The sequence below is a fragment of the Engystomops pustulosus genome, unplaced genomic scaffold (genome assembly GCF_040894005.1).
Source record: "Engystomops pustulosus unplaced genomic scaffold, aEngPut4.maternal MAT_SCAFFOLD_130, whole genome shotgun sequence".
In the NCBI taxonomy this organism is placed as follows: domain Eukaryota; kingdom Metazoa; phylum Chordata; class Amphibia; order Anura; family Leptodactylidae; genus Engystomops; species Engystomops pustulosus.
In genome coordinates, this window is record NW_027285011.1 from 256,256 (window position 1) to 324,841 (window position 68,586).

Consider the following 68,586-nt stretch of genomic DNA (forward strand, 5'->3'; position numbering starts at 1 on the left):
GACCTGTGTATATCCCGCCTGTATCTGGACCAGACCTGTGTATATCCCGCCTGTGCCTGTATCTGGACCTGACCTGTGTATATCCCGCCTGTGCCTGTATCTGGACCTGACCTGTGTATATCCCGCCTGTACCTGTATCTGACCTGTGTATATCCCGCCTGTACCTGTATCTGGACCTGACCTGTGTATACCCCGCCTGTGCCTGTATCTGGACCTGACCTGTGTATACCCCGCCTGTGCCTGTATCTGGACCTGACCTGTGTATACCCCGCCTGCACCTGTATCTGGACCTGACCTGTGTATATCCCGCCTGCACCTGTATCTGGACCTGACCTGTGTATATCCCGCCTGCACCTGTATCTGGACCTGACCTGTGTATATACCGCCTGCACCTGTATCTGGACCTGACCTGTGTATATCCCGCCTGCACCTGTATCTGGACCTGACCTGTGTATATCCCGCCTGTACCTGTATCTGACCTGTGTATATCCCGCCTGCACCTGTATCTGGACCTGACCTGTGTATATCCCGCCTGCACCTGTATCTGGACCTGACCTGTGTATATACCGCCTGCACCTGTATCTGGACCTGACCTGTGTATATCCCGCCTGCACCTGTATCTGGACCTGACCTGTGTATATCCCGCCTGTACCTGTATCTGACCTGTGTATATCCCGCCTGTAGCTGTATCTGGACCTGACCTGTGTACATCCCGCCTGTACCTGTATCTGGACCTGACCTGTGTACATCCCGCCTGTACCTGTATCTGGACCTGACCTGTGTAGATCCCGCCTGTACCTGTATCGGGACCTGACCTGTGTAGATCCCGCCTGTACCTGTATCGGGACCTGACCTGTGTATATCGCGCCTGTATCTGACCTGTGTATATCCCGCCTGTACCTGTATCTGGACCTGACCTGTGTAGATCCCGCCTGTACCTGTATCTGGACCTGACCTGTGTATATCCCGCCTGTGCCTGTATCTGGACCTGACCTGTGCATATCCCGCCTGTACCTGTATCTGACCTGTGTATATCCCGCCTGTACCTGTATCTGGACCTGACCTGTGTATATCCCGCCTGTACCTGTATCTGGACCTGACCTGTGTATATCCCGCCTGTACCTGTATCTGACCTGTGTATATCCCGTCTGTACCTGTATCTGGACCTGACCTGCCTATATGTGTTGTTTTGTCCCCGTCTCAGTCCTGTGTTGGTTTCTGTTACCAGTGTGATCACTGGTCTATTCCAGTATTCCGGTTACCCATCCGCTCCACCATCCAGCAGATGCCAGACGCAGTAAGTTTCCCCTGTCGTGTTGTAGGGTCGCTCAGGGTCCGTCAGTTAGGTTCCTGATAGTGGGTTCGCCCTTATCTGCTGTAGGCAGGGCCTTAACCTGCAGGGATGTCGCAGAGTGAGTTCGCCATCACGTACCCAGCCTGACAGCTGCACCAAACCTGGTTGTGGTTGCGTGGTTTGCTGGACAGGTGCTGACAATTGCATTGTGTGATATCTTCAGCAGAGGTGACCGGGTAAGGGGAACTCTACGAGGGAAATCAGATGATATAACACAGCACAGACCCAAAATATGTGGAGGAGAAGATCAAATTCTTAATGGAGGATCTACCGGTCCTTGAGAGATTCTCCAGTCAATGACTTCTACTCCAGGTATCAAGAGTGACTCCTCCTAGAATCCCCACGTCCGTGTCCTGGTTAAATACATGTTACCAGGTTGGTTCTTCACTCTATATAATCTAGTTATGGAGTAAAGGAGAACTGGTGGCAGCTTATTGGGCTGATAAGGTTGTGTTTCACTGAAGCTAGTGGAAGGGGTCTTATAGCCATTCAGGGCTGTGATTTATTATTGTGCCATATCTGGAGGTTGTGCGGACAACACTAAATCACTTCCTGCGCCTCCCAGAAGCCAAACATTCTGAGTGTCTAAAAAAAAGTATAATTAATTGACCTTGCATACCCCCCGGGGGTCTGAGATTCCATCACACCTCCCCAAGTATCATTACCTCCTCTGACCATCATTGTTAGCAATCAATGAAAAGCTTCTCTCCCAATTTATAGCTTCCTTATCATCATTAAGAGGTTCCTCAGCCAATGAAAACTTGTACAATCATCAGGATATTTCAGCTATTTATGGATTTTCAGGAAACTTCAGGTAATAATAGCTTTTTGAGGTATCACTAGTTTATATCTTCTCCAGCCATCGAGCACGTTCCGGCCTACTCGGGGCCTCTCCAGCCATCGAGCACGTTCCGGCCTACTCGGGGCCTCTCCAGCCATCGAGCACGTTCCGGCCTACTCGGGGCCTCTCCAGCCATCGAGCACGTTCCGGCCTACTCGGGGCCTCTCCAGCCATCGAGCACGTTCCGGCCTACTCGGGGCCTCTCCAGCCATCGAGCACGTTCCGGCCTACTCGGGGCCTCTCCAGCCATCGAGCACGTTCCGGCCTACTCGGGGCCTCTCCAGCCATCGAGCACGTTCCGGCCTACTCGGGGCCTCTCCAGCCATCAATTACTTTTCTGTCTATCAGGGGCTTCTGCAGCCCCTATCAGGACTGGAAGAAAGCAGAGAATCCAGTGTCCAGAGCGGTTGAGGTGGTCAGAAGAGGACAGAAATACATCCAGCTGGGGGGTAATACCTGCCGGGAGGAGTCGGGTACAATCAGATGGACGCACGGGGGTCCTGCAGGCCGCCATTATGCACGGGGGTCCTGCAGGCCGCCATTATGCACGGGGGTCCTGCAGGCCGCCATTATGCACGGGGGTCCTGCAGGCCGCCATTATGCACGGGGGTCCTGCAGGCCGCTATTGTACAGCTGGGAAATCCCCAAATCCATGCGCTCTCACCCAGTAATGTCAGACCGCAGATACGGGGGCACCAGGTTGATTTTGTTCAATAAAAACAGCAAAAATGGGTCCCAATATTTTTTATAAGCAGAAAGATAAAACAAAATGAAGCAGCTGAAGGGAAGGTTCAGGAATAAACGTGGATTATAACCCTAAAGTTACCAGGATGGAGCAGAGGCCACAGCAGCCCCGATGACAGGACCACGAGACCTTCATGTAGAGAAGGTTTGTCCATCAGTAAGTGACACATCATCATCCTGCAGGGGTAAGGGAGGATGGTGGTCCTGGATGAAGGGGGCAGACACCGGGGTCACAGAACATGGATGAATTTATGGGGGGAGGGGGTGTAGGTTCTCCTCTTCCTCACAGTTGGCTCCGCTCCTCTGCCATCAGGTTGGCAGGCGATCTCCTCGGGAAATGGCCACATCATTAGAAAGGAATTTGCCACCTCCCCGAGGGGTGGAGGGGGGGGTCCGCGGAAGGAAACAAGAGATTATGAGGCTCGGATCTGGTGGTAAAGCACCTGTAAGCTGCAGGCATGACCGGGAAGCTGGCACCTATGACCGAGCCACAGAGGCGCTGGCACCCAGCACCCGCAGCCCGGCCAACTTCCCACTTAGCACATTTTATAAGGCTGAATTATGGGTTCATTAAGTGAGGGAGGAGACCAGGAGTAAAGCAAGTCCTGGGACACGAGAAGGGATGAGACCACGATGAAGGCAAGTGAGGATCCCGAGCAGCACCACGCAGGTCACACTACACATGGTGGGGGCAGATGTGGTAGATCTGAGACCCTATGGCTTATGGAGAACCATATCATTCTGAGGGCATCTGCTCTACACCACCCAAGCCTCGTAGGTTAGGTAGATACAGGACACAATAGACCCATACTGCATCAGCCGGACGCGTGGGCTTCAGCATAGCATGACAGCAACCCCTTAGCAACCACAGCCTTGCCCATACTGAACAAGGCCGGGACTGAGCGGGTGCGACATGGAGCACCAGTACAGCCAGGAGAGCTAGGGGCAGGCTCGTTATCAAGATAGGGTCAATCAGACTTCGTAAACAAAAACTATTGCCCAATTAAGGGCAGAAAGAATCGGGAAAGAAGGCTACTACACTGAGGGACACCTAGGTAGAAATCCGTAATAATTGCCCTTTGTAGGGCACTACAAAGGCTGCACCAGACCAGCCTATGAATAGCAGTCTTACTACTGTTACCATCACATTGTACTATCCTACCCTCCCAGCCTCAGTACTAGTTACACGTATATCAGCATACAGTACTACGTTACAGAACCAGCCTCAGTACTAGTTACACGTATAACAGCATACAGTACTACGTCACAGAACCAGCCCCAGTACTAGTTACACGTATATCAGCATACAGTACTACGTTACAGAACCAGCCCCGGTACTAGTTACACCTATATCAGCATACAGTACTACGTTACAGAACCAGCCTCGGTACTAGTTACACGTATATCAGCATACAGTACTACGTTACAGAACCAGCCTCGGTACTAGTTACACGTATATCAGCACACAGTACTAGTTACACGTATATCAGCATACAGTACTACGTTACAGAACCAGCCTCAGTACTAGTTACACGTATATCAGCACACAGTACTAGTTACACGTATATCAGCATACAGTACTAGTCTGGGATAGGCAGCCCCTCAACATTAAGCAGGAAGCCGAATGATGTGGGATGAAAGTCAAACCAATCTATTCCAGAAAGAAGACCCCCAGCTGCAGACAGCGCTGTATAATGTTCCGGCACGGTTGCGTCGCTCCACTACAATGGAGGGAACAGGTTTGGCTGAGTGAGAGGCTGGAATTGATCTACTGGTTTAGCTTTAATCCGAAATGTCACTAGGCTTCCTGAGAGTCATGCTTGATGGTAAGAGGCTGCCTTTCAAGGTGGCAAAAAGAGGCAAACATTGCTTGTCCCATCCAGAAAAACTATTTGCATCTATAGCATCTTACAGTACTACGGCGGCAGTCACAGTACCAATTCCATTAATACCCCCACACATGGTGCCGCATTGTACTGATAATATCTGCATCTGTTACGCCCTCACGTCTCAAGTGCAGAGAGAAAACCTACAGGGGCTTTATAATGTGGAAAGCAAAAACCAAGGGACAGAGACGTCATTTATACTGATAGAAGGTGTACATATACATCAGTACAGAGAAAACTGGCGCAGATAGTATATAGAACTATATACAGCTCCCCCAGCAATCACTATATACAGCTCACAGAATCATGGGATATACACTGCCCAAACTGAGGAGAAAGAAGCGAGGCAATGCAGCAAGATTAACAATGTATACAACAGACAGGACAGGGCAGGGCAGGGCGGTAGAGGTGTAGACGACAGGACAGGGCAGGGCAGGGCGGTAGAGGTGTAGACGACAGGACAGGGCAGGGCAGGGCGGTAGAGGTGTAGACGACAGGACAGGACAGGGCAGGGCGGTAGAGGTGTAGACGACAGGACAGGACAGGGCAGGGCGGTAGAGGTGTAGACGACAGGACAGGACAGGGCAGGGCGGTAGAGGTGTAGACGACAGGACAGGACAGGGCAGGGCGGTAGAGGTGTAGACGACAGGACAGGACAGGGCAGGGCGGTAGAGGTGTAGACGACAGGACAGGACAGGGCAGGGCGGTAGAGGTGTAGACGACAGGACAGGACAGGGCAGGGCGGTAGAGGTGTAGACGACAGGACAGGACAGGGCAGGGCGGTAGAGGTGTAGACGACAGGACAGGACAGGGCAGGGCGGTAGAGGTGTAGACGACAGGACAGGACAGGGCAGGGCGGTAGAGGTGTAGACGACAGGACAGGACAGGGCAGGGCGGTAGAGGTGTAGACGACAGGACAGGACAGGGCAGGGCGGTAGAGGTGTAGACGACAGGACAGGACAGGGCAGGGCGGTAGAGGTGTAGACGACAGGACAGGACAGGGCAGGGCGGTAGAGGTGTAGACGACAGGACAGGACAGGGCAGGGCGGTAGAGGTGTAGACGACAGGACAGGACAGGGCAGGGCGGTAGAGGTGTAGACGACAGGACAGGACAGGACAGGGCAGGGCGGTAGAGGTGTAGACGACAGGACAGGACAGGGCAGGGCGGTAGAGGTGTAGACGACAGGGCAGGGCGGTAGAGGTGTAGACGACAGGACAGGACAGGGCAGGGCGGTAGAGGTGTAGACGACAGGGCAGGGCGGTAGAGGTGTAGACGACAGGGCAGGGCGGTAGAGGTGTAGACGACAGGACAGGACAGGGCAGGGCGGTAGAGGTGTAGACGACAGGACAGGACAGGGCAGGGCGGTAGAGGTGTAGACGACAGGACAGGACAGGGCAGGGCGGTAGAGGTGTAGACGACAGGACAGGACAGGGCAGGGCGGTAGAGGTGTAGACGACAGGACAGGACAGGGCAGGGCGGTAGAGGTGTAGACGACAGGACAGGACAGGGCAGGGCGGTAGAGGTGTAGACGACAGGACAGGACAGGGCAGGGCGGTAGAGGTGTAGACGACAGGACAGGACAGGGCAGGGCGGTAGAGGTGTAGACGACAGGACAGGACAGGGCAGGGCGGTAGAGGTGTAGACGGCAGACAGGACATGGCAGGGCGGTAGAGGTGTAGACGGCAGACAGGACATGGCAGGGCGGTAGAGGTGTAGACGGCAGACAGGACATGGCAGGGCGGTAGAGGTGTAGACGGCAGACAGGACATGGCAGGGCGGTAGAGGTGTAGACGGCAGACAGGACATGGCAGGGCGGTAGAGGTGTAGACGGCAGACAGGACATGGCAGGGCGGTAGAGGTGTAGACGGCAGACAGGACATGGCAGGGCGGTAGAGGTGTAGACGGCAGACAGGACATGGCAGGGCGGTAGAGGTGTAGACGGCAGACAGGACATGGCAGGGCGGTAGAGGTGTAGACGGCAGACAGGACATGGCAGGGCGGTAGAGGTGTAGACGGCAGACAGGACATGGCAGGGCGGTAGAGGTGTAGACGGCAGACAGGACATGGCAGGGCGGTAGAGGTGTAGACGGCAGACAGGACATGACAGGGCGGTAGAGGTGTAGACGGCAGACAGGACATGACAGGGCGGTAGAGGTGTAGACGGCAGACAGGACATGACAGGGCGGTAGAGGTGTAGACGGCAGACAGGACATGACAGGGCGGTAGAGGTGTATACGGCAGACAGGACATGACAGGGCGGTAGAGGTGTATACGGCAGACAGGACATGACAGGGCGGTAGAGGTGTATACGGCAGACAGGACATGACAGGGCGGTAGAGGTGTAGACGGCAGACAGGACATGACAGGGCGGTAGAGGTGTAGACGGCAGACAGGACATGGCAGGGCGGTAGAGGTGTAGACGGCAGACAGGACATGGCAGGGCGGTAGAGGTGTAGACGGCAGACAGGACATGGCAGGGCGGTAGAGGTGTATACGGCAGACAGGACATGGCAGGGCAGTAGAGGTGTATACGGCAGACAGGACAGAAGAGGTGTAGACGGCAGACAGGACAGTAGAGGTGTAGACGGCAGACAGGACAGTAGAGGTGTATACGGCAGACAGGACATGACAGGACAGAAGAGGTGTATACGGCAGACAGGACATGACAGGGCAGTAGAGGTGTAGACGGCAGACAGGACATGACAGGGCGGTAGAGGTGTATACAGACACCATTTAATATGAGGAAGGACTGGAATAAGGGAGCGCAGTAATAATAATGTATATACACAGAAGAAGCTCATGACTGCCGACCCCACGCGCATTTCGGCTCGTACTGAGCCCTCGTCTGGGGGTATGGAGAAAATGGCTGTGACAGGTATATCACACGTGATCGGATAGTGGTGCAGCCGCTTCCATGTGACAGAAATTGGGGGCTGTGCAGGGGGACGATCCGACTGATTCGGACTGAGGGCGGGATTTAACATTCAAATTGTATCGCAAGATCAAGCACTTACATGCACCAGGAAGAAGAAGGTGAACTCCTGGGACCTGAGCGGGGGAGCGACACATGCAGGATATCGGGGGCAGGACTTAGTGACTCCCCGCACAGCGCATTATACACAGACAATGCACTTACATGCACCAGGAAGAAGAAGGTGAACTCCAGGGACCTGAGCGGGGAAGTGACACATGCAGGATATCGGGTGCAGGATCTTAGTGACTCCCTGCACAGCGCATTATACACGGACAATGCACTTACATGCACCAGGAAGAAGAAGGTGAACTCCTGGGACCTGAGCGGGGGAGCGACACATGCAGGATATTGGGCGCAGGGTCTTAGTGACTCCCCGCACAGCGCATTATACACGGACAATGCACTTACATGCACCAGGAAGAAGAAGGTGAACTCCAGGGACCTGAGCGGGGAAGCGACACATGCAGGATATCGGGTGCAGGATCTTAGTGACTCCCCGCACAGCGCATTATACACGGATAATGCACTTACATGCACCAGGAAGAAGAAGGTGAACTCTGGGGACCTGAGCGGGGAAGCGACACATGCAGGATATCGGGTGCAGGATCTTAGTGACTCCCCACACAGCGCATTATACACGGACAATGCACTTACATGCACCAGGAAGAAGAAGGTGAACTCCAGGGACCTGTGCGGGGAAGCGACACATGCAGGATATCGGGTGCAGGATCTTATTGACTCCCCGCACAGCGCATTATACACAGACAATGCACTTTCTGTGAACTACAAGGTCACGGGAGTGTCAGCTCTGCGGCCCAGGAGTTGCCGCTGGTGGATGAGACAGAGTGTCAGCTCTGCGGCCCACCCGGGGGGTGCTGGGCAGGTGCTCAGTGGTTTGGTGCCAGCCCCGGGACGTACCCCCTCGGAGGGCGCTGAATCACATTCTCACACCTTGTTAAGGACAGAAGGCGCCTTCTTCGGGGGTTTGTTTGTTTTTCTTTCAAATCAGGAAATGAGTTTTATGGGATTTCCAGGTTCTGGCCCCAAAACAGCGACAAAACGTTATAAATATCTGAAGAGAAAGAGGCACAAAAAGCCAAAAGCCAGAAAATCCACAGCGCAGTCATGGTGCCCCGAGCTCTGCCCGTCCTCATCCTCTACCTGCTGCTCCCATCCACACAAAGCCGCTGCTACTTCCATGCCAGAGGTAAGTACCGACCCAGCCAGAGCTGCACTCATAATACTGACAGCAAGGAGCACACACCTGAGATGTCCCTCCTCTCCTCCTGTAGTCACTGGTAGCAGGTGATAATGGGCGGGTGTAAGGAGCACACACCTGAGATGTCTCTCCTCCTGTAGTCACTGGTAGCAGGTGATAATGGGCGGGTGTAAGGAGCACACACCTGAGATGTCCCTCCTCCTGTAGTCACTGGTAGCAGGTGATAATGGCCGGGTGTAAGGAGCACACACCTGAGATGTCCCTCCTCCTGTAGTCACTGGTAGCAGGTGATAATGGGCGGGTGTAAGGAGCACACACCTGAGATGTCCCTCCTCTCCTCCTGTAGTCACTGGTAGCAGGTGATAATGGGCAGGTGTAAGGAGCACACACCTGAGATGTCCCTCCTCTCCTCCTGTAGTCACTGGTAGCAGGTGATAGTGGCCAGGTGTAAGGAGCACACACCTGAGATGTCCCTCCTCCTGTAGTCACTGGTAGCAGGTGATAATGGGCGGGTGTAAGGAGCACACACCTGAGATGTCCCTCCTCTCCTCCTGTAGTCACTGGTAGCAGGTGATAATGGGCGGGTGTAAGGAGCACACACCTGAGAGGTCTCTCCTCTCCTCCTGTAGTCACTGGTAGCAGGTGATAATGGGCGGGTGTAAGGAGCACACACCTGAGATGTCCCTCCTCTCCTCCTGTAGTTACTGGTAGCAGGTGATAATGGGCGGGTGTAAGGAGCACACACCTGAGATGTCCCTCCTCTCCTCCTGTAGTCACTGGTAGCAGGTGATAATGGGCGGGTGTAAGGAGCACACACCTGAGAGGTCTCTCCTCTCCTCCTGTAGTCACTGGTAGCAGGTGATAATGGGCGGGTGTAAGAAGCACACACCTGAGAGGTCTCTCCTCTCCTCCTGTAGTCACTGGTAGCAGGTGATAATGGGCGGGTGTAAGGAGCACACACCTGAGAGGTCTCTCCTCTCCTCCTGTAGTCACTGGTAGCAGGTGATAATGGGCGGGTGTAAGAAGCACACACCTGAGAGGTCTCTCCTCTCCTCCTGTAGTCACTGGTAGCAGGTGATAATGGGCGGGTGTAAGAAGCACACACCTGAGAGGTCTCTCCTCCTGTAGTCACTGGTAGCAGGTGATAATGGCCGGGTGTAAGGAGCACACACCTGAGATGTCCCTCCTCCTGTAGTCACTGGTAGCAGGTTATAATGGGCGGGTGTAAGGAGCACACACCTGAGATGTCCCTCCTCTCCTCCTGTAGTCACTGGTAGCAGGTGATAATGGGCGGGTGTAAGGAGCACACACCTGAGATGTCCCTCCTCCTGTAGTCACTGGTAGCAGGTGATAATGGGCGGGTGTAAGGAGCACACACCTGAGATGTCCCTTCTCTCCTCCTGTAGTCACTGGTAGCAGGTGATAATGGCCGGGTGTAAGGAGCGCACACCTGAGATGTCTCTCCTCTCCTCCTGTAGTCACTGGTAGCAGGTGATAATGGCCGGGGTGTAAGGAGCACACACCTCAGATGTCCCTCCTCTCCTCCTGTAGTCACTGGTAGCAGGTGATAATGGGCGGGGTGTAAGGAGCACAAACCTGAGATGTCCCTCCTCCTGTAGTCACTGGTAGCAGGTGATAATGGGCGGGTGTAAGGAGCACACACCTGAGATGTCCCTCCTCTCCTCCTGTAGTCACTGGTAGCAGGTGATAATGGGCGGGTGTAAGGAGCACACACCTGAGAGGTCTCTCCTCTCCTCCTGTAGTCACTGGTAGCAGGTTATAATAAGCGGGTGTAAGGAGCACACACCTGAGATGTCCCTCCTCCTGTAGTCACTGGTAGCAGGTGATAATGGCCGGGTGTAAGGAGCACACACGTGAGATGTCCCTCCTCTCCTCCTGTAGTCACTGGTAGCAGGTGATAATGGGCGGGTGTAAGGAGCACACACCTGAGAGGTCTCTCCTCTCCTCCTGTAGTCACTGGTAGCAGGTGATAATGGGCGGGTGTAAGGAGCACACACCTGAGATGTCTCTCCTCTCCTCCTGTAGTCACTGGTAGCAGGTGATAATGGGCGGGTGTAAGGAGCACACACCTGAGAGGTCTCTCCTCTCCTCCTGTAGTCACTGGTAGCAGGTGATAGTGGCCAGGTGTAAGGAGCGCACAACTGAGATGTCCCTCCTCTCCTCCTGTAGTTACTGGTAGCAGGTGATAATGGGCGGGTGTAAGGAGCACACACCTGAGATGTCCCTCCTCCTGTAGTCACTGGTAGCAGGTGATAATGGCCGGGTGTAAGGAGCACACACCTGAGATGTCCCTCCTCCTGTAGTCACTGGTAGCAGGTGATAATGGGCGGGTGTAAGGAGCACACACCTGAGAATTCCCTCCTCTCCTCCTGTAGTCACTGGTAGCAGGTGATAATGGCCAGGTGTAAGGAGCACACACCTGAGATCTCTCCTCTCCTCCTGTAGTCACTGGTAGCAGGTGATAATGGCCGGGTGTAAGGAGCACACACCTGAGATGTCCCTCCTCCTGTAGTCACTGGTAGCAGGTGATAATGGCCGGGTGTAAGGAGCACACACCTGAGATGTCCCTCCTCCTGTAGTCACTGGTAGCAGGTGATAATGGCCGGGTGTAAGGAGCGCACACCTGAGATGTCCCTCCTCTCCTCCTGTAGTCACTGGTAGCAGGTGATAATGGGCAGGTGTAAGGAGCACACACCTGAGAGGTCTCTCCTCTCCTCCTGTAGTCACTGGTAGCATGTGATAATGGGCGGGTGTAAGGAGCACACACCTGAGATGTCTCTCCTCTCCTCCTGTAGTCACTGGTAGCAGGTGATAATGGCCGGGTGTAAGGAGCACACACCTGAGATGTCCCTTCTCTCCTCCTGTAGTCACTGGTAGCAGGTGATAATGGCCGGGTGTAAGGAGCACACACCTGAGATGTCCCTCCTCCTGTAGTCACTGGTAGCAGGTGATAATGGCCGGGTGTAAGGAGCACACACCTGAGATGTCCCTCCTCCTGTAGTCACTGGTAGCAGGTGATAATGGCCGGGTGTAAGGAGCACACACGTGAGATGTCCCTCCTCTCCTCCTGTAGTCACTGGTAGCAGGTGATAATGGGCGGGTGTAAGGAGCACACACCTGAGAGGTCTCTCCTCTCCTCCTGTAGTCACTGGTAGCAGGTGATAATGGGCGGGTGTAAGGAGCACACACCTGAGATGTCTCTCCTCTCCTCCTGTAGTCACTGGTAGCAGGTGATAATGGGCGGGTGTAAGGAGCACACACCTGAGAGGTCTCTCCTCTCCTCCTGTAGTCACTGGTAGCAGGTGATAGTGGCCAGGTGTAAGGAGCGCACAACTGAGATGTCCCTCCTCTCCTCCTGTAGTTACTGGTAGCAGGTGATAATGGGCGGGTGTAAGGAGCACACACCTGAGATGTCCCTCCTCCTGTAGTCACTGGTAGCAGGTGATAATGGCCGGTTGTAAGGAGCACACACCTGAGATGTCCCTCCTCTCCTCCTGTAGTCACTGGTAGCAGGTGATAATGGCCGGTTGTAAGGAGCACACACCTGAGATGTCTCTCCTCTCCTCCTGTAGTCACTGGTAGCAGGTGATAATGGCCGGTTGTAAGGAGCACACACCTGAGAATTCCCTCCTCTCCTCCTGTAGTCACTGGTAGCAGGTGATAATGGCCAGGTGTAAGGAGCACACACCTGAGATCTCTCCTCTCCTCCTGTAGTCACTGGTAGCAGGTGATAATGGCCGGGTGTAAGGAGCACACACCTGAGATGTCCCTCCTCCTGTAGTCACTGGTAGCAGGTGATAATGGCCGGGTGTAAGGAGCACACACCTGAGATGTCCCTCCTCCTGTAGTCACTGGTAGCAGGTGATAATGGGCGGGTGTAAGGAGCACACACCTGAGAATTCCCTCCTCTCCTCCTGTAGTCACTGGTAGCAGGTGATAATGGCCAGGTGTAAGGAGCACACACCTGAGATCTCTCCTCTCCTCCTGTAGTCACTGGTAGCAGGTGATAATGGCCGGGTGTAAGGAGCACACACCTGAGATGTCCCTCCTCCTGTAGTCACTGGTAGCAGGTGATAATGGCCGGGTGTAAGGAGCACACACCTGAGATGTCCCTCCTCCTGTAGTCACTGGTAGCAGGTGATAATGGCCGGGTGTAAGGAGCGCACACCTGAGATGTCCCTCCTCTCCTCCTGTAGTCACTGGTAGCAGGTGATAATGGGCAGGTGTAAGGAGCACACACCTGAGAGGTCTCTCCTCTCCTCCTGTAGTCACTGGTAGCATGTGATAATGGCCGGGTGTAAGGAGCACACACCTGAGAGGTCTCTCCTCTCCTCCTGTAGTCACTGGTAGCAGGTGATAATGGCCGGGTGTAAGGAGCACACACCTGAGATGTCCCTTCTCTCCTCCTGTAGTCACTGGTAGCAGGTGATAATGGCCGGGTGTAAGGAGCACACACCTGAGAGGTCTCTCCTCTCCTCCTGTAGTCACTGGTAGCAGGTGATAGTGGCCAGGTGTAAGGAGCGCACAACTGAGATGTCCCTCCTCTCCTCCTGTAGTTACTGGTAGCAGGTGATAATGGGCGGGTGTAAGGAGCACACACCTGAGAGGTCTCTCCTCTCCTCCTGTAGTCACTGGTAGCAGGTGATAATGGCCGGGTGTAAGGAGCACACACCTGAGAGGTCTCTCCTCTCCTCCTGTAGTCACTGGTAGCAGGTGATAGTGGCCAGGTGTAAGGAGCGCACAACTGAGATGTCCCTCCTCTCCTCCTGTAGTTACTGGTAGCAGGTGATAATGGGCGGGTGTAAGGAGCACACACCTGAGAGGTCTCTCCTCTCCTCCTGTAGTCACTGGTAGCAGGTGATAATGGCCGGGTGTAAGGAGCACACACCTGAGAGGTCTCTCCTCTCCTCCTGTAGTCACTGGTAGCAGGTGATAATGGGCGGGTGTAAGGAGCACACACCTGAGATGTCCCTCCTCTCCTCCTGTAGTCACTGGTAGCAGGTGATAATGGGTGGGTGTATGGAGCACACACCTGAGAATTCCCTCCTCTCCTCCTGTAGTCACTGGTAGCACTTCATAATGGCCGGGTGTAAGGAGCGCACACCTGAGATGTCCCTCCTCTCCTCCTGTAGTCACTGGTAGCAGGTGATAATGGCCGGGTGTAAGGAGCACACACCTGAGATGTCCCTCCTCTCCTCCTGTAGCCACTGTATGTGCTCGGGGGGCAGTAGTGGAGGGGTCAGTATGTGCTTGGGGGGCAGTAGTGGGGGGTCGCCTCTTGTGTGCACCCATGTATGACACCTCTTCTTCACCCCTTTGTTTTACAGCCGGGTGTCGCTATGATGGGAGGAGCTACAAGCTGGGAGAATCGTGGCTGGGGGCGGGATGCCAGCTCTGCACGTGTCTGCACCCTATAGGCGTGGGATGCTGTGAGACGTGAGTATCACTACACGGATATATAATCACCTACTGCCATGGGGAGTGATTGTCAGTAAGTGTGCCCTCCTCTACAGCAGCAGCAGTTCTGCCATCACTCCAGGAAACTCCTCCGACTCTCCTCAGCTGGAGGGTGAAAACAACTCTGGACAAAAATAGCGAGAGAAAAGCGTATGACAAGAATTCCAACCTACCTCCATCCGGAGAGATCAGCCCTAATTGTAAATCCCTCCGCAGCTTCTTCTGTGGTAGGTGGGCACCTCCTGGTTGTGGCCGCAGCTGAGGGTACTGTGGCCAGAGCAGCTTCCCTCACTTCCCATAATACTGTGCTCTCCCCACGAGCAATAGCACAAACAGGAGAGAGGCCGACATTTATTAAAGCCCCTGCGCCAGTTTTCTGAACCTTCTTTTCAGTGCAAGCCGCTGCGCATGTAGTTATAGAGTGTCTGCACACCATGTTAAAGGGGCACCACGTTCATGAAGAATGTGCAATACAATCCGGCCAAGGGGGCAAACAATCTTAGGCTGAAGAGTCACTGCTGTACAGCACAGATGGGACCCTCATTTGTCCTAACAAGTACACACACACAGAATAGCAGGAGGTGAGGGCAGACTGTAGACAGGACAGTGCAGACACCAAGGAGCCGCTTCCTGTCATTACTGAGCAGAGATGGGACAGCGGAGCTGGGACAGGAAGCAAAGCATCAGCTATAAAGTACTGAATGTAGATTGGAAACAGGTTACAGTCACACTTAAAGGGGTTTCCCCCCCATGAAGACAAGTTTCTTATATGTCCTCAAGATAACACAATATCAAATCCAGCATCTCACAGATAGAACTACAACCTGCCTCTATCACTCCTGCTGGACACTATTTCAGTTGCCTCTGGACACGACCCTGTAACCTCTGACTTGGGTTTGGCTGCTGTCTAGTAATGGGTCTGCTCTTTTTTGTGAATGACAGGAGCAGGCTCCCCTCACTTAACCCCACCCCTAACTGCCTCACCACGCCCCTACTTACCCCATACAATCAGGTTAAAAGTGGTGTGGAATGGGGTGACTACAGTTCCCTATTATACATGTAATAGGGAGCCATTCAGGAGCCAGAAGAGCCGGCTCTTCTTAGTGAGCGGAGCCTAATCTTGTCTGAGGCTTCACGGAACTCATCTCTCCGCCCCCTGCACTCTAGCCACTCCCCCTGCCATCCATGAAGGAGCTTGCACAGGCACTGACTTCCTGCCAGCATGTACACCGCGTGAGAACTACAAGCTACAGGCAGATAAGTTCTTTATGACATGTAGCAAGAGCTGACGGTGTCATTGTGTGTAATATGCATCTCATCATCTCTGATCTGTCTCATCTCTTTCTGTGTGTCAGATACTAGAGAATGTTCAGAAGGTAAATGAAAGTGTATATAAACCCTGTACCCTGATAATCTAAGCACACAGCATCTCACAGCACAGAGGAATCCTGAAGTGTCTGCTCAGAGAGTCTGAGATCTTACACTGACCCTCACTGAGTGATAGGAGCTGAAAAACAGCAGTAACACCGAGTGACATTGTAACTAAGGGGTTAAACATGATCTTTATTGTGTAACATCCCTGGGGATTGAGATTTGAGAATTTTCTTTCCTGGGAAAACCCCTTTGCAGCACGTGGAAGGGTTGCAGGTGGTCCCACATATCATGGGGCCTGGGGACCCCCCCCCCCCCCAATGTGATGAGCAGTATATGGGGACCCCCCCCCCCCCAATGTGATGAGCAGTATATGGGGACCCCCCCCCCCCCCCCCAATGTGATGAGCAGTATATGGGGACCCCCCCCCCAATGTGATGAGCAGTATATGGGGACCCCCCTCCCCAATGTGATGAGCAGTATATGGGGACCCCCCTCCCCAATGTGATGAGCAGTATATGGGGACCCCCCTCCCCAATGTGATGAGCAGTATATGGGGACCCCCCTCCCCAATGTGATGAGCAGTATATGGGGACCCCCCTCCCCAATGTGATGAGCAGTATATGGGGACCCCCCTCCCCAATGTGATGAGCAGTATATGGGGACCCCCCCCCCCAATGTGATGAGCAGTATATGGGGACCCCTTCCCCAATGTGATGAGCAGAATATGGGAACCCCCCCATGTGATGAGCAGTATATGGGGACCCCCCCCCCCCAATGTGATGAGCAGTATATGGGGACCCCCCCCCCCCAATGTGATGAGCAGAATATGGGCCCCCCCCCATGTGATGAGCAGTATATGGGCCCCCCCCCCATGTGATGAGCAGTATATGGCCCCCCCCCCCCCCCATGTGATGAGCAGTATATGGGCCCCCCCCCCCCATGTGATGAGCAGTATTTGGGGGACACATAGTAAGTAATGGGGGACGGGATGTTTAATAAGTGAATGTTTCCTTGCAGGACGCAGCACCCCATTGACTTTCCCTCCTGGTGTGAGGCTCGCTACGACCCACAGACGTGTCACATCACCGTGGTACAGAAAGCCGACCCGAAACTGCCGTGTGTGCACAGCGCCGACTATGAATGGGGGTCAGCAGGGACCCCAGAGCCCCCCACAAATACCGTCTACCCCACACATCTGGGCAGATAAAGGAGCCACGCAATATGGACTGTCCAAGAACCACTTCATGTGCCTCCAGAGGGACCGACTGCCACTCGTGTCTCCTGTAGATGTAACATTTACCCCCACCACGAGCCATCTACATGGAGGACTGTGCATGACCACTGAGAGCAGGACCCCCAAGCCCCCCGGCCAGGAGGGTTTATACTAATACTGTGCTTTCCAATAAAGTCTTCTCACCCCACACCAGAGCGGCTACGAGCCACGTGTCCCAACCCTACACCAGATCGGCTACGAGCCACGTGTCCCAACCCTACACCAGATCGGCTACGAGCCACGTGTCCCAACCCTACACCAGATCGGCTACGAGCCACGTGTCCCGCCCCACATCAGGGCGGTCTCATAAAGGAGAGGGCAACCAGATAGAGAGCAGCTATAAGCCACGTGTCCCCCAAAGTGGGCTGCTGCTCCTCTACTATATGTGACAGAGGAAGGATACGTGTCCTATACCCTGCACCCCCAAACAAAGGGTCCACAGAAAATTCAGTCCGCCGCTATATGTGACAGGGCAAGAAAGTGTAACAATGGACCTTGCACCCAAATACAGAGAAGCTGCTCCTCTCGCAGGAGGATACAGGAGTCCACGGTAACAAGTCCCATCCCCATCCAACATCAGATGCAGATGGAGTGCGAGGAGGAGACGGGAGACACGTAGGAGGCCAGTAGTGGATTGGTGGGCAGCACGCGGATTGGCAGGTCCCAGCTGAAAGTGTCCACATCAATGTGCTCGGCCCCCGTCCACGTGATGATCTCTGCCTGGTTCTCGGGCACCGTCGGGGCCTCCACGGCTTCACGGGCCGTCACAAACTCAAAGTGAAGACGCCACTTAAGGGAGACTGCAAGCAGAGCACAAGAGAGGGTCAGAGGAGGAGGAGGAGGATAACCTCACATCATACTACTAGAGCCACCAAAGACCTCCCCCACCCCCGCACTACATCCCCAGGAACCACCGAGGACACAGCCCCCTCCCCCCCGCACTACATCGCCAGGAGCCACCGAGGACACAGCCCCATCCCCCCCCCGCACTACATCCCCAGGAGCCACCGAGGACACAGCCCCATCCCCCGCACTACATCCCCAGGAGCCACCGAGGACACAGCCCCATCCCCCGCACTACATCCCCAGGAGCCACCGAGGACACAGCCCATCCCCCGCACTACATCCCCAGGAACCACCGAGGACACAGCCCATCCCCCGCACTACATCCCCAGGAACCACCGAGGACACAGCCCCCTCCCCCCCGCACTACATCCCCAGGAGCCACCGAGGACACAGCCCCCTCCCCCCCGCACTACATCCCCAGGAGCCACCGAGGACACAGCCCCATCCCCCGCACTACATCCCCAGGAGCCACCGAGGACACAGCCCCATCCCCCGCACTACATCCCCAGGAGCCACCGAGGACACAGCCCTCCCCCAGCACTACATCCCCAGGAGCCACCGAGGACACAGCCCCTCCCCCAGCACTACATCCCCAGGAGCCACCGAGGACACAGCCCCTCCCCCAGCACTACATCCCCAGGAGCCACCGAGGACACAGCCCATCCCCCGCACTACATCCCCAGGAACCACCGAGGACACAGCCCCCTCCCCCCCCGCACTACATCCCCAGGAGCCACCGAGGACACAGCCCCATCCCCCGCACTACATCCCCAGGAGCCACCGAGGACACAGCCCATCCCCCGCACTACATCCCCAGGAGCCACCGAGGACACAGCCCCATCCCCCGCACTACATCCCCAGGAGCCACCGAGGACACAGCCCCCCCCCACGCTCACCTATGTTAGTGCTGAAGCCGGGCAGGAGCTCAGGGGCACGGGGAGGCTGAAATGACTGCTGGCCGTGTGTAAGCAGGACTCGTGGTGCTGAGCGTGGCTGCTGATAGACGTGGGCTGGCCACGGGAGCGTCTGTAATCCTCCTGAACGCTCTCCTCCGACTGCAGAGACACCGAATACTGGAGGAGGAATCACAAAAACATCACATGGCATGGACCAGCACCGGGGAGAGAGGACCAGCACCGGGGAGAGAGGACCAGCACCGGGGGGGGGGGGAGAGAGAGAGGGGACACCAGCACCGGGGAGAGAGGACCAGCACCGGGGGGGTGGGGGGTGGGGTGGAGAGAGAGAGGGGACACCAGCACCGGGGAGAGAGGACCAGCACCGGGGGGGGGGGGGGGGGGAGAGAGAGAGGGGACACCAGCACCGGGGAGAGAGGGACCAGCACCGGGGGGGGGGGGGGGTGTAGGGGTAGAGAGAGGGGGGACCAGCACCGGGGAGAGAGGACCAGCACTGGGGGGGGGGGGGGGGGGAGGAGAGGAGACACCAGCACCGGGAGGGAGGGGGTCAGGCGATGACATCAGAGGGGGGGGGGGGGAGGGGGCCAGGCGATGACATCAGAGGGGGGGGGGGGGAGGGGGCCAGGCGATGACATCAGAGGGGGGGGAGGGGGTCAGGCGATGACATCAGAGGGGGGGGGGGGGGAGGGGCCAGGCGATGACACCAGGGGGGGGGGGGGGGGAGGGGCCAGGCGATGACACCAGGGGGGGGAAGGGGCCAGGCGATGACACCAGGGGGGGGGGGGGGGGGGAGGGGCCAGGCGATGACACCAGGGGGGGGGGGGGGAGGGGCCAGGCGATGACACCAGGGGGGGGGGGGAGGGGCCAGGCGATGACACCAGGGGGGGGGGGGAGGGGCCAGGCGATGACACCAGGGGGGGGGGGGGGAGGGGCCAGGCGATGACACCAGGGGGGGAAGGGGCCAGGCGATGACACCAGGGGGGGGAAGGGGCCAGGCGATGACACCAGGGGGGGGAAGGGGCCAGGCGATGACACCAGGGGGGGAAGGGGCCAGGCGATGACACCAGGGGGGGGAAGGGGCCAGGCGATGACACCAGGGGGGAAGGGGCCAGGCGATGGTTCTGACCTGTAAACAGGGAATTTCTCCATCAGAGAAGTTGAAGGTTCCGATGACGTCTTCTCCGATCTTATAAACCGTCTTGAATATACAGAAGGTCCCGACGCGTCCGCGGGTGTTACTGATGTTGTACTGATCTGCGGAGGGAGAGAGAGGACATTGTGAGGGCAGGCAGGACCCCGGGGACATTATACGGATACAATCACTCACGCAGGGTCCTCCGGGAGGTCACACTCATCAGGATCTCCACTGCCGAGTCCAGGAGCCGCGAATCCTTCTTACTCATCTCATCGTCTTCTAGGAAAGGATTGGACGGAGCAACTTCATCCTCCTGTAAGGGCTGGAAACCCTGCAGGGCTGAGAGATCGGGTCAGTACCGGCCCCCCCAGGACCTGTGACCCCCGCAGGGTTACCCCACACCTCACCGTGCAGCAGCAGGACGCGGAAGGGGAGCCGCAGCAGCTGGATGGGGCAGTTCACCCTCTGGCAGCCGATGGTCAGCTTGTAGACATATTTCACAGACTGACCCCGGAAAGACGGCGGAGCCGAGAGCGGCAACGTCTCGCTGTACGAATCTGAAAGCAGAGGCCCCCACAGGTCATGGACGCGGCCCCAAATCCCCCCCAGGAGGACACCCCAACTTACAGGACTTGGTCTCTCCGGGGTCCAGGCGCAGGTCACAGAACAAGATCTTGGGGGGAGTAGAGAGGATGCACTGCCCCCGCTCTCCTGGGGAGACAGAGGGAGATTACAGGGGGTGCAGCGGGGGAGGGGGGGGGGGTGCACATATCATACTCACCTCTGTTGGGGATGAAGACGGTCTCGTTCCCCGCCTGCACATCCTGGGGGGGCTCCTCGCTGGCCGGCAGCTGCACCCGGCTGTCACTGGCATGAAACTGGCAATGGATCTGAGCGCTGGCCCAAGCCAAGGTCTCACTGCAAGACACAAGAGTGCACTGCCGGGTGTGCATGTCCACGGGCGCAGAGCCGGGGGGGGGGGGGGCATGTCCACGGGCGTAGAGCCGGGGGGGGGGGGGGCATGTCCAAGGGCGCAGAGCCAAGGGGGGAGGGGTGTGCATGTCCACGGGCACAGAGCCAAGGGGGGAGGGGTGTGCATGTCCACGGGCGCAGAGCCGGGGGGGGGGGGGGCATGTCCACGGGCGCAGAGCCAAGGGGGGGGGGTGTGCATGTCCACGGGCGCAGAGCCAAGGGGGGGGGTGCATGTCCATGGGCGCAGAGCAGGGGGGGGGGGGCCGGTCATGTCCACGGGCGCAGAGCCAAAGGGGGGGGGGGGGGTGTGCATGTCCACGGGGCGCAGAGCTGGGGGGGGGGGGGGACGCATGTCCACGGGCGCAGAGCCAAGGGGGGGGGTGTGCGTGCATGTCCACGGGCACAGAGCCAAGGGGGGAGGGGTGTGCATGTCCACGGGCACAGAGCCAAGGGGGGAGGGGGCGTGCATGTCCACGGGCACAGAGCCAAGGGGGGAGGGGCGTGCATGTCCACGGGCACAGAGCCAAGGGGGGAGGGGGGGTGCATGTCCACGGGCACAGAGCCAAGGGGGGAGGGGGCGTGCATGTCCACGGGCACAGAGCCAAGGGGGGGGGCGTGCATGTCCACGGGCACAGAGCCAAGGGGGGGGGGGGGGGCATGTCCACGGGCGCAGAGCCGAGGGGGGGGGGGCCATGTCCCATGTCACCCCGGGCCTCCCACCTGCAGAAGCCACTACCTGCTGGCAGAGGTGGAGAGCGCAGACAATGGGTTAGTGAAGGTGACCACACACTCCAGGACCTCCCCGGCTAAGAAGACAGGACCCCGCACCAGCCGCGCCACCACCTCAATCATCATGGACCTGGCAAGAACAAAGCACATGAGCCCAAGAGCTGACAATCCATTGTATCTGTAACCTATAACAAGCAGCGTGTGTATATACAGTATAACAAGCAGCGTGTAACCCCTGTGTATATACAGTATAACAAGCAGCGTGTAACCCGTGTATATATACAGTATAACAAGCAGCGTGTAACCCCTGTATATATACAGTATAACAAGCAGCGTGTAACCCCTGTGTATATACAGTATAACAAGCAGCGTGTAACCCGTGTATATATACAGTATAACAAGCAGCGTGTAACCCCTGTATATATACAGTATAACAAGCAGCGTGTAACCCCTGTGTATATATACAGTATAACAAGCAGCGTGTAACCCCTGTGTATATATACAGTATAACAAGCAGCGTGTAACCCCTGTGTATATATACAGTATAACAAGCAGCGTGTAACCCCTGTGTATATACAGTATAACAAGCAGCGTGTAACCCCTGTGTATATACAGTATAACAAGCAGCGTGTAACCCCTGTGTATATATACAGTATAACAAGCAGCGTGTAACCCCTGTATATATACAGTATAACAAGCAGCGTGTAACCCCTGTATATATACAGTATAACAAGCAGCGTGTAACCCTGTGTATATATACAGTATAACAAGCAGCGTGTAACCCGTGTATATATATACAGTATAACAAGCAGCGTGTAACCCCTGTATATATACAGTATAACAAGCAGCGTGTAACCCCTGTATATACAGTATAACAAGCAGCGTGTAACCCTGTATATATACAGTATAACAAGCAGCGTGTAACCCCTGTGTATATATACAGTATAACAAGCAGCGTGTAACCCTGGGTATATATACAGTATAACAAGCAGCGTGTAACCCTGTATATATACAGTATAACAAGCAGCGTGTAACCCCTGTATATATACAGTATAACAAGCAGCGTGTAACCCCTGTGTATATATACAGTATAACAAGCAGCGTGTAACCCCTGTATATATACAGTATAACAAGCAGCGTGTAACCCCTGTGTATATACAGTATAACAAGCAGCGTGTAACCCCTGTGTATATACAGTATAACAAGCAGCGTGTAACCCCTGTGTATATACAGTATAACAAGCAGCGTGTAACCCCTGTGTATATACAGTATAACAAGCAGCGTGTAACCCCTGTGTATATACAGTATAACAAGCAGCGTGTAACCCCCGTGTATATACAGTATAACAAGCAGCGTGTAACCCCCGTGTATATACAGTATAACAAGCAGCGTGTAACCCCTGTGTATATACAGTATAACAAGCAGCGTGTAACCCCTGTGTATATATACAGTATAACAAGCAGCGTGTAACCCCTGTGTATATATACAGTATAACAAGCAGCGTGTAACCCCTGTGTATATACAGTATAACAAGCAGCGTGTAACCCCTGTGTATATATACAGTATAACAAGCAGCGTGTAACCCGTGTGTATATACAGTATAACAAGCAGCGTGTAACCCGTGTGTATATACAGTATAACAAGCAGCGTGTAACCCCTGTGTATATACAGTATAACAAGCAGCGTGTGTATATACAGTATAACAAGCAGCGTGTAACCCGTGTGTATATACAGTATAACAAGCAGCGTGTAACCCCTGTGTATATACAGTATAACAAGCAGCGTGTGTATATACAGTATAACAAGCAGCGTGTAACCCGTGTGTATATACAGTATAACAAGCAGCGTGTAACCCCTGTGTATATACAGTATAACAAGCAGCGTGTGTATATACAGTATAACAAGCAGCGTGTAACCCCCGTGTATATATACAGTATAACAAGCAGCGTGTAACCCCTGTGTATATATACAGTATAACAAGCAGCGTGTAACCCCTGTATATATACAGTATAACAAGCAGCGTGTAACCCCTGTATATATACAGTATAACAAGCAGCGTGTAACCCCTGTGTATATATACAGTATAACAAGCAGCGTGTAACCCCTGTGTATATATACAGTATAACAAGCAGCGTGTAACCCCTGTGTATATATACAGTATAACAAGCAGCGTGTAACCCCTGTATATATATACAGTATAACAAGCAGCGTGTAACCCCTGTGTATATACAGTATAACAAGCAGCGTGTAACCCCTGTGTATATATACAGTATAACAAGCAGCGTGTAACCCCTGTGTATATATACAGTATAACAAGCAGCGTGTAACCCCTGTGTATATATACAGTATAACAAGCAGCGTGTAACCCCTGTATATATATACAGTATAACAAGCAGCGTGTAACCCCTGTATATATATACAGTATAACAAGCAGCGTGTAACCCCCGTGTATATATACAGTATAACAAGCGGCGTGTAACCCCTGTGTATATATACAGTATAACAAGCAGCGTGTAACCCCTGTGTATATATACAGTATAACAAGCAGCGTGTAACCCCGTGTATATACAGTATAACAAGCAGCGTGTAACCCCTGTATATACAGTATAACAAGCAGCGTGTAACCCCTGTGTATATACAGTATAACAAGCAGCGTGTAACCCCTGTGTATATATACAGTATAACAAGCAGCGTGTAACCCCTGTGTATATATACAGTATAACAAGCAGCGTGTAACCCCCGTGTATATACAGTATAACAAGCAGCGTGTAACCCCTGTATATATATACAGTATAACAAGCAGCGTGTAACCCCTGTGTATATATACAGTATAACAAGCAGCGTGTAACCCCTGTGTATATATACAGTATAACAAGCAGCGTGTAACCCCTGTGTATATACAGTATAACAAGCAGCGTGTAACCCCTGTATATATACAGTATAACAAGCAGCGTGTAACCCCCGTGTATATATACAGTATAACAAGCAGCGTGTAACCCCTGTATATACAGTATAACAAGCAGCGTGTAACCCCTGTGTATATATACAGTATAACAAGCAGCGTGTAACCCCTGTATATATATACAGTATAACAAGCAGCGTGTAACCCCCGTGTATATATACAGTATAACAAGCAGCGTGTAACCCCCGTGTATATACAGTATAACAAGCAGCGTGTAACCCCCGTGTATATACAGTATAACAAGCAGCGTGTAACCCCCGTGTATATACAGTATAACAAGCAGCGTGTAACCCCTGTATATATACAGTATAACAAGCAGCGTGTAACCCCTGTATATATACAGTATAACAAGCAGCGTGTAACCCCTGTATATATACAGTATAACAAGCAGCGTGTAACCCCTGTATATATACAGTATAACAAGCAGCGTGTAACCCCTGTGTATATATACAGTATAACAAGCAGCGTGTAACCCCTGTGTATATATACAGTATAACAAGCAGCGTGTAACCCCTGTGTATATATACAGTATAACAAGCAGCGTGTAACCCCTGTGTATATATACAGTATAACAAGCAGCGTGTAACCCCTGTATATATACAGTATAACAAGCAGCGTGTAACCCCCGTGTATATACAGTATAACAAGCAGCGTGTAACCCCTGTATATATACAGTATAACAAGCAGCGTGTAACCCCTGTGTATATATACAGTATAACAAGCAGCGTGTAACCCCTGTGTATATATACAGTATAACAAGCAGCGTGTAACCCCTGTGTATATATACAGTATAACAAGCAGCGTGTAACCCCTGTGTATATATACAGTATAACAAGCAGCGTGTAACCCCTGTGTATATATACAGTATAACAAGCAGCGTGTAACCCCTGTGTATATATACAGTATAACAAGCAGCGTGTAACCCCCGTGTATATACAGTATAACAAGCAGCGTGTAACCCCTGTGTATATATACAGTATAACAAGCAGCGTGTAACCCCTGTGTATATACAGTATAACAAGCAGCGTGTAACCCCTGTATATATACAGTATAACAAGCAGCGTGTAACCCCTGTGTATATATATACAGTATAACAAGCAGCGTGTAACCCCTGTGTATATATACAGTATAACAAGCAGCGTGTAACCCCTGTGTATATATACAGTATAACAAGCAGCGTGTAACCCCTGTGTATATATACAGTATAACAAGCAGCGTGTAACCCCTGTGTATATATACAGTATAACAAGCAGCGTGTAACCCCTGTGTATATATACAGTATAACAAGCAGCGTGTAACCCCTGTGTATATATACAGTATAACAAGCAGCGTGTAACCCCTGTGTATATATACAGTATAACAAGCAGCGTGTAACCCCTGTGTATATATACAGTATAACAAGCAGCGTGTAACCCCTGTGTATATATACAGTATAACAAGCAGCGTGTAACCCCTGTGTATATACAGTATAACAAGCAGCGTGTAACCCCTGTGTATATATACAGTATAACAAGCAGCGTGTAACCCCTGTGTATATATACAGTATAACAAGCAGCGTGTAACCCCTGTGTATATATACAGTATAACAAGCAGCGTGTAACCCCTGTGTATATATACAGTATAACAAGCAGCGTGTAACCCCTGTGTATATATACAGTATAACAAGCAGCGTGTAACCCCTGTGTATATATACAGTATAACAAGCAGCGTGTAACCCCTGTGTATATATACAGTATAACAAGCAGCGTGTAACCCCTGTGTATATATACAGTATAACAAGCAGCGTGTAACCCCTGTGTATATATACAGTATAACAAGCAGCGTGTAACCCCTGTGTATATATACAGTATAACAAGCAGCGTGTAACCCCTGTGTATATATACAGTATAACAAGCAGCGTGTAACCCCTGTGTATATACAGTATAACAAGCAGCGTGTAACCCCTGTGTATATATACAGTATAACAAGCAGCGTGTAACCCCTGTGTATATATACAGTATAACAAGCAGCGTGTAACCCCTGTGTATATATACAGTATAACAAGCAGCGTGTAACCCCTGTATATATACAGTATAACAAGCAGCGTGTAACCCCTGTGTATATACAGTATAACAAGCAGCGTGTAACCCCTGTGTATATATACAGTATAACAAGCAGCGTGTAACCCCTGTGTATATATACAGTATAACAAGCAGCGTGTAACCCCTGTGTATATATACAGTATAACAAGCAGCGTGTAACCCCTGTGTATATATACAGTATAACAAGCAGCGTGTAACCCCTGTGTATATATACAGTATAACAAGCAGCGTGTAACCCCTGTATATATACAGTATAACAAGCAGCGTGTAACCCCTGTGTATATATACAGTATAACAAGCAGCGTGTAACCCGTGTATATATACAGTATAACAAGCAGCGTGTAACCCCTGTGTATATACAGTATAACAAGCAGCGTGTAACCCCTGTGTATATATACAGTATAACAAGCAGCGTGTAACCCCTGTATATATATACAGTATAACAAGCAGCGTGTAACCCCTGTATATATACAGTATAACAAGCAGCGTGTAACCCCCGTGTATATACAGTATAACAAGCAGCGTGTAACCCCTGTATATATACAGTATAACAAGCAGCGTGTAACCCCCGTGTATATACAGTATAACAAGCAGCGTGTAACCCCTGTGTATATACAGTATAACAAGCAGCGTGTAACCCCCGTGTATATATACAGTATAACAAGCAGCGTGTAACCCCTGTATATATACAGTATAACAAGCAGCGTGTAACCCCTGTATATATACAGTATAACAAGCAGCGTGTAACCCCTGTATATATACAGTATAACAAGCAGCGTGTAACCCCTGTATATATACAGTATAACAAGCAGCGTGTAACCCCCGTGTATATACAGTATAACAAGCAGCGTGTAACCCCCGTGTATATATACAGTATAACAAGCAGCGTGTAACCCCTGTGTATATATACAGTATAACAAGCAGCGTGTAACCCGTGTGTATATACAGTATAACAAGCAGCGTGTAACCCCTGTATATATACAGTATAACAAGCAGCGTGTAACCCCTGTGTATATACAGTATAACAAGCAGCGTGTAACCCGTGTGTATATATACAGTATAACAAGCAGCGTGTAACCCCTGTGTATATATACAGTATAACAAGCAGCGTGTAACCCCCGTGTATATACAGTATAACAAGCAGCGTGTAACCCCTGTATATATACAGTATAACAAGCAGCGTGTAACCCCCGTGTATATACAGTATAACAAGCAGCGTGTAACCCCTGTGTATATACAGTATAACAAGCAGCGTGTAACCCCTGTGTATATATACAGTATAACAAGCAGCGTGTAACCCCTGTGTATATATACAGTATAACAAGCAGCGTGTAACCCCCGTGTATATACAGTATAACAAGCAGCGTGTAACCCCTGTGTATATATACAGTATAACAAGCAGCGTGTAACCCCTGTGTGTATATACAGTATAACAAGCAGCGTGTAACCCCTGTGTATATATACAGTATAACAAGCAGCGTGTAACCCCTGTATATATACAGTATAACAAGCAGCGTGTAACCCCTGTGTATATACAGTATAACAAGCAGCGTGTAACCCCTGTGTATATACAGTATAACAAGCAGCGTGTAACCCCTGTGTATATATACAGTATAACAAGCAGCGTGTAACCCCTGTGTATATACAGTATAACAAGCAGCGTGTAACCCCTGTGTATATACAGTATAACAAGCAGCGTGTAACCCCTGTGTATATATACAGTATAACAAGCAGCGTGTAACCCCTGTATATATACAGTATAACAAGCAGCGTGTAACCCCTGTATATATACAGTATAACAAGCAGCGTGTAACCCCTGTATATATATACAGTATAACAAGCAGCGTGTAACCCCTGTATATATATACAGTATAACAAGCAGCGTGTAACCCCTGTGTATATATACAGTATAACAAGCGGCGTGTAACCCCTGTGTGTATATACAGTATAACAAGCAGCGTGTAACCCCTGTATATATACAGTATAACAAGCAGTGTGTAACCCCTGTATATATATACAGTATAACAAGCAGCGTGTGTATATACAGTATAACAAGCAGCGTGTAACCCCTGTATATATATACAGTATAACAAGCAGCGTGTAACCCCTGTATATATACAGTATAACAAGCAGCGTGTAACCCCTGTGTATATATACAGTATAACAAGCAGCGTGTAACCCCTGTGTATATATACAGTATAACAAGCAGCGTGTAACCCGTGTATATATACAGTATAACAAGCAGTGTGTAACCCCTGTGTATATATACAGTATAACAAGCAGCGTGTAACCCCTGTGTATATACAGTATAACAAGCAGCGTGTAACCCCTGTGTATATATATACAGTATAACAAGCAGCGTGTAACCCCTGTGTATATATACAGTATAACAAGCAGCGTGTAACCCCTGTGTATATACAGTATAACAAGCAGCGTGTAACCCCTGTATATATACAGTATAACAAGCAGCGTGTAACCCCTGTGTATATACAGTATAACAAGCAGCGTGTAACCCCTGTGTATATATATACAGTATAACAAGCAGCGTGTAACCCCTGTATATATACAGTATAACAAGCAGCGTGTAACCCCTGTGTATATACAGTATAACAAGCAGCGTGTAACCCCTGTGTATATATACAGTATAACAAGCAGCGTGTAACCCCTGTGTATATATACAGTATAACAAGCAGCGTGTAACCCGTGTATATATACAGTATAACAAGCAGCGTGTAACCCCTGTGTATATATACAGTATAACAAGCAGCGTGTAACCCCTGTGTATATATACAGTATAACAAGCAGCGTGTAACCCCTGTGTATATATACAGTATAACAAGCAGCGTGTAACCCCTGTGTATATATACAGTATAACAAGCAGCGTGTAACCCCTGTGTATATATACAGTATAACAAGCAGCGTGTAACCCCTGTGTATATATACAGTATAACAAGCAGCGTGTAACCCCTGTGTATATATACAGTATAACAAGCAGCGTGTAACCCCTGTATATATACAGTATAACAAGCAGCGTGTAACCCCTGTGTATATATACAGTATAACAAGCAGCGTGTAACCCCTGTGTATATATACAGTATAACAAGCAGCGTGTAACCCCTGTGTATATATACAGTATAACAAGCAGCGTGTAACCCCTGTATATATATACAGTATAACAAGCAGCGTGTAACCCCTGTGTATATATACAGTATAACAAGCAGCGTGTAACCCCTGTATATATACAGTATAACAAGCAGCGTGTAACCCCTGTGTATATATACAGTATAACAAGCAGCGTGTAACCCCTGTGTATATATACAGTATAACAAGCAGCGTGTAACCCCTGTATATATATACAGTATAACAAGCAGCGTGTAACCCCTGTGTATATACAGTATAACAAGCAGCGTGTAACCCCTGTGTATATATACAGTATAACAAGCAGCGTGTAACCCCCGTGTATATATACAGTATAACAAGCAGCGTGTAACCCCTGTGTATATATACAGTATAACAAGCAGCGTGTAACCCCTGTGTATATACAGTATAACAAGCAGCGTGTAACCCCTGTATATATATACAGTATAACAAGCAGCGTGTAACCCGTGTTATATACCTGCTGGCTACTATATATATATATATACATAGCTGTGTTATATACCTGCCTGCTGGCTACTATATATATATATATACATAGCTGTGTTATATACCTGCCTGCTGGCTACTATATATATATATATAGTAGCCAGCAGGCAGGTATATAACACAGCAGGCAGGTATATAACACAGCAGGCAGGTATATAACACAAGTATATATATATAGTACCCAGCAGGCAGGTATATAACACAAGTATATATATATAGTAGCCAGCAGGCAGGTATATAACACAGCAGGCAGGTATATAACACAGCAGGCAGGTATATAACACAAGTATATATATATAGTACCCAGCAGGCAGGTATATAACACAAGTATATATATATAGTAGCCAGCAGGCAGGTATATAACACAGCAGGCAGGTATATAACACAGCAGGCAGGTATATAACACAAGTATATATATATAGTACCCAGCAGGCAGGTATATAACACAAGTATATATATATAGTAGCCAGCAGGTAGGTATATAACACAAGTATATATATATAGTAGCCAGCAGGCAGGTATATAACACAGCAGGCAGGTATATAACACAGCAGGCAGGTATATAACACAAGTATATATATATAGTAGCCAGCAGGCAGGTATATAACACAGCAGGCAGGTATATAACACAGCAGGCAGGTATATAACACAAGTATATATATATAGTAGCCAGCAGGCAGGTATATAACACAGCAGGCAGGTAAGTATCACTGACCTTATAGAACACACGCGCACTATAATACCCGGTCCATATATCACACCCTGTGCACAGCCCCGGGTGGTATGCTCCGTACTGTTACCAGAGCGCTAGGCCGCGGACACCCCTCTCCCGCTAATAGTACGCTCCAGGCACGGAAAAGAATGTCTCTTTTAACCACGCCCAGCATCTCGCGTAAACATGCACCGCCCACTTACCCGCTCTACGGTTCCAATACTGCGCATGCGCTCCTTACGGCCTAACAAGCAGCTGTCCGCCATATTTGTGAAGACCAAGTTGCCGGTTGTTTGAATCTGAAAACATCCGGAAGATGAAGCCCGCAGCGGGACAATATAAGCAGGTAAGCCCGAAGCTCTAGGGGGCAGAACAGCTGTGCCTTCTCCTCTCACCGGAATCTGAAACGTAATTATACGAGGAGGAAAAGAAGGACCCTACAGGACCGACAGAGAGGAGAGGAGCTCAGGTAACAGGACAGACAGAGAGGAGAGGAGCTCAGGTAACAGGACAGACAGAGAGGAGAGGAGCTCAGGTAACAGGACAGACAGAGAGGAGAGGAGCTCAGGTAACAGGACAGACAGAGAGGAGAGGAGCTCAGGTAACAGGACAGACAGAGAGGAGAGGAGCTCAGGTAACAGGACAGACAGAGAGGAGAGGAGCTCAGGTAACAGGACAGACAGAGAGGAGAGGAGCTCAGGTAACAGGACCGACAGAGAGGAGAGGAGCTCAGGTAACAGGACAGACAGAGAGGAGAGGAGCTCAGGTAACAGGACAGACAGAGAGGAGAGGAGCTCAGGTAACAGGACAGACAGAGAGGAGAGGAGCTCAGGTAACAGGACAGACAGAGAGGAGAGGAGCTCAGGTAACAGGACAGACAGAGAGGAGAGGAGCTCAGGTAACAGGACAGACAGAGAGGAGAGGAGCTCAGGTAACAGGACCGACAGAGAGGAGAGGAGCTCAGGTAACAGGACAGACAGAGAGGAGAGGAGCTCAGGTAACAGGACAGACAGAGAGGAGAGGAGCTCAGGTAACAGGACCGACAGAGAGGAGAGGAGCTCAGGTAACAGGACCGACAGAGAGGAGAGGAGCTCAGGTAACAGGACAGACAGAGAGGAGAGGAGCTCAGGTAACAGGACCGACAGAGAGGAGAGGAGCTCAGGTAACAGGACCGACAGAGAGGAGAGGAGCTCAGGTAACAGGACCGACAGAGAGGAGAGGAGCTCAGGTAACAGGACAGACGGAGAGGAGCTCAGGTAACAGGACCGACAGAGAGGAGAGGAGCTCAGGTAACAGGACAGACAGAGAGGAGAGGAGCTCAGGTAACAGGACAGACAGAGAGGAGAGGAGCTCAGGTAACAGGACAGACAGAGAGGAGAGGAGCTCAGGTAACAGGACAGACAGAGAGGAGAGGAGCTCAGGTAACAGGACCGACAGAGAGGAGCTCAGGTAACAGGACCGACAGAGAGGAGAGGAGCTCAGGTAACAGGACAGACAGAGAGGAGAGGAGCTCAGGTAACAGGACAGACAGAGAGGAGAGGAGCTCAGGTAACAGGACAGACAGAGAGGAGAGGAGCTCAGGTAACAGGACCGACAGAGAGGAGCTCAGGTAACAGGACCGACAGAGAGGAGAGGAGCTCAGGTAACAGGACCGACAGAGAGGAGAGGAGCTCAGGTAACAGCACAGACAGAAAGGAGAGGAGCTCAGGTAACAGGACAGACAGAGAGGAGAGGAGCTCAGGTAACAGGACCGACAGAGAGGAGCTCAGGTAACAGGACAGACAGAGAGGAGAGGAGCTCAGGTAACAGGACCGACAGAGAGGAGAGGAGCTCAGGTAACAGGACCGACAGAGAGGAGAGGAGCTCAGGTAACAGGACAGACAGAGAGGAGAGGAGCTCAGGTAACAGGACAGACAGAGAGGAGAGGAGCTCAGGTAACAGGACAGACAGAGAGGAGAGGAGCTCAGGTAACAGGACAGACAGAGAGGAGAGGAGCTCAGGTAACAGGACAGACAGAGAGGAGAGGAGCTCAGGTAACAGGACAGACAGAGAGGAGAGGAGCTCAGGTAACAGGACAGACAGAGAGGAGAGGAGCTCAGGTAACAGGACAGACAGAGAGGAGAGGAGCTCAGGTAACAGGACAGACAGAGAGGAGAGGAGCTCAGGTAACAGGACAGACAGAGAGGAGAGGAGCTCAGGTAACAGGACCGACAGAGAGGAGAGGAGCTCAGGTAACAGGACCGACAGAGAGGAGAGGAGCTCAGGTAACAGGACAGACAGAGAGGAGCTCAGGTAACAGGACAGACAGAGAGGAGCTCAGGTAACAGGACAGACAGAGAGGAGCTCAGGTAACAGGACAGACAGAGAGGAGCTCAGGTAACAGGACAGACAGAGAGGAGCTCAGGTAACAGGACAGACAGAGAGGAGCTCAGGTAACAGGACAGACAGAGAGGAGCTCAGGTAACAGGACAGACAGAGAGGAGAGGAGCTCAGGTAACAGGACAGACAGAGAGGAGCTCAGGTAACAGGACAGACAGAGAGGAGAGGAGCTCAGGTAACAGGACCGACAGAGAGGAGAGGAGCTCAGGTAACAGGACCGACAGAAAGGAGAGGAGCTCAGGTAACAGGACAGACAGAGAGGAGAGGAGCTCAGGTAACAGGACAGACAGAGAGGAGAGGAGCTCAGGTAACAGGACAGACAGAGAGGAGAGGAGCTCAGGTAACAGGACAGACAGAGAGGAGAGGAGCTCAGGTAACAGGACAGACAGAGAGGAGAGGAGCTCAGGTAACAGGACCGACAGAGAGGAGAGGAGCTCAGGTAACAGGACAGACAGAGAGGAGAGGAGCTCAGGTAACAGGACCGACAGAGAGGAGAGGAGCTCAGGTAACAGGACCGACAGAGAGGAGAGGAGCTCAGGTAACAGGACCGACAGAGAGGAGAGGAGCTCAGGTAACAGGACAGACAGAGAGGAGAGGAGCTCAGGTAACAGGACAGACAGAGAGGAGAGGAGCTCAGGTAACAGGACAGACAGAGAGGAGAGGAGCTCAGGTAACAGGACAGACAGAGAGGAGAGGAGCTCAGGTAACAGGACAGACAGAGAGGAGAGGAGCTCAGGTAACAGGACAGACAGAGAGGAGAGGAGCTCAGGTAACAGGACAGACAGAGAGGAGAGGAGCTCAGGTAACAGGACAGACAGAGAGGAGAGGAGCTCAGGTAACAGCACAGACAGAGAGGAGAGGAGCTCAGGTAACAGGACCGACAGAGAGGAGAGGAGCTCAGGTAACAGGACAGACAGAGAGGAGAGGAGCTCAGGTAACAGGACAGACAGAGAGGAGAGGAGCTCAGGTAACAGGACAGACAGAGAGGAGAGGAGCTCAGGTAACAGGACAGACAGAGAGGAGAGGAGCTCAGGTAACAGGACAGACAGAGAGGAGAGGAGCTCAGGTAACAGGACAGACAGAGAGGAGAGGAGCTCAGGTAACAGGACAGACAGAGAGGAGAGGAGCTCAGGTAACAGGACAGACAGAGAGGAGAGGAGCTCAGGTAACAGGACCGACAGAGAGGAGAGGAGCTCAGGTAACAGGACAGACAGAGAGGAGAGGAGCTCAGGTAACAACCCCATTAGGATAAGACAGCAGAGGTCGGAGACAGATGCTCCTTCCTGACATCAGGAGATGAGACTCTTCTATACGGATACAAATCTTTCCACTTTTCCCTTCTAGAAGATTCTCTGGATCCTCCGTGTCCTGTGAGAGACGCAGCCTCCATGAAGCATGAAGCACGTGGCCCTCCCCGTGTCCTGCATCCTACTCCCCATTACATGAGAGAGCGCCACCACCTCAGGACGTCCGCGGGAGCCCCCCACATGTGCCAAAGACTGCCCCCATCATATGTGCCAACACGTGAGTCACCCCGGGAGAGGGGTAATGCATAGGATATGGGGCAGTATTATAGTAGTTATATCCCTGTACATAGGGGGCAGTATTATAGTAGTTATATTCTTGTACATAGGAGGCAGTATTATAGTAGTTATATTCCTGTACATAGGGGGCAGTATTATAGTAGTTATATCCTGTACACAGGGGGCAGTATTATAGTAGTTATATTCCTGTACATAGGGGGCAGTATTATAGTAGTTATATTCCTGTACATAGGGGGCAGTATTATAGTAGTTATATTCCTGTACATAGGGGGCAGTATTATAGTAGTTATATTCTTGTACATAGGGGGCAGTATTATAGTAGTTATATTCCTGTACATAGGGGGCAGTATTATAGTAGTTATATTCCTGTACATAGGGGCAGTGTTATAGTAGTTATATTCCTGTACATAGGGGGCAGTATTATAGTAGTTATATTCCTGTACATAGGGGGCAGTATTATAGTAGTTATATTCCTGTACATAGGGGGCAGTATTATAGTAGTTATATTCCTGTACATAGGGGGCAGTATTATAGTAGTTATATTCATGTACATATGGGACAGTATTATAGTAGTTATATTCCTGTACATAGGGGTGGTATTATAGTAGTTATATTCCTGTACATAGGGGTGGTATTATAGTAGTTATATTCTTGTACATAGGAGGCAGTATTATAGTAGTTATATTCTTGTACATAGGGGGCAGTATTATAGTAGTTATATTCCTGTACATAGGGGGCAGTATTATAGTAGTTATATCCCTGTACATAGGGGGCAGTATTATAGTAGTTATATCCCTGTACATAGGGGCAGTATTATAGTAGTTATATTCTTGTACATAGGGGGCAGTATTATAGTAGTTATATTCCTGTACATAGAGGGCAGTATTATAGTAGTTATATTCCGGTACATAGGGGGCAGTATTATAGTAGGTATATTCCTGTACATAGGGGCAGTATTATAGCAGTTATATTCTTGCACATAGGGGGCAGTATTATAGTAGTTATATTCCTGTACATAGGGGGCAGTATTATAGCAGTTATATTCCTGTACATAGGGGGCAGTATTATAGTAGATATATTCCTGTACATAGGGGGCAGTATTATAGTAGTTATATTCCTGTACATAGGGGACAGTATTATAGTAGTTATATTCTTGTACATAGGGGGCAGTATTATAGTAGTTATATCCCTGTACATAGGGGGCAGTATTATAGTAGTTATATTCCTGTACATAGGGGGCAGTATTATAGTAGTTATATTCTGGTACATAGGGGGCAGTATTATAGTAGTTATATTCTTGTACATAGGAGGCAGTATTATAGTAGTTATATTCCTGTACATAGGGGGCAGTATTATAGTAGTTATATTCCTGTACATAGGGGGCAGTATTATAGTAGTTATATTCTTGTACATAGGGGGCAGTATTATAGTAGTTATATTCTTGTACATAGGGGGCAATATTATAGTAGTTATATTCCTGTACATAGGGGGCAGTATTATAGTAGTTATATTCCTGTACATAGGGGGCAGTATTATAGTAGTTATATTCTTGTACATAGGGGGCAGTATTATAGTAGTTATATTCTTGTACATAGGAGGCAGTATTATAGTAGTTATATTCCTGTACATAGGGGACAGTATTATAGTAGTTATATTCCTGTACATAGGGGGCAGTATTATAGTAGTTATATTCTTGTACATAGGGGGCAGTATTATAGTAGTTATATTCTTGTACATAGGGGGCAGTATTATAGTAGTTATATCCCTGTACATAGGGGGCAGTATTATAGTAGTTATATTCCTGTACATAGGGGGCAGTATTATAGTAGTTATATCCTGTACACAGGGGGCAGTATTATAGTAGTTATATTCCTGTACATAGGGGGCAGTATTATAGTAGTTATATTCCTGTACATAGGGGGCAGTATTATAGTAGTTATATTCCTGTACATAGGGGGCAGTATTATAGTAGTTATATTCTTGTACATAGGGGGCAGTATTATAGTAGTTATATCCTGTACACAGGGGGCAGTATTATAGTAGTTATATTCCTGTACATAGGGGACAGTATTATAGTAGTTATATCCCTGTACATAGGGGGCAGTATTATAGTAGTTATATCCCTGTACATAGGGGGCAGTATTATAGTAGTTATATTCTTGTACATAGGGGACAGTATTATAGTAGTTATATTCTTGTACATAGGGGACAGTATTATAGTAGTTATATTCTTGTACATAGGGGGCAGTATTATAGTAGTTATATTCTTGTACATAGGGGGCAGTATTATAGTAGTTATATTCCTGTACATAGGGGGCAGTATTATAGTAGTTATATTCCTGTACATAGGGGACAGTATTATAGTAGTTATATTCCTGTACATAGGGGGCAGTATTATAGTAGTTATATTCTTGTACATAGGGGGCAGTATTATAGTAGTTATATCCCTGTACATAGGGGGCAGTATTATAGTAGTTATATTCCTGTACATAGGGGGCAGTATTATAGTAGTTATATTCCTGTACATAGGGGGCAGTGTTATAGTAGTTATATTCCTGTACATAGGGGGCAGTATTATAGTAGTTATATTCCTGTACATAGAGGGCAGTATTATAGTAGTTATATTCTTGTACATAGGGGGCAGTATTATAGTAGTTATATTCCTGTACATAGCAGGCAGTATTATAGTAGTTATATTCTTGTACATAGGGAGCAGTATTATAGTAGTTATATTCCTGTACATAGGGGGCAGTATTATAGTAGTTATATTCTTGTACATAGGGGGCAATATTATAGTAGTTATATTCCTGTACATAGGGGGCAGTATTATAGTAGTTATATTCTTGTACATAGGGGGCAGTATTATAGTAGTTATATTCTTGTACATAGGGGGCAGTATTATAGTAGTTATATTCTTGTACATAGGGGGCAGTATTATAGTAGTTATATTCCTGTACATAGGGGGCAGTATTATAGTAGTTATATTCCTGTACATAGGGGGCAGTATTATAGTAGTTATATTCTTGTACATAGGGGGGAGTATTATAGTAGTTATATTCTTGTACATAGGGGGCAGTATTATAGTAGTTATATCCCTGTACATAGGGGGCAGTATTATAGTAGTTATATTCTTGTACATAGGGGGCAGTATTATAGTAGTTATATTCCTGTACATAGGGGACAGTATTATAGTAGTTATATTCCTGTACATAGGGGGCAGTATTATAGTAGTTATATTCCTGTACATAGGAGGCAGTATTATAGTAGTTATATTCTTGTACATAGGGGGCAGTATTATAGTAGTTATATTCCTGTACATATGGGGCAGTATTATAGTAGTTATATTCTTGTACATAGGGGACAGTATTATAGTAGTTATATTCCTGTACATAGAGGGCAGTATTATAGTAGTTATATTCTTGTACATAGGGGGCAGTATTATAGTAGTTATATTCTTGTACATAGGGGGCAGTATTATAGTAGTTATATTCTTGTACATAGGGGGCAGTATTATAGTAGTTATATTCCTGTACATAGGAGGCAGTATTATAGTAGTTATATTCCTGTACATAGGGGGCAGTATTATAGTAGTTATATTCCTGTACATAGGGGGCAGTATTATAGTAGTTATATTCCTGTACATAGGGGACAGTATTATAGTAGATATATTCCTGTACATAGGGGGCAGTATTATAGTAGTTATATTCCTGTACATAGGGGCAGTATTATAGTAGTTATATTCCTGTACATAGGGGGCAGTATTATAGTAGTTATATTCTTGTACATAGGGGGCAGTATTATAGTAGTTATATTCCTGTACATAGGGGGCAGTATTATAGTAGTGTGTTGTACAGTGTCGGTATATTTCGGGCTGCGGTATGTACTGCTCCTCACATACCTTGTTGGATAATTGGATTATATTTGGGGCTGGGTACTGGTCGCTCCGGTTTGGGTCCGGTGCTGGGGCAGTGTGTACTGATGATAAATCCCTGAGTAATGTGCACGTGGCTCCGTGTAGCACAGCTTAGTAGACCTGCGCCGCTCCCTGTTATACAGGATAATATCAGGTCATTGATCATCCTGTGATTTCTATTGGAAAACTGTCTTATAATTAATGTGGCGAGAGGCGACTGACGCCAGTAAGGGAGTGGCTTCAGTACAAGGGGGCGTGTAGTAGCCAAGTGGGCGGGGGTCTCCTGTATGGGCGGGGGTCTCCTGTATGGGCGGGGGTCTCCTGTATGGGCGGTGGTCTCCTGTATGGGCGGTGGTCTCCTGTATGAGCAATGGTCTCGTGCTGTGTGATGGATGAGCGGGGGTGACATGCGGAGGGGTTCACGTGACATGCGGGGGGTGGGACACGGGTGACATGCGGGGGGGACAGGTGACATGCGGGGGGGACAGGTGACATGCGGGGGGGGCACAGGTGACATGCGGGGGGGGCACAGGTGACATGCGGGGGGGGGACACAGGTGACATGCGGGGGGGGGACACAGGTGACATGCGGGGGGGGGGGGACACAGGTGACATGCGGGGGGGGGCACAGGTGACATGCGGGGGGGGCACAGGTGACATGCGGGGGGGGGCACAGGTGACATGCGGGGGGGGCACAGGTGACATGCGGGGGGGTGCGCACAGGTGACATGCGGGGGGGGCACAGGTGACATGCGGGGGGGGACACGGGTGACATGCGGGGGGGGCACAGGTGACATGCGGGGGGGGGACACGGGTGACATGCGGGGGGGTGGACACGGGTGACATGCGGGGGGGACACAGGTGACATGCGGGGGGTGGACACGGGTGACATGCGGGGGGGGGACACGGGTGACATGCGGGGGGGGGACACGGGTGACATGCGGGGGGGGCACAGGTGACATGCGGGGGGGTGGACACGGGTGACATGCGGGGGGGGACACGGGTGACATGCGGGGGGTGGACACGGGTGACATGGGGTGGACACGGGTGACATGCGGGGGGGGCACAGGTGACATGCGGGGGGGGCACAGGTGACATGCGGGGGGGGCACAGGTGACATGCGGGGGGGGGGCACGTGTGACATGCGGGGGGGGACACACACACGTGACATGACGTGTTCCCTGCTTTCCGCCAGGCACGGCCTTTGTACCTCTGGGCTGTTTTATGGCCGGATACAAACATCTCAGCCGGGCGACCTCTGCCCGGGTGTCACATACATCTCAGCGGAGACACGTATAATCTATAGTGTCACTCTACTGCAGACATTGTATACATATAGTGACCTGTCTCTGGTTTCTATATACATTGTATCTTTATAGGGTGCGGTATGTACATTGTATAGTGTATGGTATATACATTGCACTGTATAGGGGGCGGTATGTACATTGTATAGTGTATGGTATGTACATTGTATAGTGTATGGTATGTGCATTGTACTGTATAGGGGCGGCATGTGCATTGTACTGTGTAGGGGGCGGTATGTACCTCGTATAGTGTATGGTATATACATTGTATAGTGTATGGTATATACATTGCACTGTATAGGGGGCGGTATGTACCTCGTATAGTGTATGGTATGTACATTGTATAGTGTATGGTATATACATTGTACTGTGTAGGGGGCGGTATATACCTCGTATAGTGTATGGTATGTACATTGTATAGTGTATGGTATATACATTGCACTGTATAGGGGGCGGTATATACCTCGTATAGTGTATGGTATGTACATTGTATAGTGTATGGTATATACATTGCACTGTATAGGGGGCGGTATGTACATCGTATAGTGTATGGTATGTACATTGTATAGTGTATGGTATATAAATTGTACTGTATAGGGGGCGGTATGTACATTGTATAGTATATGGTATATACATTGCACTGTATAGGGGGCGGTATGTACATCGTATAGTGTATGGTATATGCATTGTACTGTATAGGGGGCGGCATGTGCATTGTACTGTATAGGGGACGGCATGTACATTGTACTGTATAGGGGGCGGTGTGTGCATTGTACTGTATAGGGGACGGTGTGTGCATTGTTCTGTATTGGGGGCAGCATGTGCATTGTACTGTATAGGGGGCGGCATGTGCATTGTACTGTATAGGGGGCGGTGTGTGCATTGTACTGTATAGGGGGCGGCGTGTGCATTGTACTGTATTGGGGGCAGCATGTGCATTGTACTGTATAGGGGGCGGCATGTACATTGTACTGTATAGGGGGCGGTGTGTGCATTGTACTGTATAGGGGACGGTGTGTGCATTGTACTGTATAGGGGACGGTGTGTGCATTGTTCTGTATTGGGGGCAGCATGTGCATTGTACTGTATAGGGGGCAGCATGTGCATTGTACTGTATAGGGGGCGGCATGTGCATTGTACTGTATAGGGGGCGGTGTGTGCATTGTACTGTATAGGGGACGGTGTGTGCATTGTTCTGTATTGGGGGCAGCATGTGCATTGTACTGTATAGGGGGCAGCATGTGCATTGTACTGTATAGGGGGCGGCATGTGCATTGTACTGTATAGGGGGCGGCATGTGCATTGTACTGTATAGGGGGCGGCATGTACATTGTACTGTATAGGGGGCGGTGTGTGCATTGTACTGTATAGGGGACGGTGTGTGCATTGTTCTGTATTGGGGGCAGCATGTGCATTGTACTGTATAGGGGGCGGCATGTGCATTGTACTGTATAGGGGGCGGTGTGTGCATTGTACTGTATAGGGGGCGGCGTGTGCATTGTACTGTATAGAGGGCGGCATGTGCATTGTACTGTATAGGGGGCGGTATGTACATCGTATAGTGTATGGTATATGCATTGCAGTGTATAGGGGGCGGTATGTGCATTGTACTGTATAGGGGGCGGTGTGTGCATTGTACTGTATAGGGGGCGGCATGTGCATTGTACTGTATAGGGGGCGGTATGTACATTGTATAGTATATGGTATATACATTGCACTTTATAGGGGGCGGTATGTACATCGTATAGTGTATGGTATATGCATTGTACTGTATAGGGGGCGGCGTGTGCATTGTACTGTATAGGGGGCGGCGTGTGCATTGTACTGTATAGGGGACGGTGTGTGCATTGTACTGTATAGGGGGCGGCGTGTGCATTGTACTGTATAGGGGACGGTGTGTGCATTGTTCTGTATTGGGGACGGTGTGTGCATTGTACTGTATAGGGGGCGGTGTGTGCATTGTACTGTATAGGGGGCAGCATGTGCATTGTACTGTATAGGGGGCAGCATGTGCATTGTACTGTATAGGGGGCGGCGTGTGCATTGTACTGTATAGGGGGCGGTGTGTGCATTGTACTGTATAGGGGGCGGTATGTACATCGTATAGTGTATGGTATATGCATTGCAGTGTATAGGGGGCGGTATGTGCATTGTACTGTATAGGGGGCGGTGTGTGCATTGTACTGTATAGGGGGCGGCATGTGCATTGTACTGTATAGGGGGTGGTATGTACATCATATAGAGAATGGTATATACATTGCACTGTATAGGGGGCGGTATGTACATCGTATATACATACAGACACGTGCAGGCTATAGGGTACGGTATATGCATATAGACAGGTGCAGGCTATAGGGTACGGTATATACACACAGACACGTGCAGGCTATAGGGTAAGGTATATATACATAGACATGTGCAGGCTATAGGGTACGGTATATAGATACACACGTGCTGGCTATAGGGTATGGTATATATACATACACGTGCAGCCTATAGGATAAGGTATATATACATAGACACGTGCAGGCTATAGGGTACGGTATATACATACAGACACGTGCAGCCTATAGGATAAGGTATATATACATAGACACGTGCAGGCTATAGGGTACGGTATATACACACACACACATGCAGGCTTTAGGGTACGGTATATACATACAGACACGTGCAGCCTATAGGATAAGGTATATATACATAGACACGTGCAGGCTATAGGGTACGGTATATACATACAGACACGTGCAGCCTATAGGATAAGGTATATATACATAGACACGTGCAGGCTATAGGGTACGGTATATACACACACACACACATGCAGGCTTTAGGGTACGGTATATACACACACATGCAGGCTATAGGGTACGGTATATATACACAGACGCATGCAGGCTATAGGGTACGGTATATACACAGACACATACAGGCTATAGGATAAGGTATATATACATACAGACACGTGCAGCCTATAGGATAAGGTATATATACATAGACACGTGCAGGCTATAGGGTACGGTATATACACACACATGCAGGCTATAGGGTACGGTATATACACACACATGCAGGCTATAGGGTACGGTATATATACATAGACACGTGCAGACAGTGACCCGTCTCTGATCTCTTGTGTCAGGAATTCAGGAAGGACTTTGGCCTCGGGGTGTGACGGCGGCCGCGCACATCACCTGCAGCTCTTCCTCCTCGGTGACAGTCGTCTCTCAGCCGCGGCTATGGACAGCACCCAGGGACTGATGGAGCGGTACCAGGCGGCGGCCCAGGGGTACAGGGTGCCCCCTCATGGCTGGAGGATCTGCCTGGCGCATGAGTTTCAGGAGAAGAGGAAACCCTTCCAGCTGGAGCACCTGTCTGCCGCCAAGAAGCTGGCCCACCTACCCATGGGGGTGAGGTAAGTACCTGCTGGTATACATACTGCCTAGAGGGCATAGCTACTGCCCTGTGTAGTGTATGGTATAGATACTGTCCTGTATATAATATACCGGGGGGGAGTATAGTGTATGGTATAGATACTGTCCTGTATATAATATACCAGGGGTATAGTGTATGGTATAGATACTGTCCTGTATATAATATACAGGGGGGAGTATAGTGTATGGTATAGATACTGTCCTGTATATAATATACAGGGGGGAGTATAGTGTATGGTATAGATACTGTCCTGTATATAATATACCGGGGGGGAGTATAGTGTATGGTATAGATACTGTCCTGTATATAATATACAGGGGGGAGTATAGTGTATGGTATAGATACTGTCCTGTATATAATATACCGGGGGGGAGTATAGTGTATGGTATAGATACTGTCCTGTATATAATATACCAGGGGTATAGTGTATGGTATAGATACTGTCCTGTATATAATATACCGGGGGGATAGTGTATGGTATAGATACTGTCCTGTATATAATATACCGGGGGGGAGTATAGTGTATGGTATAGATACTGTCCTGTATATAATATACCGGGGGGGAGTATAGTGTATGGTATAGATACTGTCCTGTATATAATATACAGGGGGTATAGTGTATGGTATAGATACTGTCCTGTATATAATATACAGGGGGTATAGTGTATGGTATAGATACTGTCCTGTATATAATATACAGGGGGTATAGTGTATGGTATAGATACTGTCCTGTATATAATATACAGGGGGGAGTATAGTGTATGGTATAGATACTGTCCTGTATATAATATACAGGGGGTATAGTGTATGGTATAGATACTGTCCTGTATATAATATACAGGGGGTATAGTGTATGGTATAGATACTGTCATGTATATAATATACAGGCGGTATAGTGTATGGTATAGATACTGTCCTGTATATAATATACCGGGGGGGAGTATAGTGTATGGTATAGATAATGTCCTGTATATAATATACAGGGGGTATAGTGTATGGTATAGATACTGTCCTGTATATAATATACAGGGAGTATAGTGTATGGTATAGATACTGTCCTGTATATAATATACCAGGGGGGAGTATAGTGTATGGTATAGATACTGTCCTGTATATAATATACCAGGGGGGAGTATAGTGTATGGTATAGATACTGTCCTGTATATAATATACAGGGGGTATAGTGTATGGTATAGATACTGTCCTGTATATAATATACAGGGGGTATAGTGTATGGTATAGATACTGTCCTGTATATAATATACCGGGGGGGAGTATAGTGTATGGTATAGATACTGTCCTGTATATAATATACCAGGAGTATAGTGTATGGTATAGATACTGTCCTGTATATAATATACAGGGGGTATAGTGTATGGTATAGATACTGTCCTGTATATAATATACCGGGGGGGAGTATAGTGTATGGTATAGATACTGTCATGTATATAATATACAGGGGGGAGTATAGTGTATGGTATAGATACTGTTCTGTATATAATATACCGGGGGGGAGTATAGTGTATGGTATAGATACTGTTCTGTATATAATATACAGGGGGGAGTATAGTGTATGGTATAGATATTGTCCTGTATATAATATACAGGGGGGAGTATAGTGTATGGTATAGATACTGTCCTGTATATAATATACAGGGGGGGATAGTGTATGGTATAGATACTGTTCTGTATATAATATACAGGGGGGAGTATAGTGTATGGTATAGATATTGTCCTGTATATAATATACAGGGGGGAGTATAGTGTATGGTATAGATACTGTCCTGTATATAATATACAGGGGGGGATAGTGTATGGTATAGATACTGTCCTGTATATAATATACAGGGAGTATAGTGTATGGTATAGATACTGTCCTGTATATAATATACAGGGGGGGTATAGTGTATGGTATAGATACTGTCCTGTATATAATATACAGGGGGGAGTATAGTGTATGGTATAGATACTGTCCTGTATATAATATACCAGGGGTATAGTGTATGGTATAGATACTGTCCTGTATATAATATACCGGGGGGATAGTGTATGGTATAGATACTGTCCTGTATATAATATACCGGGGGGGAGTATAGTGTATGGTATAGATACTGTCCTGTATATAATATACAGGGGGGAGTATAGTGTATGGTATAGATAATGTCCTGTATATAATATACAGTGAGTATAGTGTATGGTATAGATACTGTCCTGTATATAATATACAGGGGGTATAGTGTATGGTATAGATACTGTCCTGTATATAATATACCGGGGGGGAGTATAGTGTATGGTATAGATACTGTCCTGTATATAATATACAGGGGGGATAGTGTATGGTATAGATACTGTCCTGTATATAATATACCGGGGGGGAGTATAGTGTATGGTATAGATACTGTCCTGTATATAATATACCGGGGGGGAGTATAGTGTATGGTATAGATACTGTCCTGTATATAATATACCGGGGGGAGTATAGTGTATGGTATAGATACTGTCCTGTATATAATATACCGGGGGGAGTATAGTGTATGGTATAGATACTGTCCTGTATATAATATACAGGGGGGAGTATAGTGTATGGTATAGATACTGTCCTGTATATAATATACCGGGGGGGAGTATAGTGTATGGTATAGATACTGTCCTGTATATAATATACCGGGGGGTATAGTGTATGGTATAGATACTGTCCTGTATATAATATACAGGGGGTATAGTGTATGGTATAGATGCTGTCCTGTATATAATATACCGGGGGGGAGTATAGTGTATGGTATAGATACTGTCCTGTATATAATATACAGGGGGGAGTATAGTGTATGGTATAGATACTGTCCTGTATATAATATACCGGGGGGGAGTATAGTGTATGGTATAGATACTGTCCTGTATATAATATACCGGGGGGGAGTATAGTGTATGGTATAGATACTGTCCTGTATATAATATACAGGGGGTATAGTGTATGGTATAGATACTGTCCTGTATATAATATACCGGGGGGGAGTATAGTGTATGGTATAGATACTGTCATGTATATAATATACAGGGGGTATAGTGTATGGTATAGATACTGTCCTGTATATAATATACAGGGAGTATAGTGTATGGTATAGATACTGTCCTGTATATAATATACCGGGGGGATAGTGTATGGTATAGATACTGTCCTGTATATAATATACAGGGGGGTATAGTGTATGGTATAGATACTGTCCTGTATATAATATACAGGGGTATAGTGTATGGTATAGATAATGCCCTGTATATAATATACCGGGGGGATAGCGTATGGTATAGATAATGTCATGGATATAATATACAGGGGGGGTATAGTGTATGGTATAGATACTGTCCTGTATATAATATACAGGGGGTATAGTGTATGGTATAGATACTGTCCTGTATATAATATACCGGGGGGGAGTATAGTGTATGGTATAGATACTGTCCTGTATATAATATACAGGGGGTATAGTGTATGGTATAGATACTGTCCTGTATATAATATACAGGGGGGGTAGTGTATGGTATAGATACTGTCCTGTATATAATATACAGGGGTATAGTGTATTGTATAGATAATGCCCTGTATATAATATACAGGGGGGATAGTGTATGGTATAGATACTGTCATGTATATAATATACAGGGGGGAGTATAGTGTATGGTATAGATACTGTCATGTATATAATATACAGGGGGGAGTATAGTGTATGGTATAGATACTGTCCTGTATATAATATACAGGGGGGATAGTGTATGGTATAGATACTGTCCTGTATATAATATACAGGGGGGAGTATAGTGTATGGTATAGATACTGTCCTGTATATAATATACAGGGGGGAGTATAGTGTATGGTATAGATACTGTCCTGTATATAATATACCGGGGGGGAGTATAGTGTATGGTATAGATACTGTCCTGTATATAATATACCAGGGGTATAGTGTATGGTATAGATAATGTCCTGTATATAATATACAGGGGGTATAGTGTATGGTATAGATACTGTCCTGTATATAATATACAGGGGGTATAGTGTATGGTATAGATAATGTCCTGTATATAATATACAGGGGGTATAGTGTATGGTATAGATACTGTCCTGTATATAATATACAGGGGGGAGTATAGTGTATGGTATAGATACTGTCCTGTATATAATATACAGGGAGTATAGTGTATGGTATAGATACTGTCCTGTATATAATATACAGGGAGTATAGTGTATGGTATAGATACTGTCCTTTATATAATATACAGGGGGTATAGTGTATGGTATAGATAATGTCCTGTATATAATATACAGGGGGGTATAGTGTATGGTATAGATACTGTCCTGTATATAATATACCGGGGGGGGGAGTATAGTGTATGGTATAGATACTGTCCTGTATATAATATACAGGGGGTATAGTGTATGGTATAGATACTGTCCTGTATATAATATACAGGGGGTATAGTGTATGGTATAGATACTGTCCTGTATATAATATACCGGGGGGGAGTATAGTGTATGGTATAGATACTGTCCTGTATATAATATACAGGGAGTATAGTGTATGGTATAGATACTGTCCTGTATATAATATACCGGGGGGATAGTGTATGGTATAGATACTGTCCTGTATATAATATACCGGGGGGATAGTGTATGGTATAGATATTGTCCTGTATATAATATACAGGGGGTATAGTGTATGGTATAGATACTGTCCTGTATATAATATACAGGGGTATAGTGTATGGTATAGATAATGCCCTGTATATAATATACCGGGGGGAGTATAGTGTATGGTATAGATACTGTCATATATATAATATACAGGGGGTATAGTGTATGGTATAGATACTGTCATGTATATAATATACAGGGGGGAGTATAGTGTATGGTATAGATACTGTCCTGATGGTATAGATACTGTCCTGTATATAATATACAGGGGGGATAGTGTATGGTATAGATACTGTCCTGTATATAATATACAGGGGGGGGTATAGTGTATGGTATAGATACTGTCCTGTATATAATATACAGGGGGGAGTATAGTGTATGGTATAGATACTGTCCTGTATATAATATACCGGGGGGATAGTGTATGGTATAGATACTGTCCTGTATATAATATACCGGGGGGAGTATAGTGTATGGTATAGATACTGTCCTGTATATAATATACAGGGGGTATAGTGTATGGTATAGATAATGTCCTGTATATAATATACAGGGGGTATAGTGTATGGTATAGATACTGTCCTGTATATAATATACAGGGGGGATAGTGTATGGTATAGATACTGTCCTGTATATAATATACCGGGGGGAGTATAGTGTGTGGTATAGATACTGTCCTGTATATAATATACCGGGGGAGTATAGTGTGTGGTATAGATACTGTCCTGTATATAATATACCGGGGGAGTATAGTGTATGGTATAGATACTGTCCTGTATATAATATACCGGGGGAGTATAGTGTATGGTATAGATACTGTCATGTATATAATATACAGGGAGTATAGTGTATGGTATAGATACTGTCCTGTATATAATATACCGGGGGAGTATAGTGTATGGTATAGATAATGTCCTGTATATAATATACAGGAGTATAGTGTATGGTATAGATACTGACCTGTATATAATATACCAGGGGGAGTATAGTGTATGGTATAGATACTGTCCTGTATATAATATACAGGGAGTATAGTGTATGGTATAGATACTGTCCTGTATATAATATACCGGGGGGATAGTGTATGGTATAGATACTGTCCTGTATATAATATACCGGGGGGAGTATAGTGTGTGGTATAGATACTGTCCTGTATATAATATACAGGGGGGAGTATAGTGTATGGTATAGAGGCTGTCCTGTATATAATATACAGGGGGGAGTATAGTGTATGGTATAGATGCTGTCCTGTATATAATATACAGGGGGGAGTATAGTGTATGGTATAGATACTGTCCTGTATGTAATATACAGGGGGAGTATAGTGTATGGTATAGATACTGTCCTGTATGTAATATACCAGGAGTATAGTGTATGGTATAGATACTGTCCTGTATATAATATACCGGGGGGATAGTGTATGGTATAGATACTGTCCTGTATATAATATACCGGGGGGAGTATAGTGTATGGTATAGATACTGTCCTGTATATAATATACCGGGGGGAGTATAGTGTATGGTATAGATAATGTCCTGTATATAATATACCGGGGGAGTATAGTGTGTGGAATAGATACTGTCCTGTATGTAAAATACAGGGGGAGTATAGTGTATGGTATAGATACTGTCCTGTATGTAAAATACAGGGGGGAGTATAGTGTATGGTATAGATACTGTCCTGTATGTAATATACAGGGGGGAGTATAGTGTATGGTATAGATACTGTCCTGTATGTAATATACAGGGGGGAGTATAGTGTATGGTATAGATACTGTCCTGTATGTAATATACCGGGGGGAGTATAGTGTATGGTATAGATACTGTCCTGTATATAATATACAGGGAGTATAGTGTATGGTATAGATAATGTCCTGTATATAATATACAGGGGGGAGTATAGTGTATGGTAACGATACTGTCCTGTATATAATATACAGGGGGATAGTGTATGGTATAGATACTGTCCTGTATATAATATACCAGGGGTATAGTGTATGGTATAGATACTGTCCTGTATATAATATACAGGGGGGAGTATAGTGTATGGTATAGATAGTGTCCTGTATATAATATACAGGGGGTATAGTGTATGGTATAGATACTGTCCTGTATATAATATACCGGGGGGGAGTATAGTGTATGGTATAGATACTGTCCTGTATATAATATACCAGGGGTATAGTGTATGGTATAGATACTGTCCTGTATATAATATACAGGGGGTATAGTGTATGGTATAGATACTGTCCTGTATATAATATACCGGGGGGGAGTATAGTGTATGGTATAGATACTGTCCTGTATATAATATACCGGGGGGGAGTATAGTGTATGGTATAGATACTGTCCTGTATATAATATACAGGGGTATAGTGTATGGTATAGATACTGTCCTGTATATAATATACCGGGGGGGAGTATAGTGTATGGTATAGATACTGTCCTGTATATAATATACAGGGGGTATAGTGTATGGTATAGATAATGTCCTGTATATAATATACAGGGGTATAGTGTATGGTATAGATGCTGTCCTGTATATAATATACCGGGGGGAGTATAGTGTATGGTATAGATACTGTCCTGTATATAATATACCAGGAGTATAGTGTATGGTATAGATACTGTCCTGTATATAATATACCAGGAGTATAGTGTATGGTATAGATACTGTCCTGTATATAATATACCGGGGGATAGCGTATGGTATAGATAATGTCATGGATATAATATACAGGGGGGGTAGTGTATGGTATAGATACTGTCCTGTATATAATATACCGGGGGGGGAGTATAGTGTATGGTATAGATACTGTCATGTATATAATATACAGGGGTATAGTGTATGGTATAGATACTGTCCTGTATATAATATACCGGGGGGAGTATAGTGTATGGTATAGATACTGTCCTGTATATATATACAGGGAGTATAGTGTATGGTATAGATACTGTCCTGTATATAATATACCGGGGGAGTATAGTGTATGGTATAGATACTGTCCTGTATATAATATACAGGGGGGGTAGTGTATGGTATAGATAATGTCCTTTATATAATATACAGGGGGGATAGTGTATGGTATAGATACTGTCCTGTATGTAATATACAGGGGGGAGTATAGTGTATGGTATAGATACTGTCCTGTATATAATATACAGGGAGTATAGTGTATGGTATAGATAGTGTCCTGTATATAATATACCGGGGGGGGGGAGTGTATGGTATAGATACTGTCCTGTATATAATATACAGGGGGGAGTATAGTGTATGGTATAGATACTGTCCTGTATATAATATACCGGGGGGGAGTATAGTGTATGGTATAGATACTGTCCTGTATATAATATACCGGGGGGGGGAGTGTATGGTATTGATACTGTCCTGTATGTAATACAGGGAGTATAGTGTATGGTATAGATAGTGTCCTGTATATAATATACCGGGGGGGGGTAGTGTATGGTATAGATACTGTCCTGTATATAATATAACGGGGGGAGTATAGTGTATGGTATGTATGGTATAGATACTGACCTGTATATAATATACCGGGGGGGAGTATAGTGTATGGTATAGATAATGTCCTGTATATAATATACAGGGGGGAGTATAGTGTATGGTATAGATACTGACCTGTATATAATATACAGGGGGGAGTATAGTGTATGGTATAGATACTGTCCTGTATATAATATACAGGGGGGGTAGTGTATGGTATAGATAATGTCCTTTATATAATATACAGGGGGATAGTGTATGGTATAGATACTGTCCTGTATGTAATATACAGGGGGGAGTATAGTGTATGGTATAGATACTGTCCTGTATATAATATACAGGGAGGAGTATAGTGTATGGTATAGATAATGTCCTGTATATAATATACCGGGGGGAGTATAGTGTATGGTATAGATACTGTCCTGTATGTAATATACCGGGGGGAGTATAGTGTATGGTATAGATACTGTCCTGTATGTAATATACCAGGAGTATAGTGTATGGTATAGATACTGTCCTGTATATAATATACAGGGGTATAGTGTATGGTAAAGATAATGTCCTGTATATAATATACAGGGGGGATAGTGTATGGTATAGATAATGTCCTGTATATAATATACCGGGGGGGAGTATAGTGTATGGTATAGATAATGTCCTGTATATAATATACCAGGAGTATAGTGTATGGTATAGATACTGTCCTGTATATAATATACAGGGGGTATAGTGTATGGTATAGATACTGTCCTGTATATAATATACAGGGGTATAGTGTATGGTAAAGATAATGTCATGTATATAATATACAGGGGGAGTATAGTGTATGGTATAGATACTGTCCTGTATATAATATACAGGGGGGTAGTGTATGGTATAGATAATGTCCTTTATATAATATACAGGGGGGGATAGTGTATGGTATAGATACTGTCCTGTATATAATATACAGGGGGTATAGTGTATGGTATAGATACTGTCCTGTATATAATATACAGGGGGGATAGTGTATGGTATAGATACTGTCCTGTATATAATATACAGGGGGGGAGTGTAGTGTATGGTATAGATACTGTCCTGTATATAATATACCAGGGGGAGTATAGTGTATGGTATAGATAATGTCCTGTATATAATATACAGGGGGAGTATAGTGTATGGTATAGATACTGTCCTGTATATAATATACAGGGAGTATAGTGTATGGTATAGATAATGTCCTTTATATAATATACAGGGGGGATAGTGTATGGTATAGATACTGTCCTGTATATAATATACAGGGAGGAGTATAGTGTATGGTATAGATGCTGTCCTGTATATAATATACAGGGGGGGTATAGTGTATGGTATAGATACTGTCCTGTATATAATATACAGGGGGGAGTATAGTGTATGGTATAGATACTGTCCTGTATATAATATACAGGGGGGGGGTATAGTGTATGGTATAGATACTGTCCTGTATATAATATACAGGGGGGAGTATAGTGTATGGTATAGATACTGTCCTGTATATAATATACAGGGGGGAGTATAGTGTATGGTATAGATACTGTCCTGTATATAATATACAGGGAGTATAGTGTATGGTATAGATACTGTCCTTTATATAATATACCGGGGGAGTATAGTGTATGGTATAGATACTGTCCTGTATGTAATATACCGGGGGGTATAGTGTATGGTATAGATACTGTCCTGTATATAATATACAGGGGGGAGTATAGTGTATGGTATAGATACTGTCCTGTATATAATATACAGGGGGGAGTATAGTGTATGGTATAGATACTGTCCTGTATGTAATATACAGGGGGGAGTATAGTGTATGGTATAGATACTGTCCTGTATATAATATACAGGGGGGAGTATAGTGTATGGTATAGATACTGTCCTGTATATAATATACAGGGGGGGTATAGTGTATGGTATAGATACTGTCCTGTATATAATATACAGGGGGGAGTATAGTGTATGGTATAGATACTGTCCTGTATATAATATACAGGGGGGAGTATAGTGTATGGTATAGATACTGTCCTGTATATAATATACAGGGGGGAGTATAGTGTATGGTATAGATAATGTCCTGTATATAATATACAGGGGGGAGTATAGTGTATGGTATAGATACTGTCCTCTATATAATATACCGGGGGGATAGTGTATGGTATAGATACTGTCATGTATATAATATACAGGGGGGATAGTGTATGGTATAGATACTGTCCTGTATATAATATACAGGGGGGGTAGTGTATGGTATAGATACTGTCCTGTATATAATATACAGGGGGGTATAGTGTATGGTATAGATACTGTCATGTATATAATATACAGGGGGTATAGTGTATGGTATAGATACTGTCATGTATATAATATACAGGGGGGTATAGTGTATGGTATAGATACTGTCCTGTATATAATATACAGGGGGGGTATAGTGTATGGTATAGATACTGTCCTGTATGTAATATACCAGGGGGGAGTATAGTGTATGGTATAGATAATGTCCTGTATATAATATACCTGGGGGAGTATAGTGTATGGTATAGATACTGTCCTGTATATTATATACAGGGGGGAGTATAGTGTATGGTATAGATACTGTTCTGTATATAATATAAAGGGGGGAGTATAGTGTATGGTATAGATACTGTCCTGTATATAATATACAGGGGGGATAGTGTATGGTATAGATACTGACCTGTATATAATATACCAGGGGTTATAGTGTATGGTATAGATACTGTCCTGTATATAATATACAGGGAGTATAGTGTATGGTATAGATACTGTCCTGTATATAATATACAGGGGGGGTAGTGTATGGTATAGATACTGTCCTGTATATAATATACAGGGGGGTATAGTGTATGGTATAGATACTGTCCTGTATATAATATACAGGGGGGAGTATAGTGTATGGTATAGATACTGTCCTGTATATAATATACAGGGGGGATAGTGTATGGTATAGATACTGACCTGTATATAATATACCAGGGGTTATAGTGTATGGTATAGATACTGTCCTGTATATAATATACAGGGAGTATAGTGTATGGTATAGATACTGTCCTGTATATAATATACAGGGAGTATAGTGTATGGTTTAGATACTGTCCTGTATATAATATACCGGGAGAATAGTGTATGGTATAGATACTGTCCTGTATATAATATACAGGGGGGGTATAGTGTATGGTATAGATACTGTCCTGTATATAATATACAGGGGGGGTATAGTGTATGGTATAGATACTGTCCTGTATATAATATACAGGGGGGGTATAGTGTATGGTATAGATGCCTTGCTCCATCCTGTAGAGTGTATATTAACAAGATATTATTAGTATATATTACAGTATAGTATATAGTACAGTATATAGTAGTATTGTATATAGTATAGTATTGTATATAGTACAGTATGGCATTGTATAGTGTGTAGTACAGTATAGTATTGTATATTAAATAGTAGTATAGTATATAGTACTGTAAAGTATTGTTTAGTATATAGTACAGTATAGTCTATAGTAGTATAGTATATAGTATTTTCTATAGTAGTATAGTAAATAGGACAGTATAGTGTGTGTGTGTGTGTGTGTGTGTGTGTATATATATATATATAATAGTATTTAGTACAGTATTTAGTATATTGTATAGTATGTAGTAGTAAAGTGTAGTATGGTATATAGTACAGTATTGTATAGCATATAGTACAGTATAGTAAAGCATTGCATAGTATATAGTACAGTAGAGTATTGTATAGTATATAGTAGTATAGTTTATAGTACATTATAGAATTGTATATTATATAGGATAGTATAGGATTGTATAGTACAGTATATAGTAGTGTAGTATATATTAGTATAGTGTATAGTATATAGTAGTATAGGATGTAGTACAGTATTCTATAGTATATAGTACAGTAGAGTATTGTATAGTATATAGTAGTATAGTTTATACTACATTATAGAATTGTATATTATATAGGATAGTATAGGATTGTATAGTAGAGTATATAATAGTGTAGTATATATTAGTATAGTGTATAGTATATAGTAGCATAGTACAGTATAGAATTGTATAGAATTGTATAGTAGTACAGTATAGAATTGTATAGTATATAGTACAGTATAGAATTGTATAGTACAGTATATAATTTTATAGTATATAATTGTATAGTATATAGTAGTATAGTGAATAGTATTGTATAGTAAATAGTAGTATAGTATGTATTAGTATAGTATACAGTAATGTATAGTATTGTATAGTATATAGTAGTTTAGTATAGTATATAGTTATTTAGTATAGTATATAGTACATTATATAATTTTATAGTATATAGGATAGTATTGTATAGTATATAGTAGTATAGTAAATAGTATTGTATAGTATGTATTAGTGTATAGTATATAGTATTGTATATTTTTGTATAGTATATAGTAATGTATAGTATAGGATATAGTAATATAGTATAGGATATAGTAGTATAGGATATAGTAGTATAGTATAGGATATAGTAGTATAGGATATAGTAGTATAGTATAGGATATAGTAGTATAGGATATAGTAGTATAGGATAGGATATAGTAGTATAGGATAGAGTAGTATAGTATAGGATATAGTAGTATAGGATATAGTAGTATAGTATAGGATATAGTAGTATAGTATAGGATATAGTAGTATAGTATAGGATATAGTAATGTGTAGTATAGGATATAGTAATGTGTAGTATAGGATATAGTAATGTGTAGTATAGGATATAGTAATGTGTAGTATAGGATATAGTAATGTGTAGTATAGGATATAGTAGTATAGGATATAGTAGTATAGTATAGGATATAGTAGTATAGTATAGGATATAGTAGTATAGGATATAGTAGTATAGTATAGGATATAGTAGTATAGGATATAGTAGTATAGTATAGGATATAGTAATGTGTAGTATAGGATATAGTAATGTGTAGTATAGGATATAGTAATGTGTAGTATAGGATATAGTAATGTGTAGTATAGGATATAGTAATGTGTAGTATAGGATATAGTAGTATAGGATAGGATATAGTAATGTATAGTATAGGATATAGTAATATAGTATAGGATATAGTAATATAGGATAGGATATAGTAGTATAGGATAGGATATAGTAGTATAGGATAGGATATAGTAGTATAGGATAGGATATAGTAGTATAGGATAGGATATAGTAGTATAGGATAGGATATAGTAGTATAGGATAGGATATAGTAGTATAGTATAGGATATAGTAGTGTAGTATAGGGTATAGTAGTATAGGATAGGATATAGTAGTATAGGATAGGATATAGTAGTATAGGATAGGATATAGTAGTATAGGATAGGATATAGTAGTATAGGATAGGATATAGTAGTATAGGATAGGATATAGTAGTATAGGATAGGATATAGTAGTATAGGATAGGAAATAGTAGTATAGGAAATAGTAGTATAGGATATAGTAGTATAGGATATAGTAGTATAGGATATAGTAATGTATAGGATATAGTAGTATAGTATAGGATATAGTAATGTATAGGATATAGTAGTATAGGATAGGATATAGTAGTATAGTATAGGATATAGTAGTATAGTATAGGATATAGTAGTGTAGTATAGGATATAGTTGTATAGTATAGGATATAGTAGTATAGTATAGGATATAGTAGTATAGGATTGGATATATAGTGTAGTATAGGATATAGTGGTAGTATAGGAAATGATAGTAGTATAGGATATGTAGTTTTGGATATAGTAGTGTAGTATAGGATATAGTAGTGTAGTATAGGATATAGTAGTATAGTATAGGATATAGTAGTGTAGTATAGGATATAGTAGTATAGGATAGGATATAGTAGTATAGGATAGGATATAGTAGTATAGGATAGGATATAGTAGTATAGGATAGGATATAGTAGTTAGGGATAGGATATAGTAGTATAGTATAGGATATAGTAGTATAGGATAGGATATAGTAGTATAGGATATAGTAGTATAGTATAGGATATAGTAGTATAGGATAGGATATAGTAGTATAGGATAGGATATAGTAGTATAGTATAGGATATAGTAGTGTAGGATATAGTAGTGTAGGAAATAGTAGTATAGGATATAGTAGTATAGGATATAGTAGTATAGGATATAGTAATGTATAGGATATAGTAGTATAGTATAGGATATAGTAATGTATAGGATATAGTAGTATAGGATAGGATATAGTAGTATAGTATAGGATATAGTAGTATAGTATAGGATATAGTAGTGTAGTATAGGATATAGTAGTATAGTATAGGATATAGTAGTATAGTATAGGATATAGTAGTATAGGATATAGTAGTGTAGTATAGGATATAGTAGTGTAGTATAGGATATAGTAGTATAGTATAGGATATAGTAGTGTAGTATAGGATATAGTAGTATAGGATAGGATATAGTAGTATAGGATATAGTAGGATAGGATAGGATATAGTAGGATAGGATAGGATATAGATATAGTAGTATAGGATAGGATATAGGTAGTATAGGATATAGTAATGTATAGGATATAGTAGTATAGTATAGGATATAGTAATGTATAGGATATAGTAGTATAGGATAGGATATAGTAATGTATAGGATATAGTAGTATAGGATATAGTAGTATAGGATATAGTAATGTATAGGATATAGTAGTATAGTATAGGATATAGTAATGTATAGGATATAGTAGTATAGGATATAGTAGTATAGGATATAGTAATGTATAGGATATAGTAGTATAGGATATAGTAATGTATAGGATATAGTAGTATAGGATATAGTAATGTATAGGATATAGTAGTATAGGATATAGTAATGTATAGGATATAGTAGTATAGTATAGGATATAGTAATGTATAGGATATAGTAGTATAGTATAGGATATAGTAATGTATAGGATATAGTAGTATAGTATAGGATATAGTAATGTATAGGATATAGTAGTATAGTATAGGATATAGTAATGTATAGGATATAGTAGTATAGTATAGGATATAGTAGTATAGTATAGCATATAGTAGTATAGTATAGGATATAGTAATGTATAGGATATAGTAGTATAGTATAGGATATAGTAGTATAGGATATAGTAGTATAGTATAGGATATAGTAATGTATAGGATGTAGTATAGTATAGGATATAGTAATGTATAGGATATAGTAGTATAGGATATAGTAATGTATAGGATATAGTAGTATAGTATAGGATAGGATATAGTAGTATAGGATATAGTAGTATAGTATAGGATATAGTAATGTATAGCATATAGTAGTATAGTATAGGATATAGTAATGTATAGGATATAGTAGTATAGTATAGGATATAGTAATGTATAGGATATAGTAGTGTAGTATAGGATATAGTAGTATAGTATAGGATATAGTAGTATAGTATAGGATATAGTAATGTATAGGATATAGTAGTATAGTATAGGATATAGTAGTATAGGATATAGTAGTATAGTATAGGATATAGTAATGTATAGCATATAGTAGTATAGTATAGGATATAGTAATGTATAGGATATAGTAGTATAGGATATAGTAATGTATAGGATATAGTAGTATAGTATAGGATATAGTAATGTATAGGATATAGTAGTATAGTATAGGATATAGTAGTATAGGATAGGATATAGTAGTATAGGATAGGATATAGTAGTATAGGATAGGATATAGTAGTATAGGATAGGATATAGTAGTATAGGATAGGATATAGTAGTATAGGATAGGATATAGTAGTAATGTATAGGATATAGTAGTATAGGATAGGATATAGTAGTATAGGATAGGATATAGTAGTATAGGATAGGATATAGTAGTATAGGATAGGATATAGTAATGTATAGGATATAGTAGTATAGTATAGGACAGTGATGGCTAACCTATGACACGCGTGTCAGTGCTGACACGCATAGCCATTTTCACTGACACACGGCTGCCCGAGAGTTAAGTTTCATCCTACATGACCAGGTGCAGTAGCCGGGAGGCTGAGAGATTGCACTGAGCTTCCAGCACTCCCCCCTCCTCCTGCTCCCCAGAGCCGGCCCCTCCCCATTTGTGAGCTGTGCCTAGTGTCTCCAGTCAGCACAGGTATCAGCATGGGGCACAGCAGGAGAGGTGACCCGGCCATACACCCAGGAGGCTCCTCTGCAGCTCCTGATAGTTGTGGTGGGGGGAAGATGGCAGCACAGTCAGAGGTCACATCACTGCTGCCTGGTGTGATGTCCCAGCAGCTGCCACCTCTACACTGACCAGCTCCAGAGCAGGGACCAGGGAGGACAACCACTCCCATCATGCAGTGATTAAGGTCACTGTACCTCTGCCACCTCTACACTGACCATCTCCACAGCAGGGGCAAGGGAGGACAACACTCCCATCATACAGTGAGTAAGGTCAGTGCACTGTATGATAGAAGACAGTCATCTGGGCTTGTGTGTCAGTTTTGTGATGTACAAGCCCTGAAATAATCGCAAAGCCTTGCAAATCGCCAGACATTGCGATTAGTTTGCTCCTCACACCTTCTTCACGCCAAGAGGGCATGAGGGAGATGTAGACAGCGGCACCTGCGCCCTCACTATAACCTGTGAACTTTCATGACAGAAAGTTCACAGGTTACTAAGCATTTCCACACCTGTCTGATTGTAACCGATCTATTACAATGTGCGATTTGCACATAGTAATAGATGATTGGGGAAATCCCCATATACTGCCATAATGTAGTATACTGTAGTATGGCAGTATATGGTAGGATCAATCAGACAAGCTACGGTTAAAGTACCCTAGAAGTTAAATAGTATACATATTTGTTATTTAAACTATAAATATCACAAAATTATGTTTTTTTGTCAAGGTGACACACCACCCGAGTAATGCTCGGTTTTTTGGCGAATTTTGACACACCAAGCTCAAAAGGTTGCCCATCACTGGTATAGGATATAGTAGTATAGTATAGGATATAGTAATGTATAGGATATAGTAGTATAGTATAGGATATAGTAGTATAGTATAGGATATAGTAGTATAGTATAGGATATAGTAATGTATAGGATATAGTAGTATAGTATAGGATATAGTAATGTATAGGATAGGATATAGTAGTATAGTATAGGATATAGTAGTATAGTATAGGATATAGTAGTATAGTATAGGATATAGTAGTATAGGATATAGTAGTATAGTATAGGATATAGTAGTATAGGATATAGTAGTATAGGATATAGTAGTATAGGATATAGTAGTATAGTATAGGATATAGTAGTATAGGATATAGTAGTATAGTATAGGATATAGTAGTATAGGATATAGTAGTATAGTATAGGATATAGTAGTATAGGATATAGTAGTATAGTATAGGATATAGTAGTATAGGATATAGTATTAATGTATAGGATATAGTAGTATAGGATATAGTAGTATAGGATATAGTAGTATAGGATATAGTAGTATAGTATAGGATATAGTAGTATAGTATAGGATATAGTAGTATAGTATAGGATATAGTAATGTATAGTATAGGATATAGTAGTGTAGTATAGGATATAGTAGTGTAGTATAGGATATAGTAGTATAGTATAGGATATAGTAGTATAGTATAGGATATAGTAGTATAGTATAGGATATAGTAGTATAGTATAGGATATAGTAGTATAGGATATAGTAATGTGTAGGATATAGTAGTATAGTATAGGATATAGTAGTATAGTATAGGATATAGTAGTATAGGATATAGTAGTATAGTATAGGATATAGTAGTATAGGATATAGTAGTATAGTATAGGATATAGTAGTGTAGTATAGGATATAGTAGTATAGTATAGGATATAGTAGTATAGTATAGGATATAGTAGTATAGTATAGGATATAGTAGTATAGTATAGGATATAGTAGTATAGTATAGGATATAGTAGTGTAGTATAGGATATAGTAGTATAGTATAGGATATAGTAGTATAGTATAGGATATAGTAGTATAGGATATAGTAGTATAGTATAGGATATAGTAGTATAGTATAGGATATAGTAGTATAGTATAGGATATAGTAGTATAGTATAGGATATAGTAGTATAGTATAGGATATAGTAGTGTAGTATAGGATATAGTAGTATAGTATAGGATATAGTAGTATAGTATAGGATATAGTAGTATAGTATAGGATATAGTAGTATAGTATAGGATATAGTAGTATAGGATATAGTAGTATAGTATAGGATATAGTAGTATAGTATAGGATATAGTAGTATAGGATATAGTAGTATAGTATAGGATATAGTAGTATAGTATAGGATATAGTATTGTATAGTATAGGATATAGTAGTGTAGTATAGGATATAGTAGTATAGTATAGGATATAGTAGTATAGTATAGGATATAGTAGTATAGTATAGGATATAGTAGTATAGTATAGGATATAGTAGTATAGGATATAGTAGTGTAGTATAGGATATAGTAGTGTAGTATAGGATATAGTAGTATAGGATATAGTAATGTGTAGGATATAGTAGTGTAGTATAGGATATAGTAGTATAGTATAGGATATAGTAGTGTAGTATAGGATATAGTAGTGTAGGATATAGTAGTATAGTATAGGATATAGTAGTATAGTATAGGATATAGTAGTATAGGATATAGTAGTGTAGTATAGGATATAGTAGTGTAGTATAGGATATAGTAGTATAGGATATAGTAATGTGTAGGATATAGTAGTGTAGTATAGGATATAGTAGTATAGGATAGGATATAGTAGTATAGTATAGGATATAGTAGTATAGGATATAGTAGTATAGTATAGGATATAGTAGTGTAGTATAGGATATAGTAGTATAGTATAGGATATAGTAGTATAGTATAGGATATAGTAGTATAGTATAGGATATAGTAGTATAGTATAGGATATAGTAGTATAGTATAGGATATAGTAGTGTAGTATAGGATATAGTAGTATAGTATAGGATATAGTAGTGTAGTATAGGATATAGTAGTGTAGGATATAGTAGTATAGTATAGGATATAGTAGTATAGTATAGGATATAGTAGTATAGTATAGGATATAGTAGTATAGGATATAGTAGTGTAGTATAGGATATAGTAGTGTAGTATAGGATATAGTAGTATAGTATAGGATATAGTAGTATAGTATAGGATATAGTAGTATAGTATAGGATATAGTAGTATAGTATAGGATATAGTAGTGTAGTATAGGATATAGTAGTATAGTATAGGATATAGTAGTATAGTATAGGATATAGTAGTATAGTATAGGATATAGTAGTATAGTATAGGATATAGTAGTATAGGATATAGTAGTATAGTATAGGATATAGTAGTATAGTATAGGATATAGTAGTATAGTATAGGATATAGTAGTATAGTATAGGATATAGTAGTATAGTATAGGATATAGTAGTATAGTATAGGATATAGTAGTATAGTATAGGATATAGTAGTATAGTATAGGATATAGTAGTGTAGTATAGGATATAGTAGTATAGTATAGGATATAGTAGTATAGTATAGGATATAGTAGTATAGTATAGGATATAGTAATGTGTAGGATATAGTAGTATAGGATAGGATATAGTAGTATAGTATAGGATATAGTAGTATAGTATAGGATATAGTAGTATAGGATAGGATATAGTAGTATAGTATAGGATATAGTAGATGTAGTATAGGATATAGTAGTATAGTATAGGATATAGTAGTATAGTATAGGATATAGTAGTATAGTATAGGATATAGTAGTATAGTATAGGATATAGTAGATAGGATATAGTAGTATAGTATAGGATATAGTAGTATAGTATAGGATATAGTAGTGTAGTATAGGATATAGTAGTATAGTATAGGATATAGTAGTATAGTATAGGATATAGTAGTATAGTATAGGATATAGTAGTATAGGATATAGTAGTATAGTATAGGATATAGTAGTATAGTATAGGATATAGTAGTATAGTATAGGATATAGTAGTATAGTATAGGATATAGTAGTATAGTATAGGATATAGTAGTATAGTATAGGATATAGTAGTATAGGATATAGTGTATAGTATAGGATATAGTAGTATAGTATAGGATATAGTAGTGTAGTATAGGATATAGTAGTATAGTATAGGATATAGTAGTATAGTATAGGATATAGTAGTATAGTATAGGATATAGTAGTATAGTATAGGATATAGTAGTATAGGATATAGTAGTATAGTATAGGATATAGTAGTATAGTATAGGATATAGTAGTGTAGTATAGGATATAGTAGTATAGTATAGGATATAGTAGTATAGTATAGGATATAGTAGTATAGTATAGGATATAGTAGTATAGTATAGGATATAGTAGCTATAGTATAGGACTATAGTAGTGTAGTATAGGATATAGTAGTATAGTATAGGATATAGTAGTATAGTATAGGATATAGTAGTATAGTATAGGATATAGTAATGTGTAGGATATAGTAGTATAGGATAGGATATAGTAGTATAGTATAGGATATAGTAGTATAGTATAGGATATAGTAGTATAGGATAGGATATAGTAGTATAGTATAGGATATAGTAGTGTAGTATAGGATATAGTAGTATAGTATAGGATATAGTAGTATAGTATAGGATATAGTAGTATAGGATATAGTAGTATAGTATAGGATATAGTAGTATAGTATAGGATATAGTAGTGTAGTATAGGATATAGTAGTATAGTATAGGATATAGTAGTATAGTATAGGATATAGTAGTATAGTATAGGATATAGTAGTATAGTATAGGATATAGTAGTATAGTATAGGATATAGTAGTGTAGTATAGGATATAGTAGTATAGTATAGGATATAGTAGTATAGTATAGGATATAGTAGTATAGTATAGGATATAGTAGTATAGGATATAGTAGTATAGGATATAGTAGTATAGTATAGGATATAGTAGTATAGTATAGGATATAGTAGTATAGGATATAGTAGTATAGGATATAGTAGTATAGTATAGGATATAGTAATGTATAGGATATAGTAATGTATAGGATATAGTAGTATAGAATAGGATATAGTAGTATAGTATAGGATATAGTAGTATAGGATATAGTAGTATAGTATAGGATATAGTAGTATAGTATAGGATATAGTAGTATAGTATAGGATATAGTAGTATAGGATATAGTAATGTGTAGGATATAGTAGTATAGTATAGGATATAGTAGTATAGTATAGGATATAGTAGTATAGGATATAGTAGTGTAGTATAGGATATAGTAGTATAGTATATAGTAATGTGTAGGATATAGTAGTATAGGATATAGTAGTGTAGTATAGGATATAGTAGTGTAGTATAGGATATAGTAATGTATAGGATATAGTAGTATAGGATATAGTAGTATAGGATATAGTAGTATAGGATTTAGTAGTATAGTATAGGATATAGTAGTATAGTATAGGATATAGTAGTGTAGTATAGGATATAGTAGTGTAGTATAGGATATAGTAGTATAGTATAGGATATAGTAGTATAGTATAGGATATAGTAGTGTAGGATAGGATATAGTAGTATAGTATAGGATATAGTAGTGTAGGATAGGATATAGTAGTATAGTATAGGATATAGTAGTATAGTATAGGATATAGTAGTATAGGATATAGTAGTATAGTATAGGATATAGTAGTATAGTATAGGATATAGTAGTATAGTATAGGATATAGTAGTATAGTATAGGATATAGTAGTATAGTATAGGATATAGTAGTATAGTATAGGATATAGTAGTATAGTATAGGATATAGTAGTATAGTATAGGAATATAGTAGTATAGTATAGGATATAGTAGTATAGTATAGGATAGAGTAGTATAGTATAGGATAGAGTAGTATAGTATAGGATAGAGTAGTATAGTATAGGATAGAGTAGTATAGTATAGGATAGAGTAGTATAGTATAGGATATAGTAGTGTAGTATAGGATATAGTAGTATAGGATATAGTAATGTGTAGGATATAGTAGTGTAGTATAGGATATAGTAGTATAGTATAGGATATAGTAGTGTAGTATAGGATATAGTAGTGTAGGATATAGTAGTATAGTATAGGATATAGTAGTATAGTATAGGATATAGTAGTATAGGATATAGTAGTGTAGTATAGGATATAGTAGTGTAGTATAGGATATAGTAGTATAGGATATAGTAATGTGTAGGATATAGTAGTGTAGTATAGGATATAGTAGTGTAGTATAGGATATAGTAGTATAGTATAGGATATAGTAGTATAGGATATAGTAGTGTAGTATAGGATATAGTAGTGTAGTATAGGATATAGTAGTGTAGTATAGGATATAGTAGTATAGTATAGGATATAGTAGTATAGTATAGGATATAGTAGTATAGTATAGGATATAGTAGTATAGGATAGGATATAGTAGTATAGGATAGGATATAGTAGTATAGGATATAGTAGTATAGTATAGGATATAGTAGTGTAGTATAGGATATAGTAGTATAGTATAGGATATAGTAGTATAGGATAGGATTATAGTAGTATAGGATAGGATATAGTAGTGTAGTATAGGATATAGTAGTATAGTATAGGATATAGTAGTATAGTATAGGATATAGTAGTAATGTATAGGATATAGTAGTGTAGTATAGGATATAGTAGTGTAGTATAGGATATAGTAGTGTAGTATAGGATATAGTAGTATAGTATAGGATATAGTAGTGTAGTATAGGATATAGTAGTATAGTATAGGATATAGTAGTGTAGTATAGGATATAGTAGTATAGTATAGGATATAGTAGTATAGTATAGGATATAGTAGTATAGGATAGGATATAGTAGTATAGGATAGGATATAGTAGTGTAGTATAGGATATAGTAGTATAGTATAGGATATAGTAGTATAGTATAGGATATAGTAGTATAGTATAGGATATAGTAGTATAGTATAGGATATAGTAGTATAGTATAGGATATAGTAGTATAGTATAGGACAGTGATGGCAGACCTTTTAGAGACCGAGTGCCCAAACTACAACCAAGACCCACTTATTTATCGCAAAGTGCCAACACATATATTTCATTAGTGATTTATACTCCCTTCTCTGTCACAGCTTTCATTGATACCACCACCCTGATGACACCAATAAAGCACAAAATAGAAGAAACTTGGATGATCATTGTAGCTTCCCTCCAGGGTCCCATAGACAGGAAGAATTGTCCGGGCCGGAGCAGTAGCTACAATGATAATCCAGATCTGTCCACACCTTCCCACTCCTCCAGTAGTCCCAGGTAGCGCTGTCACTTTAAAATATCGCTGTGCACAGCAAGTCCTGGACTGTCTGGGACTGTAGGAAGATACCTGGAGTCATCTCTGGTGCTGGCCTGAGTGCCCACAGAAAGGGCTCAGAGTGCCACCTCTGGCACCAGTGCCTTAGGTTAGCCATCACTGGTATAGGATATAGTAGTATAGTATAGGATATAGTAGTATAGTATAGGATATAGTAGTATAGTATAGGATATAGTAGTATAGCATAGGATATAGTAGTATAGCATAGGATATAGTAGTATAGTATAGGATATAGTAGTATAGTATAGGATATAGTAGTATAGTATAGGATATAGTAGTATAGTATAGGATATAGTAGTATAGGAAATAGTAGTATAGTATAGGATATAGTAGTATAGTATAGGATATAGTAGTAATGTATAGGATATAGTAGTGTAGTATAGGATATAGTAGTGTAGTATAGGATATAGTAGTATAGTATAGGATATAGTAGTAATGTATAGGATATAGTAGTGTAGTATAGGATATAGTAGTATAGCATAGGATATAGTAGTATAGTATAGGATATAGTAGTATAGCATAGGATATAGTAGTATAGTATAGGATATAGTAGTATAGTATAGGATATAGTAGTATAGTATAGGATATAGTAGTATAGTATAGGATATAGTAGTATAGTATAGGATATAGTAGTATAGTATAGGATATAGTAGTATAGTATAGGATATAGTAGTATAGTATAGGATATAGTAGTATAGTATAGGATATAGTAGTATAGTATAGGATATAGTAGTATAGTATAGGATATAGTAGTATAGTAAATGGTTTAAGTAGTATAGTATAGGATATAGTAGTATAGGATAGGATATAGTAGTATAGTATAGGATATAGTAGTATAGTATAGGATATAGTAGTATAGTATAGGATATAGTAGTATAGTATAGGATATAGTAGTATAGTATAGGATATAGTAGTATAGTATAGGATATAGTAGTATAGTATAGGATATAGTAGTATAGTATAGGATATAGTAGTATAGTATAGGATATAGTAGTATAGTATAGGATATAGTAGTATAGTATAGGATATAGTAGTATAGTATAGGATATAGTAGTATAGTATAGGATATAGTAGTATAGTATAGGATATAGTAGTAGTATAGGATATAGTAGTATAGTATAGTAGTATAGTATAGGATATAGTAGTATAGTATAGGATATAGTAGTATAGTAGGATTAGTGTGATATAGTAGTATAGATAATATAGTAGTGTAGTATAGGATATAGTAGTATAGTATAGGATATAGTAGTATGTATAGGATATAGTAGTATAGGTATAGGATATAGTAGTGTAGTATAGGATATAGTAGTGT

The 68,586-nt window shown here is 43.9% G+C and overlaps 2 protein-coding genes and 1 long non-coding RNA gene across 4 annotated transcripts; 2 read left to right on the forward strand and 1 right to left on the reverse strand.

Moving 5' to 3' along the window:
* The first annotated feature begins 8,907 nt into the window (after positions 1 to 8,907).
* On the forward strand, positions 8,908 to 17,354 carry LOC140108434 (prostate-associated microseminoprotein-like). Its single transcript, XM_072131745.1, has 3 exons — positions 8,908 to 9,007; positions 14,368 to 14,476; positions 16,889 to 17,354. The coding sequence occupies exons 1-3, from the start codon at positions 8,926 to 8,928 to the stop codon at positions 17,076 to 17,078; spliced, it is 381 nt and encodes a 126-aa protein (XP_071987846.1). The 5' UTR covers positions 8,908 to 8,925; the 3' UTR covers positions 17,079 to 17,354.
* A 236-nt stretch (positions 17,355 to 17,590) lies between these two features.
* Positions 17,591 to 31,303, reverse strand: RGP1 (RGP1 homolog, RAB6A GEF complex partner 1). The gene is given in 10 exon segments (XM_072131744.1): positions 17,591 to 17,944; positions 18,887 to 18,910; positions 18,913 to 19,063; positions 20,031 to 20,158; positions 20,232 to 20,378; positions 20,447 to 20,596; positions 20,667 to 20,750; positions 20,821 to 20,957; positions 21,748 to 21,870; positions 31,144 to 31,303. Coding segments are annotated over 9 exon segments (1,164 nt in total). The 5' UTR covers positions 21,867 to 21,870; positions 31,144 to 31,303; the 3' UTR covers positions 17,591 to 17,720.
* Positions 31,304 to 31,361: 58 nt separating this feature from the next.
* On the forward strand, positions 31,362 to 43,700 carry LOC140108435 (uncharacterized). Of its 2 annotated transcripts, none has more exons than XR_011851062.1 (3): positions 31,362 to 31,486; positions 34,864 to 35,043; positions 43,422 to 43,700. It is a non-coding gene; the product is annotated as an uncharacterized lncRNA (long non-coding RNA). The 2 variants fall into 2 exon arrangements; XR_011851061.1 differs by lacking the exon at positions 31,362 to 31,486 and adding an exon at positions 31,487 to 31,609.
* Positions 43,701 to 68,586: the final 24,886 nt, after the last annotated feature.

What these genes read in the sequence shown, in the direction of transcription:
- LOC140108434 (XM_072131745.1), top strand. Translation starts at nt 8,926, where the DNA reads ATGGTGCCCCGAGCTCTGCCCGTCCTCATCCTCTACCTGCTGCTCCCA. An exon ending in CTGCTACTTCCATGCCAGAG is followed by an intron (nt 9,008 to 14,367) that starts GTAAGTACCGAC and finishes TTTGTTTTACAG; the next exon opens with CCGGGTGTCGCTATGATGGG. An exon ending in GGCGTGGGATGCTGTGAGAC is followed by an intron (nt 14,477 to 16,888) that starts GTGAGTATCACT and finishes GTTTCCTTGCAG; the next exon opens with GACGCAGCACCCCATTGACT.